The sequence below is a fragment of the Lactuca virosa genome, chromosome 9 (assembly GCF_052849685.1).
Source record: "Lactuca virosa cultivar CGN04683 chromosome 9, Lactuca_virosa_CGN04683_v6, whole genome shotgun sequence".
In the NCBI taxonomy this organism is placed as follows: Eukaryota; Viridiplantae; Streptophyta; class Magnoliopsida; order Asterales; family Asteraceae; genus Lactuca; species Lactuca virosa.
In genome coordinates, this window is record NC_136434.1 from 160,200,862 (window position 1) to 160,270,166 (window position 69,305).

At 39.0% G+C, this 69,305-nt stretch overlaps 2 protein-coding genes and 1 long non-coding RNA gene across 3 annotated transcripts; 1 reads left to right on the forward strand and 2 right to left on the reverse strand.

Moving 5' to 3' along the window:
• Window positions 1-18,481: 18,481 nt before the first annotated feature.
• LOC145137994 (uncharacterized) lies at window positions 18,482-21,042 on the reverse strand. The gene is made up of 4 exons (XM_079072138.1): window positions 20,539-21,042; window positions 19,146-19,374; window positions 18,819-18,943; window positions 18,482-18,725 (listed from the first exon to the last, which is right to left on the reverse strand). Exons 1-4 carry the CDS (start codon window positions 20,899-20,901, stop codon window positions 18,639-18,641), a joined length of 804 nt encoding a protein of 267 aa, XP_078928264.1. The 5' UTR covers window positions 20,902-21,042; the 3' UTR covers window positions 18,482-18,638.
• A 2,265-nt stretch (window positions 21,043-23,307) lies between these two features.
• LOC145138501 (uncharacterized) lies at window positions 23,308-24,204 on the reverse strand. The gene is made up of 2 exons (XR_013721556.1): window positions 23,930-24,204; window positions 23,308-23,768 (listed from the first exon to the last, which is right to left on the reverse strand). It is a non-coding gene; the product is annotated as an uncharacterized LOC145138501 (long non-coding RNA).
• Window positions 24,205-37,442: 13,238 nt separating this feature from the next.
• On the forward strand, window positions 37,443-39,805 carry LOC145137553 (putative 4-hydroxy-4-methyl-2-oxoglutarate aldolase 1). The gene is made up of 2 exons (XM_079071683.1): window positions 37,443-37,629; window positions 39,060-39,805. The coding sequence occupies exon 2, from the start codon at window positions 39,074-39,076 to the stop codon at window positions 39,572-39,574; it is 501 nt and encodes a 166-aa protein (XP_078927809.1). The 5' UTR covers window positions 37,443-37,629; window positions 39,060-39,073; the 3' UTR covers window positions 39,575-39,805.
• The last annotated feature ends 29,500 nt before the right edge of the window (window positions 39,806-69,305 follow it).

The following is a 69,305-nucleotide window of genomic DNA, read 5'->3' on the forward strand; positions in this document are numbered from 1 at the left end:
AACGACGTCATTTTCCGGCGAAATCGAGTACATACGACTTAAAATCCGGCACCGATGGAGGGCAATTTCCCCGATATTTTAGCCGATGGATTCGGCTCCCGGGTATTTCTCATATTCCCCTCTTTTGATTAATGTCGTATATGATTCAAATGTTACGAAAACCCAATTAATTACATGGAATATATATACAGATTTAGATTTTGTAGATGTTAGGATTCACAGGATTTGATTTTGGGAAGATCCATTCCACGGAGAGATACGTCATTCCGCAGAGGATCCTCCGTGGAGTGATATATTCCCTCCGCGGAATGATTTAAGTGACCAAAATTGAGTCTCCGCGGAGGTGTAGGTCACTCCGCAGAGGGTTCTCCGCGGAATGATCTCTAGCCTCTGCGGAATGACCTGAAAATGCTTTTTCCAGAAAAAAAAAAAATTCTGCCCTTTTATATCCCTTTATGTATGAGGTATTTAGTTATATATAAAAAATATGTTGTTATTTATTTCATAAACCAAATTAGAAAAGTAATTTTGAAACCTTGTTTTTTATTTTCAATTACTAACGTTTTATATGAAATTAAATGTTATGTTTTGTAGCATAATGATCTCAATCAAAAAGCGGATTTAACTTTAAAAGGCGTGGTGGGTACTATCATTAAAGACTATTTTCCGCGCCTAACACAATCACAACGACTATTATTCGAAGCTTCGCCGTTTGGAATATTTTTAGGAATGCATATCCCACATGGTGATCTCTTACTTGTGCATTTGATGATGTTGCACGAAGTAATGTCTCAACAAGTATTTGAAATGGGGAGGTTTCTTTTTGATATACAGGGGATGCAGTTGGATTTTGGTGAAACTGAATATATTCTCATTTGTGGTTTAAAAGTTGGTCCTTATGTGGATTTACTCCATGACGAAAAAGGCCGGAAAATCATTTTTTTTAGGAATGTAGCAAATGGTGTTGGAGGCCGTCCTAAATGGAAGGATGTGGATATGGTTAGTTAAGTTTAATAATTATTTATTTATATATATATATATATATAATATTGCTGAATTTACGACTATTTAATTTCTTGTTTGCATGTTCTATTCCCCATAAATGTTATTGGTGTCCATTGGTTTATGGCAGTTCTACATTTAGATACCTGAAAAGTAGATATTTATGATTCAACACGATCAATGAATTTCTTCTCAAAGTACTTCACTGGTGGAGAATTCACAAGTTTTGGAGATAGTATTATCTCAGAGCTAGATGCCATTGAGTACTGGAACGATTTCCCCGATGGACACAAAGACAAAGCAAGGGTGGAGTTTATTGATATTGTAGACGTGCCACAACAGGAATATATTCTTGATAGAGGGGATTGTGGAGTATTCGTATGCATGTTTTTGGAAATGATTGTTTCGGGGGTACCGGTGAAGATTGATAAGCCATGTAGAGATGCAGAATTTCTCTACAGAAATAGGATGACAAATATTATTTGGGATATTATATAAGGGCTCGTTTGATTTCCTTTCTAACTGGATCCAAAGCTAGGACCCGGTCCTCAGTCCAAAATAGCTTGTTTGTTTTCCCTTCTCCACCCTTGGACTCGGTCCAAATAAAGGACCCGGTCCCTAATTTTGTGTTGATTCGGTCCGCTAGAAAAAGATAGTTGACTGGAAAATGGACGCAATGTACCCTTATGTTCTCCATCTCCGCCACGCCTGCTTCTTCTTCCTACTTCAGTTGCCAAACGCCAACACCATTCGACGGGACCCTCACCTAACGGCTTCCTCCTCCAGCAGACCCTTTCTCCTCTGACGTTGCCTTCCTCTGGTGCCGCCCTCCTCTAGCGCCTTATTCCCCCCTCGATCTCCAAACCGGTAAGTTCTTTTCTCCCATTGTGAATTCGTTTTTCTCCTTTGTTAAATTGAAATTGAAATCATTTTTCTCCTCTGTGAAATTGAAATCGATTCTTTGTGAAATTGAAATTGACATCTCCATCCAAATCACAGCCTCTAGAGTTTATGAACATGAAATTGATTCCTGTTGAAATCGTTTTTCTCCTCTGTGAAATTGCTCGATTGTAATTTGTGTACTTAACGATTGGATTCTGTTAATTTTCTTGCCCTATTTTTTGTTTATAGATGTAGATTTATGATCGTTTGATTATAAACTAGAAAAGAGGTTAATTTCGTGATTTACATATCATCTTGATGGCATATAACGCTGATTTAAGGTGGCGATTCATTCTTCAAAAGTGAGCTTTCAGGTATGGAACAAGGATATTATAATCGAAGCCCAACTGTAAAAGCATTCCTGAAGCTTGAAGCTTGTCGGATCTACTGATGCTAATCAAATATGCTATGATTCATCATCCTAAAGGCCATACAATTCCAAGATTTAGTAAACCTTTTACTGTTTATTATTTTTGTAGAATTGAAAGTGTTTGTATCCAATAAGGGAGATGTATATCCAACAAGGAAGGTGATGTAGTAACAGTTTGGTATCAAGAATCAACAATTGTTGCATAAATTTGTACTTATGATGTATTGTACCCCACTTTGAAGAGGGTTCTCACTTCTCCCCTCTTATTTAGATAAAGTTTTGTAATTTTACATTAAATATATAGAATTTAACTTTCATTTTACAACATTGTTAATAACTTTTCTTTTATAGCAATGTACTGTGTTTTACTTTCATTTTTATAGAATTCTACTTTTTTTTTTATCTAAAATAAGGTCACGAAAAATGGGGAAAAAATGTTGTAAAATGGGAAAGTATGTTGTAAAATGGAAGTTGATGATGTTGTATATAGCATAATAATTTATAAATTAAATTGTAAATCATAAAAGGAATTATTTAAAAAAATGTTGTTTGTGGGTAATATAGTCAGTTTGCACAATCAGTCAGATGTAAAATCAAACAGCAAGTTTCAGTTAGAAGTTAACCTAGTCAGAACTTCTAACCCAATCAGCTTCTAATCCAGTCAGCTCTAACCCAGTTAGCAACTATCAAACGACCCCTAACTTGGTTTTAGGAACTTTGTATATATTAATATGAAATACTTTTTTTTAGTAATTTTGTTTGATACAAATATGTGTTTTGTTTTTATTTATTTTTGTTATTATATTTGTTTCATGGACTGTTTTATTTGCGTGTTTATTATGTTATTTATCCTTTATTTCTTGAAACATAATGCACCAACAAATATTACGATACGATACATTCAAACAAAATAAACATTACAAATAACATAAGAACATTAAAAAAAACTGAAAAATAAACATTACGAATAAGATATACGACTAACAAACATTACATAAAACATTACAAATAAAAGAGTCGTCTACATAAAAAAATGTTTATTTTTAACCAGATTCCAACCGTCCATATACTCGAAATCAGTTCCATCAAACTCGCACATGTAATATCTGTTCACGTCTTCAAGAAGTTCTTCATCGTCTGCATGAGAGTGTCACATTTTCTCATAATTGTAGCATCGATTGAACCATGTGACTTTATTCTTTAAATCCATCCATTTACTAACAATATCGGGTTTTAGCCGTTCTTGTCCTTGTCCCACCTCATAGTTAAACAAAGCTATTAGGCGGGACCATTCATCACCAACAAGGCAATTAAGGGGGGCCATTACTAGTAGACCCTCGTAAACGATAATCCAGCATCGTGTTAGGACCAACACCTCTGTTGCCGTCCATGGAAATGTACATTTGTTGGAGCTGACGCATTTGACGGATTTGCTGCATTCGAAGAAGTTGGTACATTACACGCCATTTTGTGAAATGATCTCTATTGTCAATTAAAGATGTGAATTTCATATAGATAGAAGGTTTACTATATATAAAAAAAGATAGGTTACGCGGACTGACAAGTCAGTTATGCGGACTGTCAAGTCAGTTACGTGGACTGACAAGTCAGTAACGCGGACTGCCAAATCAGTTACGCGGACTGAGAAGTCAGTTATACGGACTGACAAGTCAGTTATGCGGACTGTCAAGTCAGTAACGCGGACTGAAAAGGTTTACTATATATAAAAAATAGGTTACGCGGACTGACAAATCAGTTACGCGGACTGACAAGCCAGTTATGCAGACTGTCAAGTCAGTAACGCGGACTGACAAGGTTTACTATATATAAAAAGATAGGTTACGCGGACTGACAAATCAGTTACACGGACTGACAAGTCAGTTATGCGGGCTGTCAAGTCAGTAACGCGGACTGACAAGGTTTATTATATATAAAAAGATAGGTTACGCGGACTGACAAATCAGTTACGAGGACTGAAAAGTCAATTATGCGGACTGTCAACTCAGTACTGTGAAATAATGTATACAAATTCCTTTTAAATTGAACAAGCATTTTCATTTTTACAAGGTGTCGAAAGTTGTGAAAATGAGTTCAGTCAATCAGGTATTAAGAAAAAGTTTCTCCAACCTACCGAGTTTTTTCCATAATCTGCAAAGAACCAATCCTAACACCTTCACTTGCATTACAAAAGATCAGTACAATCGTTTCAAAATTTGTTTTGTGGCATTGGGATGCGTGGTATGTAATCCCTTATAGTAAATATTTACTTATCTAAAGTTGTTATATGGCTAATATTCTTATCTTCACTTGCAGATTCGTACGTTTCTCATGTAACGCCCGCAGATTCGGGCTACTCACTTTAGAGACAATAAACGTCAAAAATGACTTTTTTTATAGGAGATTATTTAGAATGAATAATCTTAACCAAGTTATATTATATGTCACAAGGGTTCCGTACATATAAAGAACGCCGCAATTCGAGTTATAACGAAGAAGTTATGGCTCGTCGAAGTTTTACGGCGAAACCGGCACAACACCGCGTAATGTAAAAAGTGAATTTTTGATAAACTAATTTTTAGCCTTAGATATCTAAATGAAAGTTGTAATATACGTTAAACCAAGAGTGTGCATAAAAAGAACGTCAAAATCTGACTTTGTATGAGGAAGTTATGATTTTTCTAAGATTTGGCATAGTAGTACACAGCCCGAAATTCGAATTTTAGATCGGTCGATTTTTGGCCGACACAACCTAAACGAGAATCGAAGATCTCGTTAATAGTAGCGCAACGGTAAAAAGACAGACGAAAACGGACTTCGGATGAAGAAATTATGAATTTTTAACGGACTTTTCCTGTCCCGGCCTGTTAAAAATATAACTTTAAAAATAAAGTCAAACTTAGCCGACGGAGTCTAAACGAAAGTTGTAGGGTACAGTCCCGCCTACGCGTGGATATAAAGAACGTCAAAAACGGAGTTCGTATGAACGAGTTATAAATTATAATAACATATTTACGTATTAAAATAAAGTATAAATCATATATACGTATACATATATATACAAATGTATATATCATTAAAAAGGTATCGACGATGCGGTCATTATAAGACTAGTGTTGAGTACTTTCGACATTAGTTTAGTACGCATATCGTTAAATCTATTTGAAATAGTATTATGAAGGGGTGTTTAGTCGTTTATATAACTATAAGGTCATTAAGTAATTATGGAGGGTAGTGTTTGTAAATCCAATTACTATAAATAAGAGCATTGGGCTCTCATATTTCTTGCACCATTCTCTTGATTCAAGAGTCTTTCTCTTCTTATCCCCCGAGCATTTCGGTCCCTCGTGATTCAACTTCTCTTTCTGTAGTTTTAGTATAGTAAGATGAGCGCTGAAGCGCTGCACGAATCTTTCTTAGAAACATTCAGCGACGAAGTTCTGCCCCTGCAGAGCCCGACTCCTAGCTAAAACACCATTGTAAGTAAGTTATGCTTACCCTATTTTAATATAGCTTATATTTAAAATTAGTATTGTTATTATAACTTATAATAAATATTTGGGCTATTATTATGACTTATATAAGTGTCGTTATAATATCTTTTTAACTACTCGCGGTACGGGGAATCTGGTTTAAAGGGCCGAATAGGGTTGTTGGATTTCAGAAGTGCTATATGCCAAAATGGTCCTGCCCTTCGGTGTTTTATGTCTGGCCCTGTTTGTACATAGTGGTTGGAAAATATTGTTTAAACGCTTATACAATAATAATAATAATAATAATAATAATAATAATAATAATAATAATAATAATAATAATAAGACTAATAATTAGTCACGGTAAATATTAGACTAAAATCTAGTGGTAATAATACTAGGTTTCGTCGAAGGAAATTATTTTTAAGAAGCGAAGCGCTGTCTGAGTTCGGAATCACCACCTTAACAAGTGAGTGCATAGTTACTTTCATCTTACACATAGATATGAAGTATTTTATATAAATCACGTGCTACGTGTGCATATTATCTGTATACTTGCTATCTATGCTGGATGAACGATTTTACACATGTTTTAAATGATTTAAACTCTATATGTATTTTATATCTACAAAATATGTTGGGTAAATCATGGGTAGATTAGAGATGAGATAAATGATGAGCGATGAAAGATGAGATGCATGATGAGTGATGATATATGAGTGGTAAATTATGGTGAGAAGCGATGACCTAAGCGATGACCTAAGCGATGAGCCAAGCGATGACCCCGTCATCTAGCAGAGTATGGATGATAACCACAGACTATTCTAGACAGTCCAGTGGAACACTAGCAGGCTCGCAACCTGTAGGTGTTGTGAACGATGTGTTCACCCGGTGTACTCTAAACCCTGACGACTATGTGACTTAGTGCCTGTTGTATAAACCCTGGGGACTATGAGACTTAGTGCCTAAACCGTGGCAACTATGCGACTTAGTGCCTGTCGAGTAAACCCTGGCAACGATGGATTTCGTGCCGATTCCTTAGGATGATCCTTAGGAATGAATGAACGAGGAATAACTAATTCTTAGGGTAGATCCTTAAGAGTAAAGAAGATAATGGAGATGGGTAATTGGGTTGATTGTTTGATGTTTAAACATAATAATTATATTATTGTGGGTTGAAAACCCTATGTACTCACCAGGTTTCCCAACCTGACCCACTCAAGCTTATTTGTATCACAGGTGTCGATATGAAGCGACTTTACACTGAGAGATTTAAAAGAGATGTAGATCACTAGTGTAAATGAATGTAAGTTCTGTTTATGCTTATGTTTCTGTATTGACGATGACATCCCAAGGTTTTGAAAATGAATAAAAATACATTTCTTCGGAAATGATTTGATAACGTATTTATCATGTTTTTCTGGAAACATATTCTGCAACATTTTTTTTAAAAGAGGTACTCTGATTTTTATAAAGCATAAACAAAATCGGTTTTTTCTGGCCGTGAAAATGGGGATGTCACATCTCACGTCTATGATACCAATCATATTCGTTGGTCAAGTACCTCTAACTGGGACGTACGTAACATCCACGTACATTGCGGTTGCTTTAGATGGAAATCATGAACCCCTTCTCATAGAGTTTTCTTTGGGAACCATAAACTGTGACGATTCATGGTTATGGTTCATGAGGAGGCTTAAAGAATGTTTAGGTGACAATACGAAAGTTGGTTTCATAAGCCATATGTCTGATTCCATAGACTTTGCAGTTCAAAGAGTCTACCCTGATTCATATCATGGCTATTATTGTAAAAATATAACTGAGAAAATACGCGCTTCCACCGGAAGCAATACAGTTGTAGAGCGGTTGTTCTGGAAGACTTGTAAAGCGTATAATATGTCTGATTTTTATGCATGTTTTAACAACTTACAAAATGAGGTGAATGGGAATGATCTTGATTGGCTTGACAATATTTCCATTGCAAAATGGGTACGGGCTTTTTTCCCTAAAGTACGTTTCAATGTTAAATTCATTGATATTCCCGATGTTGTCAATTGGATAAGAACAAACAGGCATGAGTTTCCAATAACAACAATCATTGAAAATGGTCCATGACTCGATGCAAGCAGTGTATGTTCAACGTGCTTCACTCAGAGGTAATTATAAGTTATGACATCACTCAAATGGTCAAATGATATGTTATTATACATTATGACATCATAATTTTTTTTATCATTAAGTTCATTTCACAGGGGATTTTCATGGTCTTCTAACCCCTTATGCACTTAAGGTGCTTCATAAAAGATTTATCCACTTCGATGGTTGTAGGAGTAGGCATATTGTTGGCGACAAATATGAAGTGAGTATGTATTCAACCACGGAATCTGTGCAATTAGACCGTGGTATTTGTAGTTGCGGTAAATAGCAAAAATGCGGTATACCTTGTGAGCATGCTATAGCTTCACTACAAAGGCTTGACATTGTAGAAATCCAACAAATGGTAAATTTAAAGTTAACTACCGTGGTGTATCGAAATGGTTTTCAAACTGAGACAGTCAATCCTATTCCAACCCTTAGGCATTGGGAAATACCAGTTGAAAGTGTTGTCGTCTTACCTCCACGAAAATTCACTTGAACTGTAATGTATGGATCACAACGAATATTAGTTTGTATTCATTTCTATGTTAACCTTACTTTTGGTCCGTTGGTGTTGTTTAGTTTTTAATAAATAATGTTTACCTTTTAATAAATAATTGTATTCCCATAATTGTAATCAGGGCCGGTCCATAGGTTTTCAATGCCCTGGGCCAAAAAACTTAACAATGCCCCAATACCTTTATAAAATATATATCATAGTTAACTTTTGCATTTTCAACCGGTTCATAAGAGTTACCCCTAATGTAATCGATTTAAAAAAATATAGAGCCAAACAAAATTATTAATAGTAAAGCACATGAAAACAAAAACTAGATACATTAAATTATTAGAATGTGACAAATAAATAACTTCTAATGTCATTATCTTAAATGTCAATATAATGTCAAAATTAGTGAAACATGTCACTGTGTTCATCAATTTGTAATATAATCTCAAAATTGAGACAAGTACACTTCAAATCTTCTATCAAAACTGGGAACAAGGAATCTATAGCAACAAAAAATTGTTAGAATTGCAGAACCACCCAATTAAGGTAATCAACCTCACGGGGCACAAAATCCAAGGGCATAATCGTCCAGCCAATCTATCCATTTAATATTCTTTGAATCCAAACTCCAGGTCACTTTAAATTGACAAATTTAACTAAATACACCTCTATGATAGGGTTATAACATCAAGGGCAGAATCGTCCAAACCAAACGTGGCAAACAACATTACACCACACCTGGGTAAAATTCCAAAACAAAAAAAAAACATAACATTAGATAAGAAAAAATGACATCTAGAAAAGCTAAGCAACAAATTGAGAACCGAGTAATTTCATAGCAATAGGGGCACGATCATCCATAATATGAACCATACAGAGAATACTTCCATTCCAAATCTGATCAGTACTAGATCGCAGAGAAGAAAAACATCCAGAGAGTCACGGATATCATAGCAGGAAATAGTATCAAAAAAATGAAAAATAAAATCTTCTTGTGCTCTTGGCAGAAATCGAGAGACAAGAGTGGAGAGTTTAGAAAAATCGAGAGACTAGATAGGAGCGTTTAGAGAAATCGAGAGAGAATATACAAGAGTTTATAGAAATTACATTTCTTATGTTCTTGACAAAAATCGTTTTGCGTATCCGAATAAGAGCCTCCTGACTAATCGACGATTGAGAAACCAATCGACTCCTCGTCTTCTACATCCTGGCATTTCGACTTTCTAGGTAACGATTGGGAAAGATGGAAGTGAGTAAGCGACGATGTATCGGACTCGGAGATGCTGAACGCATTTGGGCCAAATGCCTATAATAATAACACGATGGACTGAATTTATGCCCTTCTCTTTATTGCTGCCCTGGGCCTCCGCCCATCTCGCCCAGGTATGGGTCGACCTTGATTGTAATGTATGGATGACAACGACTTGACACACAGCTCCGCGGACTGACAAACAGCTCTGCGGACTGACAAACATCTCTCTGCGGAGCTGAAGGGTTTATATATTGTCATGGACAATCGCTGAATTTTTGGTAAAGAGTTACAAATTATTTTGAAATTTAATATGAGTTCATCTTCAAATTTGTATATTTGCTCGTGCAACGAACTTGATTGTTTCTATTGTGATCTAATCAACCCTTTTCTTGCCCCATCGCCAAACATAAGAGAGCCGTATATGTCTGATGATACTTTGCAACAATTACAATGGGCTGAAGAACAACAAAAAAAAGATAAAGAGTCATCTCAGGCTCTCACTGAACGTCGTGACCTCATTGCAGCAGAGTGCAAAAAGGTTGAGGAAAGGATGAAGATTAACAAAAAAAATCAAAGATCATGAGGAATGGATAAAAAAGACGAAGAAGACTATCAAACTGACTGAAAAATGGCTTGCTGAGAAGGATGCAGAAATGATAGATCTTGGGCGGCAAAAGGACCGTTTTGAAGATAAAATAAGAATTAGGGACGACTATATAACAATGGAGAAAGAAAAGTATCCATTGCAATTCCCTTAAGTTAATTACTCTTGTTGTACGTTTATTATGTGTTTTTGGTTTGTTGTATGTATTATCTTCGAGTTTTATTCATTATTCTACTAGTAATGATGCACTAATATAATCATAATATTACCCATAATCTTTAAAGTAACCACACCATTTCAAAATACACAATCAACGTCTTCCAAAACATAACATAATTAATTATAAATACAACATCAATCATTCAAATCAAACGTTGAATAATAGTCTTCTCTTTGCGTCCCTTGCGTCTCTTGTGTCCTGTCCATCTTTAGCGTCTCGTGAGTCCCTTGTGTCCCTTGCGTCCCTTTCCCTTTCCCTTTTGTGTTACTACCTGATGTCGCGTTACTTTTTCTAGCCTTATTTTGTTTCATTGGGACCAATGCCGGACAAGTCACTGCATTATGTGTTGTACTATCACATCCACTACACCTTCTTACTATAGGTTCCTCACCTTGTGACGGGATACGATTTCTGTTTTTCGGTCTACTAGCTTGACGTGTATCCATTATCGGAGGTTTAACAACCATCATCTCAGCAGGAATCTCCCACTCACACGGTTCTGGAAGGGGGTAAACCGCCTCCTCATACGTACTTCGGTACGTTTCCATTTTGTAAACATCTATAGCCAGATGTCCAAAGTTAGTTTTTTTCAAGTGCTTTAAGACCATTATGACATGACCACAAGGCAACCCAGTTCCATCCCAATATTTGCATGTACAAGTCTCTTGCCTCAGATCAACTATGCCACCATGTTTGAAATCATGCACTTGATATATTGCATCTGAAACACCAGAAACGGACCATCCTGTCATACGCTCTTCATTTTTCCTAACTACTTTTTCAGCCCACTCCGTTAGCACTGTTGAACGTTTCCCTGTAAAGAACATATATATAATTAACTTATTATTCAACATAATTAAAGTCCAAATTAAAGTCATACCTCCATCGATGTGACGCTTGTTACACCATTCATGTGAAAGACGACGGAAGAACTCAAGAAGGGGTACTATAGGCATCTTCCTTGCATCTACAGATAAAGCATTCATGGACTCTACACTGTTCGAGGTCATGTAATCGTACCGTTTCGACGACGAATATGCTCTAGTCCATTTAGCACGTGGAATTTCACTTAGATACGCCGCTACTTGCGGCCTAATAGTACTAAATCTATACCACAAATCTTCAAAAAACATTTCTTTTGTAAGCTCTCACAAGCCTCCAAAACAACACTTTTGTTTTATCATTTTTCCCAAACCTGTGTACTATGTTTCCTAATCGATGAAAAGCATATACGCCATGATGAGCATGTGGGAAAACATTTTCAATACTAACCCGAATTGCATCGGCCCTATCAGTTACAAACGTCAAATCGTGACAATCACCAACGCATTCATACAACTTTTCAAGAAACTATGTCCAAGTAAGACCACTCTCTTTTTTGCATATTCCATGTGCAAGGGGCAATATCTGGTTGTTCCCATCCATAGTTACTGCATGCAATATGGTTCCCTTAAAATCACCTTTCAAATGGGCACCATCTATAATTATAACTTTACGACAAAAACGTTTGAACGCTCATATCTGCAATATATTAAAATGGAACACATAAACACTATATTTTTTTTACAAATAATTATATATTAAATAACAAGTTTTTTGTATTTACCGTACTCCCGATGGCATAAAAACAACACTCGAAACAATCTTCAGAATTTGTTTGTATATAGGCCACTGTACTGGGATTATGCCTCTTCAAATTATGAAAATAAATAGGAAGTTTGGAAAAACATTCTTCAGAGAATACCAACAACAGTTCCATAGCATATTGTTTTGCACGCCAAACTTATTTGTAACTTACATTGATTTCCAGCAAAGCATTCAAATCCCTTGATATTTCATTAGGCCTCCAAACCTTGGAACGAGTTTTTCCCATAATCTCATGCAATATAGTACCCATGACTTTTTTATTTGTGTGCTTATGATTTGGGTGTATATGTAATGACGAACATGTGTGCACGTTGTTGAAAGTCCTGATTTCAAATTCATCTGTGGGATCAATGCGTTTTGCATATAAACGCCAAGTACAATTCTCAATTTCACAATATACCTCATAACGGTTTTTGTTAGAATGTTTGGTCTTAAACTGAAACTTTTCTCTGGTTGCTTTAAGACTCAAAGCAAATATTAGTTGTTGTTTGTTATCATACGTTGAACGAACAAACATATCATCATTTGTACCTAAACTGTGAAATGGTACAGGTTCAACAATAGGATCAGGACAATCAGGTATGGGAGGCATACCGTAAAATATGTCTGAAGCTTTTTTTCCGTGTGTGAACTCATCTTCTGACCAGCCTTCATTTGACTCTTCATCGTCTGACAAAGTTTTTGAAGAACAGAGAGTTCAATACAAGAATGATTTTCAGTCTATTATCAATCTCTGGAAGAAGGTACAATTTATACACAAATACAGAAAACACACAGCTAATTACAGCTACTAATTACAACTAATTACAGCTAATTTGTCCTGTAAACAAGGAAATTGGGGGGTAATAAATCATATCCTAAAATAACCTCTCGACAACACTCCCCCTCAAGGTGGATAATGGATGTTTATCATTCCCAACTTGTTAAGAGAGCTCTGAAACACTCTTCCACTAACAGCCTTCGTCAACATGTCGGCTAGCTGATCTTCTAAGGCAACCAAAGGAAGGCAAATAGTACCTTTTTCAAGATGATCTTTAATAAAATGTCGATCAACTTCTACATTTTTTGTTCTAATTGCATCAGTTTGCTTAATTGCAAGATCCCTCAAGATTCTTTTTATCCAAAGTAATTCACACACTCCATGTACCATTCCTCGAAACTCTGACTCCGCACTTGATCTAGCAACAACCTTTTGTTTTTTACTTATCCATGTCACCAGGTTACCTCCTACAAAAGTGGAGTATCCTGAAGTGGACTTACCATAAGTTTTACTTCCAGCCCAATCTGCGTTCGTATACCCTTTTATCTCTTCACTTTGATTCCTAGCGAAAAACAACCCCTTTGTTGGTGATGATTTAAGATACTGCAGTATACAGTAGACTGTTTTCATGTGTTCTTCGCTTGGTGCATGCATGAATCAACTTACGATGCTTACAGCATATGCGATATCTGGTCTTGTGTGATACAAGTATATGAGCTTCCCAACAAGCCTTTGATACCTCTCTTTATTAGTTGGAATCTGATCTGGATGAACAGTCAAACCATGATTCACTTCAATAGGAGTCTCCACAGGTTTACAATTTAGCATGCCCGTTTCAGTGAGTAAGTCCAGCACATATTTTCGTTGGCACATGGTGATTCCCTGACTTGATCTAGCTACTTCGATACCTAAGAAATACTTCAGATTTCCTAGGTCCTTCAATTCGAATTCTTTTGTGAGGACTACTTGAAGGTTGGTCATTTCATCTGGGTCATCTCCTGTGACTACCATGTCGTCCACATACACTATAAGCGCAGTCATTTTTTTTCCATTTTGCTTCATGAAGAGGGTGTGATCCGCATCACTTTGTTTATAACCAATTTTTTTCATGAAGTTTGAAAATCTTCCAAACCAGGCTCTGGGAGATTGTTTTACACCGTATAATGCCTTCTTCAACTTACACACCTTTCCATGACAATTTATGCCTGGAGGAGGTTCCATGTAGACTTCTTCTTCTAGGACCCCATTAAGGAATGCATTCTTTACGTAAAATTGTTTCAAGGGCCAGTCTTTGTTTGCTGCTATGGAGATGATAATACGAATGGTGTTTATTTTTGCAACCGGGGCAAATGTGTCTCCATAATCAATTCCATATTTTTGAGTGTACCCTTTGGCGACAAGCCTTGCTTTGTATCTGTCAATATTTCCATTTGAATCAAGCTTGATAGAGTATATCCATCTGCATCCGACAGTCTTCTTTCCCGGTGGAAGTGACGTTAATTCCCATGTATGGTTCTTTTGTAAGGCTTTCATTTCTTCGTTCATAGCTTCCTTCCACTTGTGTTCCTTCAAAGCATCCTGTACATCACTAGGAATTGATACAGATGATAGTTGATTCACAGCAAAGGCATGAGTTTTCGAAAGGCGATGAGATGAGACATAATTGTTTATGGGGTATTTCGCCTTAGAATTGAGATCTAGTTGGTATTGTTTCTTTGGAACGCCCCTGTTTTGTCTGGTGGGATACCTTGGCTCATGAATTTGATCATGTAAAATAGGGGAGTTGGTCTGAGTATTTACCTGTGGTGAAGTCTCCGGATTCTCGATGGTAATAGGAGTAGCTGAGGGAGTTGTACATTCGTGCTGTTCATGATGATCATTCTGACCCATATCTTCACCAAGGTGCTGGTTACTTTCTTCATCATTATTTTCCACAAACTCAGCATCATCAGTTGTTACGACAGGAGAGACAGGTTCAAAATTGATATCGTTGGTAACAGGCATAGTGTCGGTTGATTAATAACTTCCGAGGGATGTTCATGAGTGATCTCTTCTTCGGTGTCAAGTTTTTTTCCCCCCTGAAGAGAGCATTCATGTTTGAAAAATGGGATGTTCTCATGAAAGACAACATCTCGGGAGACATACATCTTTTTTTCTTTAGGATCATAACACCGATAACCCTTTTTGAGATCTTCATAACCAAGAAATACGCATCTTACTGTTCGTGGCTCTAACTTTCCTATGTTCTGATGTACATATGATGTACATCCAAACACGCGTGGTTCCAAGTTTGGAGTCGTTGGAGTAACAACTAGTTCGTGAAGTTTTTCAATGGGAGTCTTGAAATCAATGACTCGAGATGGAGTTCAATTCATGAGGTATGTAGCGGAGCGAACTGCTTCCCCCTAGTATTCTCGTGGAACATTCATGTCAAATAGGGAGGCTCGAACAATTTCAAGAAGGTGTCGATTCTTTCGTTCAGCCAATCCATTATGTTGCGGTGTATTGGCACACGAGGTTTGGTGTTTAATGGAGTTTTTTTTACAAAAAACTTCATTTCATGATTCACATACTCACCCCCATTATCAGTTTGTAGGACCTGTATGTTGCATTTGTATTGGGATTTTACCATTGCATATAGTTCCTGAAACACCAAACCAACTTCTCGTTTGGTTTTAAGGAGAGATATCCAGGTCATTCTTGTGCACTCATCAATAAATGTGACAAAATAACGAGCACCAGTAGGTGTGGGGATTCGAGCCGGTCCCTAAACATCAGAGTGAATAGTCATGAAGGGAAATAAACTTTTATTAAAACTAGGAGCATACGAAATCCTATGGCTTTTTGCCATTTCACAAACATCACACTTAAAATCAATATCTGTTGTATGTAAAAACAAATCCGGTTTCAATTTCCGAAGATAACTAAATGATAAATGACCCAAGCGACGATGCCATAACCATGCTAACTCTTTACTTCCTTGATTTATTCCAGTACTGTAAGCTTCATCGTGTGGTTTTTCTTCAAGGTAGTACAACTTCCCTCTCCTAATACCATGGCCAAGAATCCGACGAGTCGAAATGTCCTGAAAAACACACTCATCAGGCCAAAATGTTACAAAACAGTTCATGGTTTTTGTGATCTGACTGATGGATAGAAGATTTGAGGATAGAGATGAAACAACTAAAACGGTATCCAAATTCATAGAGTTGGATATATGAGGAGATCCCTCACAGATGACCTTTGCTTCTCCCCCATTAGCAGTGAGAATATTGGATTGTGATAGAGAGCACAAAGAAGTTAGTTTTGAGGAATCATTAGTCATGTGGTCTGATGCACCTGTATCAATAATCCAAGTATTATTAAGATTACCTTTTGATTTATCAGTATCATCTACTTTTTCCACATGAGCAGCCACAGGTTTTGAGGTTTCTTCAGATTTTGAAGCAGCTACAGTTGCTTCACTGATCTTCTTCCTTGGTTTTTTCGAAAAATCCCACCAGTCAGGGTACCCAATAATTTCATAGCATCTTTGCTTGGAGTGACCTTCTTCTCCATAGTGGGTACAAGTGTAGTTGCCTCCCTTGGTGTTGGGATTCTTCCCTTTAGAAGGGCGATTTCGGGTGGCTAGGTGGACCATTCCATCAGGTTCAGTCTTCGGTTCTTCCATGGTAAGTCTCTGGTTTTGATCTTTACGGACATATGCATAACATGATTCCAGATCCATGGGCGGATCTTTTCTGAGAATTTCACTTTGAGTTTGATTGAACTCCGGATCAAGTCCGGCCAAAAAATATGTACTCGAAGACGGGCTAGGGTCTTGTGAAGTGATACGACAACAGTAACATCATCATCTTTGTCTTGCTTCATAATACGAGAGTCAATCTCTTGAAATATACTTACTAGTTCATTGTAGTAAGCGGGTAGGGTTCTTCCGTTTTGACGCGTTGTGAAAGATCTTCGATTCAATTCAAATAACCGTGTTTCGTCGGTGCCATCATAGAAGGTTTTTGCAACTGCTTCCCAAATTTCGTTAGCTGTCTGAAGTCTAATAAATCGCTGCATCAGGGGTGGACTCATTGAATCAATGAGCCAAGTCTTAACACGGTGGTTATCAATAACCCACGCTTCCATCTTCTTTTCATCTGTTGGCTTCGGGTTGGAACCTGTGAGGAATCCTAATTTGTTCCTTGCTCCAATTCGCATCTCCATGAGTTGAGACCATAACGGGTAATTTTTATCATCCAAGATGATTCCGGATGGAAATGGCGCATCTTGTACATTCTGAACAATGACAGAAGGGGTTTCTTTCTCAGACATGGTGCAGATTTTTTTTCGAGTTTTATGAAGGATTCGAAAGAAAAAAAATAGAAAGATCTCTATTTCCGGTATTGCTCTGATACCATGAAGAACAGAGAGTTCAATACGAGAATGATTTTCAGTCTATTATCAATCTCTGGAAGAAGGTACAATTTATACACAAATACAGAAAACACACAGCTAATTACAGCTACTAATTACAGCTAATTTGTCCTGTAAACAAGGAATTTGGGGGGTAATAAATCATATCCTAAAATAAGCTCTCGACAACAGTTTTGTCACACAGTCTTCCAAACTCATATAAATTTTCTTCTTCCACTGTATTCACTGCCACAGTTTTTTCTTGTGGACACTCTTCAACATTATCAGATACAATGTTTTCAACATTATATGGTACAATCTTGTCAACAACTTCTGTCTGTCCGACCCTTCCCTCAAACACCTCCAAATACAAATGCACAATCTCCTTCGTTTCAGAAATTACATTTCTGAGTTGATGAACATCTGCTTCGTCTACAATATTCATAACATACTCATGAACCGTGTGTTGAAATGACAATGATATATTACTATTGAACGCATTAGCTTTACTTTTGACCAAATCAAACAATATTCAACGGTCAAAATTTGGCGGAACCAGTAAACCTAAGTTGGACAACTTTGGTCTAACATAGGTGTTAATCTCATTACTCATCTGCCAAAAACCCCCTGTACATAAAATAACAAAACTCATATTTTCTTTGAAAACAAATTTCTAACACTAAAACCGATCTAATATTGCAAATGAATCTAAAAAAAATGAAAAAAACCGTTTATATCACAAAAAACCGTCGCTAAAAGCCTTGTAACCACCCATTCCGCGGAGCACCTCGTCACCTCCTCTGCGGAGGCTTTAATCAACATCCAAACCAATCCCTCCGCGGAGGGCTTAATGTCTCCGCGGAGATATCTATGCGGACCAATATTAAATTAATTAAAAAGTACAACATTTAACCTCTCCGCGGAGGATTCATTGTTCCGCGGAGGTCCGCAGAAGGTCCTTCGCGGAATGCATGTCTATATCCGGAATTGTCATTTTTCATGTCTAAATTTTGAAATTACTCTCCATTTTTTGACTATAGCCGATATTTTCCCATATATATATATATATATATATATATATATATATATATATATATATATATATATATATATATATATATATATATATATATATACTTACACACACCATGGTAAATGCTCTGAAAGAGTTGAACCATGCAAAGTCACTAAAACTTGTATGCTCGATGGTAAACACGTAAACAATTTGTACAAATTTGACTTGTAACTTGACTACAATAACGTCTTGTGCCACAAATATTCCGCCTTCGGTAGATGTAAGTTGGTTGCTAGTTCTGTGATGGTGTTTTATGAGTTGGCGACTGCTTTTGTTAAGTTGGCCATGTATGTGATGTAAATCGTCCATACATACGAGAACGAGTTGCTCACGAGTGGCTGCATTGTTCAAAACCAACATCAAAACTCAATATATATATTTCTAATAATTTCTAAATAATAATAATAATAATAATGTAATATTGGTATTACCTGTAAAGGAACTGGGACGAATCTGAAGATAATAAACTCACACATCGGCCAATACATAACATTATTGATCATTGTTGGCAACATGTCTCGTTTCAAACGAGCTACAATTTCTGTACCTTTTTCACCTGATAGATTTAATAGATTTCAACATCAGTTTTCAATGACACGACATAAATTCAAGATTTAGACATCAATTTTGGAGTCTATACCTTCTTTATAAGGACCCTTTTCGAGAGAAAATCAATAACTCAACGTATATATCATTCAAGGCTACTATTATATAAGGGAACAATGTATAGTATGGATAACATGAAGGGTAATATATACCTTGTAAGGCTGCATTGATTGAGAAGAATACAGCCATCATAATAGGTCCATATACTGCTTGTCCCATGAATATCTTTTTAAACGTTGTAAAAACGTCTTTCTTAGGGAACACTCTTGACAAGAAGTTGAACCATAAATGTAGCGTGGGACCTAAAATGATCATTCCATATCCAGCCATACGACAAGTACGAATGACATCATAAGGCTCTAATGATTGCCTTGTCATTGTCTGAAGATGGTGTTAGAATGGATATTAAACATCACACTACTACAATCGCTTGAAATCAATAAGTGAATGAAAAAATGTTGTTTGTTATGGATGATGGAATGGAATATAAATCATTCTTAAAGGAAAGAGATTCCTTCCGTTATGTTAGTTTGTATTCCTTATCTAGACGATGTTTTTCTTTTCATTCTACCATGGAATGTATTGACTGAGCTTATATGTCTATTTCATTTTTTTTGCCATTCTATTTCATCCAAGAATTTGGTGGAAACTAGATATTAGTTTTCAATCAAAGAATATCGTGGATGAATATCAATACACGAAAATATAAATTCGACTTGAAAAGATGAAATAAACATGTAGCGTCATAAATATAAGCTATATTATTCATATGATAGGGAGAGTAATTGTAATTGTTTACATTATATGATCATACTATAATAAAAAATATGGCGAAAAAGAGTAGTTGTGGTTGTGAAACCCCTATTTGTACCCAAAAGTTTCCAAGGACTATTTCTTGTGTTTAAATGAATCAAAGGAATCTAGAAATTTCTGAAAATGAACATTTGATTAAATGTTAACGATGAAAAAACTGATGACAAAAAGTGATAATAGGAGAATTAAACTTTAAAGAACTAAATCTAAAGGAGACTAAAGGTGCGTCTGTTTTTGAATTTTGAAAAAGTTTATTACAAAAGGCGATCATAGAAGGATTAAAATATTAACGAAATGTAATGCGTTTGGTTGTCATATTGAGGGAATTGGATTCCTGTAAAAGCTGTATTTGATTGATTTTTATTTTTCGTGAAGGTGTAAAGAATAAATTCCGAATTCATTATCTTTATTAAAATCTCAATATGATTAAACTATATATTTGTAACGATTGTCGCCCTTCATTTTCAACCAATAGCAAAATTATTTATTTTCTTATCTATATACGTATACATATTTAGATCTATATACAAATAATTATTTAATTATGCTTTTGTAATTCATTTCATATATGGATTTATAAAACAAAAAATAAACTATAAAAAATCAATAAAAGGTATTTCTGTGTCATTCGTCGTTGTTGATATTCTTAGATCCTATTCCGCTTTTTTTGTCATTCAAACATGTGATAGGTAAAAGTTTAGTTATAATTGCTATTAAAAGAGGAAAACAAACCTGAGATGTTAAATCAGCAGCAGTGTAAACTAAGGAAGCTGTGACGCTTTTAATAAGAATAGGTCGTGTTTTAATCATCTCCAAATACCACCGAACAACTCCACTATTCGTGATCGAAGCTAATAGTGTTGTACTATAGGTTTTAGTACTTATAATGCTATGAACTGGAACATGAAACTCCATCTCTTTCGTTCTTCTTCCATTAAATCGGCTATAAAAAGCCTTGGAGACTTGTAGTTCTTGTTGGACATGGATTTTATGTATTGGAACACCGACTGAACCTGAAATGGAATGCCTTCGCCATATGGTGTTCATGTAGTGGTGAACTTTGTAGCCATTTCTAAAGACACTTGAGTTCATCATTTTGTAAGAGAAATGTGTCTATGTGATTGTGAATGAGGTTTTTGGTTGAGTGAATGGAAGAACAAGGCTTTTTATGGCTTATGAGAGAGGGATAGGAGGCATGTGTTACTCGATTCGATTTGATTTTTGTGTCTCTTGAGTATAATAATTAACGAATTAATCGTTTAATAATTTTGATTTGAACTTTGTGGTACAAACGTTACTTTTTCATGTACAAGTCAATCCTTTTAGGAGATTCTTATCTAATTTTAAATGTGTTGATGGATTCAAAGTTTGCACACATAATCCACATGGTTCGTAGAAAATGAATTGTCATATGAAATTAAGACATGGAAAATTTGAAACATTAATCAATTCAGCCTTTAAGATGGTTAGTAAATTTTATATCACCTAAAAGTAATTATATAATTTTGCGTTTAATAATTATTTAAATAATGCTTAAATGTGTATAGTTTTGTCATAAAGTTACAGACAAAAATATCATAATCTAAAAATCCGAAAAAAAATGCTACTTTCCCATTTTATCCATATTTGATGATATATATAGTGATTAATATTTAATAACAAAATTAAATTGTCTACATATAATAGCCGAAAAGATTAATAACATAAAATAACAACCAATTTGTATATTTTTTGCTCTTGGATAACACATGTTCCTTTTTAAGTATTTAAGCCAAGAAAATCTACGAAACTTATTATTTAAGGAAAGGTTGATGATTTTAACCAATTATTGGTTATATTATATTGACATGAAGTGTTGACTTGGTTATAGCGTAAAGTAATGGTGGTCCAACATCACGTCTATTCGTTAGTGGTTGCCGTTTAATGAAATTAACCTTACAAATTTTCTACTTTTGTTTTATATATAAAGCAATAACATAAATTCTTGTATTTCAAACTTGACTAGCAAACAAACAAATAATCTAGCAATTAATATTGTGAACTAATATTGAGTCATTAGTAATATCAAAGGCAAGCAAAACGGATAAATAATATTAAGAATTAAATGTCGAATCATCGTAGATTATAAATCTTTAGTAATATCAACGTAAAGTTTTTTATATTATTATTATTACATTGCCAAGTTTCGTTCAAATCAGAATGATTTTTCGCGATCAAGCCTGACTATAGTCGGATGAAAAAAAAAAAAAAACTAACCAACTTACTATTTCTTTTATAACGTCTAACAAAATTGTGTGATCAAGTCGCATGAATGGGCTGTGATGATGCTTCGAGTAAACAGAAAACGTAGTTTGTTTGACTAAAGCATTATTGTTGCAACGGCAAATTAATAACCAATGTTTTAAAAACCGGTTTGAACCGGCCGGTCGAACCGGTTGGACCGGGAACCGGAGGAGAGAGCGGTTCAACTATCACTGGTTTTACATTGATTTCTAAACCGGATTGAACCGGCTGGTCTTTAGAAAAACCGGTTGAACCGGTCAAAATAAACCGGTTGAACCGGTTAAACCGAAAAAAAACATGAAAAAGAACCATTTATATAATAAACATTGGTGATTTTTTTCATATCTATTTGGTTTTCTCAAAATAAAAATATATGATAAATGTTATAAAGTTTTTTAATGTGTTTTTATTCATCCAAAACCATATTTAGTTTCGGTATTATACTTTATTTTCTTTTTGACGTATATAGATTGATGTAAAACACTAAAACTTATGGTTATATGTTATTTTAATGTATTTGGATTTATCTACAACTTATTTTTATATGCATTTTTAATGTTTGAACTTGTAAACATCAAATTCATGATTTATATATGTATGTATGTATAGAAAAATAGAAAAAAACATGAAAAATATAGAAACCGGTTCACTTGACAGTCGAACCGGTAAAACCGGTTGAACCGGGAACCGGTCACTATACCGGTTCAACTAAAAAATCGGTTTTTAAAACATTGTTAATAACCCAGGCCACTTAAAAACAATATTGCCACGTGTGCGATTAAACACAATTGATTTCTTATTAGTTAAGATGTCATTTTAGTTTCAGTGACGTACTTCCGAATATGCCCCTGCAATTGGAATGCCATATACTTGTGGTGTTACCTAGAATATAGGGTAAATTACACGAGTAGTCCTTATGGTTTGGGGTTATCTGTGCGCTTGGTCCCTAAGACTTTTTTTTAACTCGTATGGTCCCTAGAATGTATTTTTGTTGCATGTAGGGTCCCCGATATACCTAAAATTACTATATTACCCTTTTTATTTTGTTATTTTGTTGTTTATTTCTTAATTATATATACAAAATATTTAATAATAAGGTGGGTCCCATCCCATCACACCCCACCTATTCTCGTCCTTCTCACTACCGCTCCGGTTTCCAATCTCTAGATGAACCTCCGACCAAAAAACCATTGGCGACCATCCCTTCCTCCGGCAAGCTTAAATACAAAACCAAATTCAATCATATATTCAATCATAGTGACTTGTGATGAAACCCAGAAATTGAGAAATCAAAATAAAAATTGAAATCAAAATCCCACTATAACCACCTGATGTCCTACTTTTTGCATCTGAAACCACATAAATTGAAATGTTTGAAACCCAATAGACGATGAATCCTAGAAATCGACCATGGTCTCAAAGACAAAGATCAATTTTCGTGAAGATGAAGAAGATCGATGATATGAAATGGATGTTTGAAACCCAAAAATTCAGTTCCATGTAAGAGAAGAACATCAATGGAGATGAACCCATCTGAGAAGAAAATCTACAAAGAAGATGATATCTGAAACAACGTCGGATGGATCTCGTTCGTTGGAAGGTGACTGTAAGTCGATTTCTGGATCAAAACTGATGAGGCTGAATTCCATAACCAAATCGATGAGGCTGAATTTCACCACCTGATGCAAATCGATTTCCACAACCAAATCGATGAGGCTGAATTCAAACATTAAACTAAAATTCGATCTCAAACTGATATCAAACTCAAAATCGACTCTGAAACTCATAACTAAACCTTAAACTAAAATCAAAGTTGAAATCAAACATATAGGTGATATACGGTTGGTTTGGGGCACCGACAAGGGAAAAGGGCGGCGTTCGAGAGCCTGCTTCACCTCTTCCTTCTCCGACAAACGTCGTCAATATGCTCCGATATTTTTGTGGGTGAGCCAGTTGGCCTTGAAGGAAGAACACGAGGGGAACCACCATCATTGGACGTCGGTGGCGGTGGTCGATGAGGGAAGACGCCATGGATAAACCTTGAAGACGAAGACAACAGTTGGGAGAAAATGTGTAATGGGGAATAAGGATGTGGGAACATTAGATTAGGTTTAGGATACTTTTTTTAAAATTTTTTTTAATTCTTTTATATAATAATAAATTAGAAAAACAAAAGAAAATAAAATAAAATAAGGGTAATATAGTCATTTTAGGTCTAGGGACCCAACGTGCAACAAAAATACATTCTAGGGACCGTCCGAGTTAAAAAAAAAATGTTTTTGGGACCAAACGCGCAGATTGCACCAAACCACAGGGACTTCGTGTAATTTACCCTAGAATATATACATGTCTTTGTTTATTATTAAGGAACAGGAATCCTTAATGAGAATCACGATTTTTTTTTCTGTTATAAATTTATAGTTTTTATACAGATGTAGCTCCAATTTTTATAATAATCAACATAACTACATAGATGTTATACTTATGTATTTAATGTCCATCAAAACCGAGAAAAAAGAGTTGTCAAAAGAGAGAAAAAACTGTTAAAATTGTCAATGTGGCAGTGATGTCAAAAGTGTCCGGTCTTTATATAATTTTCTTTAGAGCGGTTAATAAGGCCCGACGGAGTGGACTGCAGCTGAGGCCGCAGTCATATGCCACGTATGCGTAAACAGTGCCCCTGGGTGCGGCTGAGGCCGCAGTGCGGCTGTGGGAGGGAGCACTTCTCGGACGTTTGTGATTGGTCACACCTTTTGACCGTTGCAAACGGTCATAATTTGATTTTTTTAATTTTTTTAATTTTAACCTTTAAATCCTATATAAACCTTTCAACCATTCACATTTTTTTATCTTTCTACTACATTACCTCTAAAAAAATCAAACAAATGTCTTCGTCCGATTCTTCTGAAGAATTTGATGTTATGTTCGATGTTTTTTTCGCTGCTGCTAAACTTGCGGAACAAACGTATGAAGCAGCATGCAGTAGCGTATCCGGCAGTGTTGAACGGAGAACCCGAAGATTTATTTGTAGAAATCGTGAAGATGCAAACCAACGTTTGATACAAGACTACTTTCAAGAAAATGCCACTTTTCAAGGATACTACTTCAGAAGGCGCTTCAGAATGTTCAAACATTTGTACGAACGTATAGTCGAAGATCAAACGAGGGAGTGTGATTTTTTCGAGCAACAGTCCGATGCTAGAGGTACACCCGGTTTCAACCCTTTACAAAAATGCACAACTGCACTTCGTCAATTAGCATATGACATCCATCCTGATGCGTTGGACGAGAGTTTTAGGATCTCAGCTAGGACTGCACGAGATAGTCTACACTATTTTTGCAAAACTATTATTTAGTTTTATGGTCCAAAATATTTACGTAAGCCTACACGTAATGGCATCATGAAATTGCAATCTCACCGTGCCAGCGTACATGGTTTTCCTGGAATGTTAGGAAGTTTAGATTGTCTACATTGGGCATGAGAAAATTGTCCTTCCTCACACCATGGTCAATTTACCCGAGGTGATCATAGGCATCCAACGGTCATACTTGAAGCGGTGACATCACATGATCAGTAGATTTGGCATGTTGTTTTTGGTTCTCCTGGATCCCTTAACGACATTAACGTTCTTAATTGTTCACCTATATTTGACAACATATACGACGGATCTGCATCAGATTCTTCTTTCCAATTGCGTGGAACACCATATAAATATGGTTATTATCTAGTTGACGGGATCGATCATGAGTGTGCAGTTTTTGTTAAATCCTTTACGTGTCCGAATGATACTCGTCGGAAAAAATTCAAGAAAGCTCAAGAAAGAGTTAGGAAGGATGTCGAGTGGGCTTTTGGAGCTCTCAAGAAACGCTGGTTTATATTGAAAAAAACAACAATTTTTTTCAGCGAGGAAAAAATGCATGAAGTCATGTATGCATGTATAATACTGCATAATATGATCATCGAAAACGAATGAAGAACGATATATGAGTATGATGAAGAGGAAACCATTTCGCGACACAAGCAATAGAAATTGGGGCGACGAGTACATTGAAAAGAGAGCAGAGGTTCGTTGCAATGAAACATTTCACAATCTTCGTATGGACTTGGTGAAATATATTTACGGGATTCAACACATTAACCTCAATTTGGATCCCGAGGATGACCCAAAAGACGAGTTCTCGGAGGATGACTTCATGTAGTTTGTTTTATTTTTAATCGCAATTTGATGTATGTTTTTTTTAAGTTTGTAGGTTTAAAATTTCTAGTGTTTTTTTTCGAAGTATTTAGGATTTTTTTAAGCAATGGAATGTAATGTTATTTTTATTTTGAAGTAATGAAATGGATGTTTTTTTTAAATATAGTTTTTATTTAATTAAAATGAAAAAAAAGTTCAAGTGTGGCACCACTCCTTGGGTGTGGCATGAAACCACACTTTTGTGGTAAATACGTGTCGTCTAAGTGAAGAAAGTACAACTTTTATGACACCACTCCCTTTAGCCTAAACACATTCTTTTTCTAGTGTATAATCATTATTATAGTTCAGGAGCCACATGAGAGTCAGGGTAAGCTCAGGCCCATGCTAAAATTTTTTTTTTCCCTTTTATATATATATATATATATATATATATATATATATATATATATATATTCTAATTAATTTATAAGGAATACTTTAAAATAATAATTTTGACTTCACCCATTGATTATGTAAAGTGGTTGCTGCGATAACTTATTAATTAGCTTTTTATTTTTATATTTATTTTTCGAAAAATGCTAATCAAGATTTTTTTGTCGTGAAGTCAAATGAATACTATAGATTTTTCTAAATGGTGTAGTTCAATGTCAAATGAATACCATAGAATTGAATACTATGTATGGAGACCTTGCATGAAAAAATAGACGATGGGGATTTTGCATAAGAATGTCCTCGGTTGTAAAAGTCGTTAGATGGTTGTCGGGCGGTCAACTGTAGTTAAGAGATTAATCGGTTTAGACAGGGATTAATCAGTGTCTAGACGGATACCATTAGTTATAATATAATTTATTTATTTTTAAATAAATATTACATATATCTTAACAAAATAAGTAAATAACCATAAAAATTTGAAATATTCAATCATCAAAATATTTAAATCATCATATATCATAATTTTAGACTAATCGATGATCATTTACACAATTTTAGTCATCAACCATCATAATTTGGTTACTGCTTATCATAAATTTGACTAATCGATGACTCTTTTTGAAAATTTTGACCGTCTAACTTTTTGATCAGTTTAGACCACCTAAACTGTCTAGGATCGATTTTGATTAACTCAAGCGATTGGCACTAATCGTAGATCGATTTTGATTAACTCAAGCAATTGGCACTAATCGTAGACAGTAAGAGGCCGCCTAACACATAGGCGTCGTATGATTATCGATTAATCACTTAGTATATGTTTTAACTTATCTTATTGGGTGCAATTATATGTTTTAACTTATCTTATTGGGTGCAACATAATATGATTAGGGGATTCAGACCAAAAGAAAAAGGGAAGTAGATCAATGGGGTACAAAGGAAGCACCAAATCATGTGTGGCCATGTGGAAGATGTGTGGGTTACCAGAATGCCATTAAGGAAGAGGCAAATGGAGTATTATCGGGAAGGTGAAACATGTAGGTATGAAGTGGTGGACTACAAACACTTGCAAAAGAACTTATATCGCATGTAACAAATTTCCAAAACTGACAAATTTGACAATTATGAAGATCGATTGATCAAATTTCCAAAACTAAGAACATGTTGGCGAGAGCTTAGTAGATTAGATTTGTTGTGTAAATTTTATCTAGTCCTAGATTAATGGTTGTATCCTGTATTGTAGGTAATTTGTTAGCTCCTATATTGTATATATACATGTATCATCCAATCAATAAGATATACGGGAAAATTACTCCACATCTGTTCCTGATCTCATAGTTTCACATGGTATCAGAGCAGAATAGATCCTAAATCATCGAATCATCAAATTACTAAAGGACCATGGGAAACGAAGGTGACTCTTCAGGACCGTCCAACTCATCTGTGATCGTACAGAACATTCAGGACGCCCCATTCCCTACCGGAGTCATCCTAGATGACACAAACTACCCCTTGTGGTCTCAATTGATGGAGAAGCGTATTGGAGCTCGTAGCAAATCGGGGTTCCTTACCGGTACATCGGCGAAACCCACAACGAATGAAAAGGCGATTGAAACTTGGATCACTGATAACAATAGGGTCAAGAGTTGGCTCGTTGACTCAATGAATCCAACCCTAATGCGCCGATTTATTCGTCTCCAAACAGCGGCTGGAATCTGGGAAGCAGTGAAAAAAACCTTCTATGACGGGTCCGATGAAACCCAATTGTTTGAACTGAACAGAAGGTCCTGCAATACTCGTCAAAGTGGGCGATCCTTACCAACTTACTACAACGAGTTGGTAAGTATCTTCCAAGAAATTGATGCTCGATTAACCCCTGAAGAGGACACTGTGGAGTCTACGGTAGCCTCAAACAAAACTCTATCAAGATTTCGAGTCCACATTTTCCTAGCAGGTCTGGATCAAGAGTTTAACCAGGCTAGGAGCGAAATCCTAAGGAAGGATCCACCCCTCAATCTTGAATCATCGTATGCCTACATCCGCAAAGACCATAGTCAAAGACAATCCATGGAGGAACCCATGCCAGAACCTAACAGCATGGTGCATTTGGCCTCACGAAATCGAACTCAGAACACCAAAGGAAGAAATAACAAGGGAAATACGCTTACGTGTACTCACTGTGGCGAAGATGGACACTCAAAAACCAAATGCTATGAACTCATTGGCTACCCAGAGTGGTGGGATTTCACGAAGAAACCTAGAAAAAAGATTGGCCAAGCTGCTACTGTCAAGTCTCCAAAAACTGAGGAAACGACTACTCCTATAGCAGCTCACACTTCTACAAACACAGGTATGTCCATTAGTAACCAAAACAATCAAAATAACAGGTGTATAATTGATACAGGTGCAACGGATCATATGGCGAATGATCCAGCAAAATTAATTAAGTACCATACTCCAAAACAAGCAAATATTAAAACCGCAAATGGGGAAATGGCACCTGTAGTTGGTGAAGGAACTGTAAAAGTAACAAACTCTATGGATCTTGATTGTGTTCTTGTAGTTTCCTCACTATCTTCAAATTTACTATCAGTCAGCCAAATTACAGAAGCATTAAACTGTTATGTAATTTTTTGGAAAAATGATTATGTCTTTCAGGATATGGAAACTCATCAGACTCTTGGCTATGGTACTAGGCGTGGCAGGTTGTAATATCTTGAAGAAAATCATCAAAGTCAAGCATATCATGCAGGAGTAGTGAAAATAAATAAGTCTGTGGCAATGTTATGGCATCGTAGGCTAGGACATTTATCTTTTGGTTATGTTAGGAAGCTTAAACCTAATTTATTTTCAAATGTAACGGATAGTGATTTCAAGTGTGGTATTTGTGAGTTAGCAAAAAACACAAAAATTTCTTATGGTTCTAGTGATAATAAAACTTCTGTTCCATTTATGAAAATTCACTCAGATGTATGGGGTCCTGCTCCTATACCCACTCCTGATGGTGCAAAGTACTTTGTAACCTTTATTGATGAAAGTACTCGTATGGTATGGGTATTACTCCTTAAACACAAAGGGGAGGTATTAAATGCTTTTGAAGAACTATATAATACTATAAAAACTGTGTACAGGAGGGAAGTCCAAATACTCCAATCTGATAATGGGGGGGGGGGGAGTATATAAACAATCAAATGAAGAATTTATGTAAGGCAAACTTGATTCACCACCAAACTTCATGTGCTCGGTCACCCCAACAAAACGGACTAGCTGAGAGGAGAAATAGACAACTCCTTGAAATAGTTCGAGCCTCTCTCTTTGATATGGAAGTACCTCGAAAATTTTGGGGTGAAGCATTATGATTAGCTGCGTATCTCTTAAACCGAACACCATCAAAGGTACTAGATTTTAAAACTCCATTACAAAAACTTCGTGACCTTACAGGAATACAAATAAGTGATGGTCTTGAACCACACATATTTGGTTGTACCGCATATGTTCACCAAAAATGTGGGAAAGTTAGAGCCAAGTTCAGTTCGATGCATGTTTCTTGGATATGCAGATGCAAAGAAAGGGTATAGATGTTTTGATCCTATCCAAAATAAGGTTCATGTCACGCGTGATGTTGCATTTCATGAAACAATTCCATATTTTGGTCATGAATGTTCCCTTCAGGGGGAGAAAAACGAAGAAGTGAAAACACACGACGTTCATGAACTATCCATGTTTTTTTATGAAGAAGAAGGTGAAGGTGGGAATTACAAAAGTCAAATTGATGTCGATACGCCTAGTACCAATATTGAGCCGGAGCCTAGTACAAACGAAAACCATGAAAACCATGAGCTGGAGTCGGAACAAACTGATACCACTAACACTCCAGATGTTACTAATATCCCAGATGTCGATTTCGATTCTGGGAATTCTGATGTTGTCTTGCAGGATATGAATGAAGAAGGAAGCGGAAGGCGTTACCCAGTGAGGATCAATCGAGGCCAACCAAAGAAACAATATGTACCTGACTTAAAAGCAAAAGCAAAATACCCCATTGGGAATTTTGTATCACACCACAGGCTGTCAGATACTCACGCCCTAAGGGTAGAGAAAATGTCATCTGTTACTATTCCAAGAGATGTACAAGAAGCTCTAAGAGATGTAAAGTGGAAAAAGGCAAAGAACGAAGAAATGGAGGCGTTGCAAAAGAATGAAACATGGGAACTTGTGAATCTTCCCAAAGGCAAGAAGACAGTAGGATGTAGGTGGATTTATAACATCAAACTCGATGAAAAGGGAAACATAGACCGGTACAAAGCTAGACTCGTAGCAAAAGGATATACACAAAAATATGGCATAGACTATGGAGATACATTTGCTCCTGTAGCAAAGATGAATACGATCAGAATTTTAATATCCATTGCAGCGAATAGAGACTGGCCCTTGAAACAATTTGTTGTAAAAAATGCTTTCTTAAATGGATACTTGGAGGAAGAGGTATATATGGATCCACCACGAGGAACAAACAGCAACGAAAGAGTTTGCAAGTTAAAGAGGGCGTTATATGGGTTAAAGCAATCTCCTCGTGCGTGGTTTGGGAGGTTTTCAACCATTATGAAGAAAATTGGATACAAACAGAGTGATGCTGACCATACACTCTTTGTCAAAGGAGGAAAAGATAAGGTTACAACTCTCATAGTTTATGTAGATGACATGGTGGTAACTGGAAACGATCATGAGGAAATAACCAAGTTACAAAAGGTTCTTGCTACAGAGTGTGAGCTAAAGGATCTAGGTCACCTCAAGTACTTCTTAGGCATTGAAGTATCTAGGTCAAGAGCAGGAATCAACCTTTGTCAACGAAAATACGTATTGGATCTACTGGCTGAAACTGGTGTTGAGTATGAATCCACAGAAATGTTGAGTGTGAATCCACAGAAATGTTGAGTGTGAATCCACAGAAAAGCTGGTCAAAAATGGCAGGAACAATGTGAAGTTGTAAAGCCACAATTGTTGAATGAAGACCCAGTTGTGTTTTTTGACTACTTCTGATTTCCATCTCTATATAAGAGATTATTCTGTATTTGTAAAACTTGTATCTAGTGTAACATAGAAAGAGTGCAGATTAGCACCAAGAAATGTAAATTCCTAGTTACCGGTGGACGTAGGTCAGAGAAGGACCGAACCACGTTAAATCCCTCATGTTCATCCTTGTGTTCTTGTTTTTTGTGAGCTGTGTGTGTGTTTAGAGTCGTGTGTTAAGTGTCTCGATCCTAACAAGTGGTATCAGAGCTTTGGTTTAGCTCCAGAGGGTGATTTTCTGTTTTTTGATCGAAATTTTTTTTCGTCAAAAACGATTTTGGTGTATACCGTTGGAAAGGTCTCGTTCCGAAGATTCCGAAAATATTTTTTCTGAATTTTTTGACCACCGGAAGACGTCCAAATCGCCGGTCAAAGGTTTGCCGGAATAGTGACCGGGAAAACCAGTTCGCCGGAGAAGACGACACTGTAGCACCAGACACTGTAGCAGTCCGCCGGAGAAGACGACACTGTAGCAGGAACTGTAGCACGACGTCAGCAGTGATGTCAGCAGACACTGTAGCTGGCACTGTAGCAACGCTGTAGCAGATTTGAAAATTTGCAATTTGGCCTCTGAATTTCCAGAAAATTGCAAGATAGGTCATTGTTCTTTCAGAAAATGGCAGAAAGCAGTAAGCTTCAGATTGAGAAGTTTGATGGGAAAGATTTTGGTTGGTGGAAGATGCAAATTGAAGATTTGCTCGTACATAAAGACTTGGACGCAGTTTTAGGTGAAAAACCGGAGGCGATGACACAGGCAAACTGGGAGACTTTGGATAAGAAGGCCAAGGCATTTATTAGACTGACGTTGTCAAAGGATGTTGCCTTCAATATTTTGAAGGAGACCTCGGCAAAGGGAATCATGGAGGCATTGTCTAATATGTACGAGAAGCCGTCGGCAGCAAATAAAGTCTTCCTGATTCGGGAACTAGTCAACACGAGGATGAGGGAAGGAAGTTCAGTTACAGTACACATCAACAATTTGAACTCGATTTTATCCAGACATGGGTCAGTGGGAATAAAATTTGAGGACGAAGTTCAAGCTTTACTACTGTTATCATCATTACCTGACAGTTGGTCCGGAATAGTTACAGCCGTTACTAGTTCCGCAGGATCGAAAGAGCTCACTTTTGAGGGATTTAATTCTAGGCGAAGACGTCAGACGAAGAAATTCCGGGGAATCATCAAGTGAACAATTGAATGCGGTCAGAGGTAGAAGAAATAACAGAGGTAGTGGAAGCGGGAACAGGAGAAGGAGTCAGTCGAGGACTCGAAATGATGTGACTTGTTGGAACTGGAAAGAGGTTGGACATTTCAGGAATCAATGTCCAAAAGACAAGAAAGAAGTTAACGTTACAGTAGACCATTCAGATGATGATGTTTTGATCTGTAGTGTGGAGAGCAATGTGGATTCCTGGGTTATGGATTCGGGTGCTTCATTTCACGCTACCCACAGCCGTGAAGCACTGCGGAATCTGAAAGAAGGGGATTTTGGTAAGGTAAGACTGGTGAACGATGAGGTTCTTGATGTGACGAGCATAGGTGACTTAGATCTGAAGACTCCAGTCGGTCCATGGAATTTGAAGGATGTCCGGGTAATTCCAAGTCTGAAGAAACAGTTGATTTCTGTTGGGCAGTTGGATGAACAGGGACACGAGGTTAAGTTCAGGAATGGGCAGTGGAAGGTTGTCAAAAGAAATCTTGTGATAGCTTGTGGACATAAGAGGGGTTCATTATATATGGTCAGTTTACCGTCTAAGGGAGTAACCGTCCCAGTTCAGAAGAAAAACAAAATCCGGTTCATAGAGTCTCGTGGACAGAAGAAGGTTTGCTTTGCAGATGGCAAACCCAGAGTCACAGGTCAGATTCAGGTTGAACGTGTTTGGAACGGTTCAGAAAAACCAGTCAAGGGCATTCATAGCAGTGGGAGCATGGGCTTTGTTTCAGCTAGAATACCCAGAACATAGTGGGTTAAGAGAACCAGTATTCCATCTGTAATAGTCTCTCCAGATTATCTGCTTCACATGGAGAGTGTCGTTTGTTCTCAGGATGTTCCAGGATCGGGCAGTTCATTTCAGTGGGAGCCGATGGAGACAGAGAACAGGTCAGTGGCAGACTTAGCCATGACTGATGTGTTGGAGCTAACGAAAGCTTCAACTGGCCTTCAGGATAATTGAAGAGAAGGCCAGGGTAACTAGGAAGGAGTTAAAATCAAATACAGATGCACAGTTGAAGCACATGTGAAGATTGTTCCGTGGCTTCAAGTGGGAGATTGTTGAGTATGAATCCACAGAAATGTTGAATGTGAATCCACAGAAATGTTGAGTGTGAATCCACAGAAAAGCTGGTCAAAAATGGCAGGAACAATGTGAAGTTGTAAAGCCACAATTGTTGAATGAAGACCCAGTTGTGTTTTTTGACTACTTCTGATTTCCATCTCTATATAAGAGATTATTCTGTATTTGTAAAACTTGTATCTAGTGTAACATAGAAAGAGTGCAGATTAGCACCAAGAAATGTAAATTCCTAGTTACCGGTGGACGTAGGTCAGAGAAGGACCGAACCACGTTAAATCCCTCATGTTCATCCTTGTGTTCTTGTTTTTCGTGAGCTGTGTGTGTGTTTAGAGTCGTGTGTTAAGTGTCTCGATCCTAACAACTGGAATGCTAGATTGCAAACTGGTCAATACTCCTATCAAAACTAATCACTCTCTGTCAATCAGTGAGAACCAAGTTCCAGCAAACAAAGAAAGGTATCAAAAATTGGTGGGAAAACTTATATATTTGGCTCACACACGACCAGACATTGCGTATGCTGTGAGTGTGGTTAGTCGTTTTATGCATGCTCCAGGAGAAGAACACATGAATGCTGTTAATCGAATACTAAGGTACCTTAAGTCATCTCCCGGAAAAGGCTTATTTTTTGGAAGGAACACAGATCGCAACAAGGAACTGGAAGTAAGAGGTTACACGGATGCTGATTGGGGTGGTGATCGAATGGATGGCAAGTCTACCTCTGGATACTTCACATTTGTGGGAGGAAACTTAGTGACATGGAGGAGTAAAAAGCAAAAAGTAGTGTCTCGATCAAGTGCAGAGGCCGAGTTTCGGGGAATGGTACATGGAATATGTGAACTACTATGGATAAGAAGAATTCTCATGGATTTGGGAATACTATTGATTACACCCATGCTATTATATTGTGATAATGAGTCAGCTGTGAAAATTGCTAACAATCATGTACAACATGATCGAACAAAGCATGTGGAGATTAACCGGCACTTCATTAAGGACCACCTTGAGAAAAGAACCGTAGAGTTACCACATGTTGCATCGAAAGAGCAGTTAGCTGATATGCTAACTAAGGCTGTGTGTGGAAGAATATTCGAAAGATCTCTTGACAAGCTAGGAATGGTTGATATCCATTCACCACCTTGAGGGGGAGTGTTGGCGAGAGCTTAGTAGATTAGATTTGTTGTGTAAATTCTATCTAGTCCTAGATTAATGGTTGTATCCTGTATTGTAGGTAATTTGTTAGCTCCTATATTGTATATATACATGTATCATCCAATCAATAAGATATACGGGAAAATTACTCCACATCTGTTCTTGATCTCATAGTTTCACAGAACACACTTGCAAAAGAACTTATATCACATATAACAAAACTATAATTTACTCCAAAAGAATAGTATTCTTAACAAATTATAAGCAATCAAATTTCTAAATAATCATTCATTGGGTTATTGTTAGAAAAATCTAATTATTTTGTTATAGTTTATTAAAAAATCTCAATTTTTATTTTTTTTTCAACAGAAAAATCTCGATAATATAATTTTATATGAAAATTTATAATTTTTTCTTTAAAAAATATAATATGTTAATTTGAACAAACGATTAAATAATCAATACTTTTCTATTTAAAAAATAAAAATTAAAACTTTTCTATAAATTAAAACTAAATAATAATTATTTTCTAACAATAACGCAAAATAAAAATCCACGTAAATTTTTTGGAAAACTAGTTCAAAATGCACCAGGTATTTTTAAAGCCCAATATAAAACGGGAAAATGACTTATTAAGGTAATTAACTTTTCAGTATGTTCATATCTGGGTAACTATCTTTTTTTTGTACACATCTAGGTAACAAACTTGTTGGAAGTGTTCACATATGACCATTATGACCTGCTGTAGCAGGTTAAATCCTAGATGTGAACACTTTCAACAAGTTCGTTACCTAGATGTGTACAAAAAAAATACTTACCCAAATATGATCAAAACAAAAAATAAGAGTAAATTACACGAATGGTCCTTGTGGTTTGGGGGAATTTATGTTTTTGGTCCCTAACTTATTTTTATAACTCGGATGGTCCATACTGTTTATTTTTGTTGCGCGTTTGGTCTCCGTCTTACCTAAAAAGACTATTGTGCCCTTATTAATTTATTTTTGAATTAAATTTCTTATTTATGTATTTATTTTTTATATATTTAAAAAAATTAATAGACCCCAAATATTTGTATCTCCTCACTGTAAACCTGAAACTACATTTGAGAAATTTAATTTGGGTCTCACCGGTCACCATCTCATCTCTCATCATTGTCAACTTCTATTTCTTTTCATCTTTAGTGACATCGACGTCTTCACCATCCTTCTTTTTTTGGTCCGTCAACTCTTGCGAACCAACACCATAACCCACTGTCTCTTCATCTTTAGTAGGTTGTGGTGTTGATTCGACGGAGTTGAATGACCGAAAAAAGAAGGGATGGTGAAGACGTCAATATCACTAAAGATGAAAAATAAATAGAAGTTGAGGAGGATGAGAGATGAGATGGTGATGAGATACAGATATGTGAGGTCTATTACTTTTTTTTTAAATATATAAAGAATAAATACATAAATAAGAAAATTAATTAAAAAATAAATTAATAAGGCACAATAGTCTTTTTAGGTACGACAGAGACCAAGCGCGTAACAAAAATAAACAGTAGGGATCATCCGAGTTAAAAAAATAAATTAATTAAAAAATAAACAGTAAAGATCATCCGAGGAGATACAGATATGTAGGGTCTATTAATTTTTTTAAATATATAAAAAATAAATACATAAATAAGAAAATCAATTAAAAAATAAATTAATAAGGGCACAATAGTCTTTTTAGGTAAGACAGTGACCAAACATGCAACAAAAATAAACAGTATTGACCATCCGAGTTAAAAAAATAAGTTAGGGACCAAAAACACAAATTCCCCGAAACCACATGGTCAATTCGTATAATTTACCTTTACTTTTCGTTTTGTTCATATTTGTGTAACTATTTTTTTTGTACACGTCTAGGTAACGAACTTGTTGAAAGTGTTTACATTTAGAATTTAACCTGCTACAACATGTCATATGTGAACACTTCCAACAAGTTTGTTACCTAGATGTATACAAAAAAAATAGTTATTCAGATGTAAACATACAGAAAAATTAATTACCTTAATAAATTATTTTTCTATTTAAAACTGTAAAAGTAAAAGTTTATTTTATTTATATTATTTTTTCACCTTCGTTGTCTAGCATTTCTTTGGGTCTCGAAAAGAATAATAAAGTAATGAAATTTTATTCTATCTTTACGGTCCCTATCTCTCCAAAGAAAAACTGTGTATACGATGATCATTGATCAATTGGACTATTCGATTTTTCTTTTTTTAAATCCATATAACTTCATAGATCAAACATGTGCATCTACATGTAAAAGTTGGAAGAAAAAACCCAATCTTGTGGTTCTCGTGCTTACATCGATCTCGATCTCGATCTCGATCATCCTCCACTTATCGAACGCCATCAGCTGATTCTGTCGATCTGGTACGTTTTCTGCTTCTTTCGTTTTCTGCTTCGATCGTTTGGTGTGATTTTGTGATAGTTCTTCGTAGATAAATGATCAGAAGAAGAAGATTACCTAGACAAAGTCAACAATTTAAGGATAAATTGAAGTTTCATCCAATCAATTGAAGGTTTAGGAATAAACAGATCATAATTGTAACAAGGAATTAAAATAAAGATTGAATTTAGAAAGAAGGAAATACCTTTTATAAATTCTCCTTATTTCAAGTTCTTCTCATCAGTGATCAGTTAGATGTGGATAAGATCACTAGCAATCCAGTAATCCAGCAGATTTCTGGCTAGATCTTGTTTACTTCACTGTGTTCTGAGCTTAAATAGTTTTCATATGCAAATTTCTTAGGCCTTCGTTCCATATTTAACATCAGCACCATTATATCTCTAACATGAGCTGTAAACATCAATTCTGTTCCTAAATTTTCTCCAAAATATTAAGATCTACATTTAGGTTACATCTGAAAGGGCATAATAATCCAAAGCTGCTACCTTAAATCTTTTCAGAAATATGTAATTAATCTTTGTTTGGTGTTGCCTTTTGTGTTTTTTAACATATCTGGCGATGAATATGTGCTTATCATTGTGATTATTCTTACCTTTCTTGACTAGTTTGACCGACAATCTAAGGTCAACATCAACAAATATGTTTATAATCTACATGTTAGTTAGCAAGCTAGATCCAATTTCTAGTTCTATTTGAATTAAAACCCAAATTTTGTTCACAGAGACAATTTTCTAGTTGGGGCCATGTGGTGAGCTTGAAAAATACTTTCCTTTTTTATTGCAATTATTAGGCTGTGGGAATTTATAAAGACTTGAAAGAAACTTTATATGTAGTTTCAGCTTGACACACATTAATTGGACATGTGAAGTAGGATGAACATGATCACATGCTTATTTATTCTCACACAATATAAATGCAAATGAGAAAATGAAAAACTTAAATGATCTAAATAAATAGGATTAGTCTTAAATATCTTTAATTTGCAATATATGTCATTGTAGCAAACATAGTGCATAAGTTTTCATTTCTTCATGTTATATCATTGTACTTTAAAAAAAATTACCCAATTATAGCAATATGGTCCAAACACAAAACATTATTCATTGCTATAATTGGGTTGATTTTTCAAAGTACACCGTCTTAATAAGAAAAAAAAAAGTCAAAAGTCAATGCATAATTGGTTAGATTTTCAATGTAGGAAAGAACGAAAGTAAGATGCTGCAATAAACAAATAAATTAAAGTATATTGCTATTTCTTGCATTCAATGTACAACATTTTAATTTACAAAAAATTGAAAGTACAATACTATAAATAGAAAAAAAAAAAACAAAAGCAAGATGCTACAATAAACAAATAAATAAAAGTACGTTGCTATTTCTTGCATTTCTACAGACGAAAGTTAGGACATGGCCTTGGTTACAACCGCGGAAGTATGCGACGCGAACCCTCAACTAATCGTAAGCGGCGAACTGCGTGCACTGCAACCCGTCCTGCAAATCTACGGGAGACGCCAAGTGTTCTCGGGTCCCGTTGTCACTCTCAAAGTCTTCGAAGACAATGTTTTAGTGCGTGAGTTTCTAGAAGAAAAGGGAAATGGGCGCGTTCTAGTGGTTGACGGTGGTGGAAGCTTACGGTGTGCTATACTGGGCGGCAATCCCGTGGTGCAAGCCCAGAATAACGGGTGGGCCGGCATTGTGGTCAATGGGTGTGTACGCGATGTTGATGAGATTAATAGTTGTGATATTGGTGTGAGGGCACTTGCGTCTCATCCGGTGAAGGCGAATAAGAAGGGGATTGGGGAGAAACATGTGGCGGTTATGATTGGCGGGACTAGGATTTCGGATGGGGAGTATTTGTATGCGGATACGGATGGGATTTTGATCTCCAAAACGGAGTTGTCTGTGTGAGTTTTGATTGTTGATGTTTTTGTGATAATATTTGTGTATTTGATCAGCAGTCTGTGAGATTCGAACCTGTGTCAACTCTATTTTGGAGTGTTTCATATAAGGTGGTAAAGATTGGCCACCTTGATGTTGCTATTTGTGTACTAAATTAATGCTTTGGGAGGACTCAAAAGAGTATGTATTGTGTACTTGTATGTTTTAATTTGAAATAAAACATGAAGTATAAGCACTTAATCTCGACTTTTTTTTTTCTTTTTGATTTATTCCGGATCGAATGATGTAATGGTTAAGGGAAAAAGCATAGTTTAATGTAACAAGACACTAACAATTTCCCGATTTGTGATTATTGTTTTTTACTTTCAATTTCTCTCATGTTAAAATTGAGAAATATGGTGAAATTTGGTTTTTGAAAAGTTAGGATTAAATGATAATTCGGTCTATACAAAAAACATATATTACTTATACAACAAGAAGCAAAATTTATGTATACAACATTTTATCATTACTTATCATTACATACATCATAAGCTTTCAACCAATTTTTCCAATACACAAACATAATAGGAAAATAAATAGATAAATCTCGTTCGCTTTTGATTGTATCTCGGATTCTCGTCATCTTGATTCTTGTCCATTTAACTGTAATCTTCTCAAGTTACACTTTTGATTCCTAATCTATGCTCATTGCTTCATAATCTACCCCAAATTTCTTTTTCCTTTAATCTTCGATACTTCCAGAATTTATACTTTATCTTTAGTTTCCATTTATGACTTTTAATACCCTTAGGTTAATTTAAATGTCGACTAAACCCCTATAATACATTCTTATACAATAATGCTTAAAATTAAGGAAATTTAATTGTTCATAAATTAGGAATCGTACATTTTATCGCCTTTAATAGCAAAATAGTTAACCCATAGGCATTGGTGTTACACGGTAAGACTTGTTGTTCTAAGCACACCTAAAGAGTATATTGTTCATAGCTTGGGCTCCCGATTTGGATCGCTTAAAATTGGGTGCACGAATAGTAGGAAACACACCCCCACACTTAGATAGTCTATGTTAGGTTTTTCTATAACTCGCAAAGACTCACAGGAATCACATAATTAGTGATCCTATTGGTTCAACTAGACCTCGCAATGGAGCGGTTTTGACCTTGATCCGCTTCAAGTTCGTGCAAAGTTAATGAGTTTGGATCATATTTTATGATTTGGTTACTCGTTAACGACATGTACCCGTTAATCCTTTTATTAAAAGAGTCGAGTATGGATCACAATCGATCCGATCCGTTTATGACCCGCCCATTCTAAAATTTTAAAATATATGTTTATTATTTATAATTTATAATACATTTATCATGTAACATCCAAAAATTTCACGCCAAATTTAAACTTTTTCAATCACAAATAAAACCAGATAGTATTTGTTTACAAAAATGTTTTCAATCATTATTCATCAGAGTGTCCCAATAACCAGATCATAAGGATGAGGAGCGGTACGGTCACGCCTTCGCCTTACCATGATCTCCTGAAGTACCTGAAACAATAAACTGAAAACTGTAAGCCCGAGGGCTCAGTGAGCTACCCCCAAAATATCAATACCACACCAATAATACCATATCAGTAACAGACAATCAACAACATGCATACTGGGTCATCGGCCTGACTGGACCGCCCTGTAGGGCCTACAGTCTATCTAAATCTGTCCCGAGCCTTCGGCATAACTGAACCGCCACGTGGGCCTACAGTCTCTCCGGACCGCTCATAGGGTATGTTGGCCTTCAGCACAAAGCGAGACCGCCTCAACCCAAGCAACAAGCAAATAACCATGTGCGCATAACTAACATATACTGGCATATACAAGCATCAAACATATCTATCTCACTGATCACCAATCATAACAATCTCTCGTAACTAGAGCATCGACCTAGCAGGTCACTAACATATCAATCCCTACGGATCATAAGAGCATAACATACTGTCTATCCTGATTTCGATCTAACAGGTCATAACCACATGTAGCATACCATAACAATAACAAATAAAGGGTCGGCCTTGGTGCCTTAGACCCTATCGATATAGTGAGGATAATTCACCTTGTAGATGTCGACTCGGTGGATAAACTTCAACCCTCGGATCACTGCCACAAACTCCACCACCTATTACCATAGTATAACCATAATGTAAGTTCTCAACCTCTCAAGGTACCCCATCAGTCAACTAGTCAACCTTTGGTCAAAGTCAAAGTCATCAGTCAATGTCAACAGTCCATGTTGACCTTAACTCGCCGAGTACCCTCAGCTATTCGCCGAGTTCCATGAAATACCTGACCACTCGCCGAGTCACCGGAGTGACTCATCGAGTTCTAAGGCTCGCGATTGGAACTCTAAGGCCACTCGTCGAGTTTTCCTTCTTGCGACTCGACGGTTGCACACGCATACATAAATTGGGGAAACCTCAACCGACTCGCCGAGTTGTTCATCCACTCGTCGAGTCTACGACAATCTTCATCGGACTCGCCGAGTTGTTCATCCAACTCGTCGAGTTCAATGCCTATCTTCATATGACTCGCCGAGTCGACTATGCGACTCGCCGAGTCTCTTCAGCCCTTTAACCATGCAGACACTTTCTAAGCCATGCCCGGGCCCCAAATTGCAGATCCAACTTCCTTAGGCATGCTTATCACACAAAGTTGCAAACTTTACGTGCATGCAAGGCTTTAAGACCCTAAAATGGCACAACTAAGCTTGCAATGAAGTCACATCCTTGAGAGAAGGCTCATACTAGACAAGGCTGATGGCTTAATGAATGTAGAAGCCAAGGGGAGTCCAGATCTGAAGTTACAACTTCAGATCTTGGCTTAGACACAAGAATCCTTTCCTAAACTTATGCAAAAAAGGGTTTAGGAAAAAATGAGCCAAGGGAAAAACGATTTAATACCTTCAAGAGAGCCCTTTCTGATGCAGAACTTGAAACCCACAAGCTCTTGCTTCAACTAGCTTGCTTCCCAAGAGATTCCCTCACCAAAAATCTTCCTCCAAGCTAAAATTTCCAAAGAATACACACACACTCGAGTTAGGGTTCTTCTGGACTCTCAATGGACTGCAAAGAGGCCAAAGGAGACTTATGCTTCTTTAAATAGGGTGCAAAACCCCGGGATTTAGGGTTTCATCTGCCAGCTCCTGCTCGTCGAGTCCCTTCTTGGACTCGGCGAGTAGGCCACTAAATACGCGAACCAACCCGCTGCTACTCGACGAGTAGGGCAACCAACTCGTCGAGTAGGCCTTGAAACCAATTAAATTCTTATTTAAACAATACCTGAGAATCGGGGCGTTACAATTCTCCCCCACTTGAACTAGACTTCGCCCTCGAAGTCTGCTGGAATAAAGAACGCCGGGTAATGCTCTCGCATTTCCGCCTCCGGCTCCCATGTCCACTCGGATCCCCTCCGATGCTCCCACTGCACTTTTACCAAAGGTATTTCTTTGTTCCGCAAAATCTTCTTCTTCCTTTCCAAGATGGCCACAGGCCTCTCTACGTAATTCAGGCGCTCATCGATCTAAATATCATCCAGCGATACTACTGCCTCCTGATCCATAATACACTTTCGCAATTGCGAAACATGGAACGTGCTATGAATTCGGCTGAGCTCCTCCGGTAGCTCTAGCCTATAAGCCACTTTACCCACCCTGGCAATGATCCCGAATGACCCATTATAACGGGGACCCAATTTTCCCCTCTTCCTGAAGCGGATCACACCCTTCCAGGGCGAGACCTTCAGAAGTACCATGTCACCAACCTGAAACTCTAAATCCGATCGGCGTCTATCAGCGCAACTCTTTTGCCGGCTCTGAGCGGTCTGCAGCCGCTGTCTGATCTGCTGGATCTTTTCGGTAGTCTGCAAGACTACCTCCGTCCGACCCATCACTCTGTGTCCAACCTCACCCCAACAGACCGGGGTTCTACATCTTCGACCATACAACAGCTCAAAAGGCGAGGCGCCAATACTGGAATGATAACTGTTGTTGTAGGCGAACTCTGCAAGCGGTAGGTGGGAATCCCAACTCCCACCGAAGTCAATGACGCACGCCCTCAACATATATTCGAGGGTCTGAATGGTTCTCTCACTCTGTCCATCGGTCTGTGGATGGAACGTTGTACTAAAGTGCAGCCGCGTACCCAGTTCCTCATGGAACTTCTGCCAAAAACAGGAAGTAAACCTGACATCCCGATCGGAAATGATGGAGACTGGAACCCCATGGCGAGAGACAATCTCGCTGACGTACATGTCGGCCAATTTCTCGGCCGACGAACTCTCCCGTATGGCCAAGAAATGGGCACTCTTGGTCAACCGATCCACGATGACCCATATAGCATCGAACCCCTTCGCCGTCCTCGACAACTTCGTAATGAAGTCCATCGTGATATGTTCCCATTTCCACATGGGAATCTCCAGAAGCTGCAGCTTACCATGCGGCCTCTGATGCTCGGTCTTGACCATCCTACAGGTCAGGCACCTCTCAACATACCAAGCGATTTATTGCTTCATACCGGGCCACCAGTAACTCAAACTCAGATCGCGGTACATCTTGGTGGCTCCCGGGTGTATAGAAAAGTAAGACTTATGAGCCTCCTCCATCACTGTCTGCCGGACCCCTCCGGACATCGGAACCCAAACCCGACCGTGTCGGGTCAATAATCTGCGGCTATCCTGAACAAACCGGGCGCCCTCGCCCTTAATCCGCTCCATCTTCCAGTTTTCTGGTCTCATGCCCTCAACCTGAGCATCCCTAATCAAGCTCACAAGCGGGGAATCCACCGCTATCCTCATACACTGTAACACTCATAAAAATTGCACCAATTTAAAACATTTTAATTCATTCAAAAGCCATTAACTTATTACAACTTGTTTTCAAAAGAGTTTAAACATCAGAGTATCCCCAGAACCAGATTACAAAATCATGAAGTATGAGGAGCGGTACGATCACGCCTTCGCCTTACCACGATCCCCTGAAGTACCTGAAACCAAAACACTACAACTGTAAGCCCGAAAGCTTAGTGAGTTACCCCCAAAATACCAATTACATATATCCATACTCATGTCATATCACAATACAGAACAACCATGCATATCGAGTCTACAGCGTGATTGGTCCGCCCGTATCGGGCCTTCAGTCTACCTGGTCCACTCTCCGAGTCTAACTAAGTATATCGAGTCTACAGTGTGATTGGTCCGCCCGCACCGGGCCTTCAATCCACCTGGTCCACTCTCTGAGTCTACAGTATGACTGGTGCGCCCGCACCGGGCCTTCAGCCGGCCTGGTCCACTCTCCGAGCCTCGGCACGTCTGGACCGCCCTCTTGGAGCCTTCAGCCTATCCGGACCGCTCGCTGGGCCTTCGGTCTATCTGGTCCGCCCTGGGTATGTTGGCCTACAGCACAAAGCAGGACCCGCCTCAACCCAACCCCATTCAAACAACCATGTGCACATAAAACAGTTAATCACATAACAATTCTCAGCCAAACAAACGAATCTATCAGATCATGCAACATAACAACATCCTAACCAGGATACCGACCTAACCGGTCACTAAAATAACATTACCCTACATACCAGGATACCGACCCTAACCAGGTCACTAACATAACACTATCCTAAAACCAAGATGTAGATCTAGCAACTCAAAAACATATCAAACAATTACCCGGATTCCCATCCGATAAAGGGTCGGCCTTGGTGCCTTAGACCCTGTTGATATAGTGAGGATAACTCACCTTGCAACTGCCGAACCGAATCACGAAAGCACAAACCCGAAGCACTGCCTCCAACTTCAACACCTATCATCATCAATGATCCAAAGTCATAAATATCTGAAAATTACCATAATACTCCTGAAGGTCAAACTGGTCAAAGTCCACCTTCCTGATTGACCCTACTCGCCGAGTCAACCCATTGACTCGCCGAGTTCCTAAACTCAGGAAACTCTCATAACACGACTCAACTCGCCGAGTCACCCCATGACTCGTCGAGTTCCACAATCTCTGAGTCCTAACCTGACCAACTCATTAAGTCACCACTCAACTCACTGCTCTGAGTCTAACCAGAAGAGGTTGGGGGGGTTCTGCGTCGTGACTCGCCGAGTCCAAGAACAGACTCGCCGAGTCCACGGCAACCTTCATCAAACTCGCCGAGTTGTTCTTCCAACTCGTCGAGTCCAAGCTCATCATCATATGACTCACCAAGTCACCCATGCGACTCGCCGAGTCACTACGCGACTCAATGCCTGAAACCCTGGCCCAACTCGCCGAGTCATCTCCCAGACTCGTCGAGTTCATACGTGCATTCCCATATTCGAAAGATACAAAGCTACTCCTTTGCTCCAAACAATAGATCTGGGTCCCTAGAGTGCATTAGCAACATAAAGTTGCTACCTTTACGTGCTTCATGTCCCATAATTCCAAAAACCAAGCTAGAAAGGAACTTAACTCATGGGGAATGGCTTTTGCATAGCAACTAAAAGGGCTTTCTGCATGTTTGATCCAAATAGAACTCAGATCTGGAGTTTCAACTCCAGATCTAACTCATGCACCAAGATCTCATCATATTATCTCCAAACAAACCCTAAACTCCATGAAAGAGGGATCTAGAAAGGAGAAAGCCAAGGATAACGATTCATTACCTCCAAAACGACCTCCCACTGAAGAATAAACCGAATCTCCACAAATCTCCTTGATCGAAGCTCCTTGATCTTCAAGATCTCTTCACAAATTACTTATCCAAGCTCCAATTTGCTTCCCAAGGACTCTCACACACGAATTTAGGGTTTCTGGATCTCAAAGGGTGCTAAGGGGGCTGAGGGGAGGACATTAAGTCCTTTAAATAGGGTGCAAACCCTAAGATTATGGTTTTCCTCTTCCAGCACTGACTCGTTGAGTCCAGCCGCCGACTCGGCGAGTCAGGCCACTTAATCACGTGCCCGACACTCGCTTCGACTCGACGAGTCAAGAGACCTACTCGTCGAGTCCCTTCCTTAATTTTCACATAACACCCTTCAACTTCTTGCTTCTGAACTTGGGATGTTACATACACCTTGCTGGGGTAGGAGACCCAGCTGACTTGCGGCTCAAGGCATCCGCAACCACATTCGCTTTACCAGGATGGTAAAGGATCTCACAATCATAGTCCTTGACTACATTCAGCCACCTGCGCTGCCTCATATTCAGGTTCGGATGATCCATGATGTGTCTTAAACTCTTGTGATCCGTGTATATAGTACAACGGACCCAGTACAGATAATGCCTCCAAATCTTGAGAGCGAATACCACCGCTCCCAACTCAAGATCGTGCGTAGGGTATCTCGTCTCATGCGGCTTCAGCTGTCATGATGCATAGGCTATCACTCGTCCCCTCTGCATGAGGACTGCCCCCAGTCCTGTGATGGATGCATCACAAAATACTACAAAATCCTCGACTCCCTCGGGGAGCGTCAACACTGGCGCCTCACATAAACACCGCCGGAGGGTCTCAAACGCCCTCTGTTGCTCAGGGCCCCACCGTAAATCCACCCCCTTCCTCGTTAGACGAGTGAGGGGTACTGCAATCTTGGAGAAATCTCGAATGAATCTCTGGTAGTACCCTGCTAATCCCAAGAAACTCCTGATGTCTGAGGGATATTTCAGAATCTCCCACTGCATAACCGCCTCAACTTTGGCCGGGTCGACCAAAATCCCCTCCTGGTTAACGAGATGTCCGAGGAACTAGACCTCTCGTAACCAAAACTCAAACTTCGAGAACTTGGCATACAGCCGTTCTCGTCGCAGAACCTCCAGCAGCTCCCTGAGGTGCTCCTCGTGCTGCTCTCGGGTCTTGGAATACACCAAGATATCATCTATGAACACAATGACCGAGCGATCGAGCATCGGTCTGCAGACCCGATTCATCAAATCCATGAACACTGTCGGTGCGTTGGTGAGCCCAAACGGCATCACCACGAACTCGTAATGACCATAACGAGTCCGAAACGCGGTCTTCTCCACGTCTTCCTCCCTCACCCTGACCTGGTGATACCCGGATCTCAAGTCGATCTTGGAAAACCAAGATGCACCCTGCGGCTGATCGAAAAGATCATCTATCCTTGGGAGTGGATAACGGTTCTTCACCGTTAACTTGTTCAACTCCCTATAGTCAATGCACATCCTGTGCGAACCGTCCTTCTTCCTGACGAAGAGAATCGGTGCTCCCCAGGGTGAACTACTTGGGCGAATAAACTGCTTACCCAGCAGCTCCTGCAACTGAGATGCCAACTCCTGCATCTCTGGCGGTGCCAGACGGTACGACGCCTTAGCGGTAGGGGCCGCACCCGGCACTAGATCAATCCTGAACTCTACCTGCCTCTCCGGAGGCACTCCAGGTAACTCCTCTGAAAACACATCAGCAAACTCCCTAACCACTGGAACCTCTGAAACGGAAGTATGATCCTCAATCCACGTATCTATCACATACGCTAAATAACCAGTACACCCGTGCTGAATGAACTGCCGAGTCATGGCGGCTGAACAAAACCCTGCTCCCACTCTGGTGCCCTCACCATACACTACCAGTTCTCCCCTACTTGGGGTTCGAACTACCACTCGCTGTCCCTCACAGTCGATCATGGCGCCAAACCGGCTGAGCCAATCCATCCCTACGATCACACATACTTCCCCCATGGGAATAGGAATCAAATCTATCAGGAATGATACCCCAAAAATCTCCAGCTCGCATCCCCGGTAGACCGAAGAAGCAGAAACCCCGTGCTCGTTGGCGATCGAAACTCGAAACGGACACTCAAGCTCATCTACCGACACACTGAACCCTCTACTGAAAGTCTGAGATACAAACGACCGACTCGCCCCCGAGTCGAATAAAACCAAAGCAGGCAAAGAGTTTACTAGAAACATACCTAAACACAGGTACCACCGATAAGCATAACACAGATATAATAACTGAAACAGAAAATAGAAACATACCAGCAACCACATCCGGTGCTGCCTTGGCCTCCTCGGCCGTGAGCTGGAAGGCGCGCCCCTAAGCCTTCGGAGGCTCCACCTTGACTGACCCCCCATCTCCCATCCTCAAAGTAGCCGGTGCGGATCCCTACGCCGGCTTGGCGGTGAGCTGCGGGCAGTTGGTCTTCACAAATCCTCATATCTGCTGGAGGGGCGGACTGGCGACAGTCCCTGGCATAGTGCCCCTCCTTGCCACATTTGTGGCAACCACCTCCTGCTCGACAAACCCCAGAATGACCCCTGCCACACTTTCCACAAGTGCGGCTCTGCTGACCCCCGGTCCGAGTATCAGCGGTCTTGGACCGCTTAGGTGCCGGCTGAGACTGTGTCGGAACCTAACGCTGCTCCTTCAACTGCAGCTCTAACTCCAACTCGCGCCGCCTCGCGGCTTCCTGAAGATCCAAAAGAGTCTCACAACGTTGCGTAGCAACATACTGTCGAATATCAGTCTTGAGCATACTCAGATAACGAGTCATCTGAGACTGCTCTGAAGCAAACTCCGGGCAAAACATAGCCCTCTCCGTTAACATACGAGTGATCTCCATCACTGATTCCCCATCCTGCCTCAATGTCAAAAACTCCTGAGCAAGCCGCTCCCGCTCAACGCGTGGAACGTAGCGGGTGCGGAACATATCCCGGAACTGCTCCCAAGTGACAGCAGCCCGCTGATCATCAGTGTACAACCTTGTCGTCAATCTCCACCAGTCCTTTGCCCCAAGCCTTAGCAGGTTCAGGGCATACCTGACCTTCTGGTCAGCAGGACATGAACACGTGAAGAAACAGCCCTCCACGTCAGATAACCACCTCATAGCCCTGATCGCATCCTGTATACCATCAAACGTCGGGGGCTTCGTGTTATCGAAGTCCCGGTATTGGAAACCCCTGTCGGCTCCTCCTCCAACCCCTGACGCGGTTACAGCCGATGTGGCTGCAGCGGCAGCTGTCTCTGCTAGAGCTGCATATCGCTCATCAAAGTACTCAACCATTGCGGTCTTAATCGACCCAAACATCTCTGGCAGCTGCGCTCGGAATGCTGCAGCAATCTCGTCGTGCAGAATCTCCCGGATCCTGGCATCCAACTCCTCTGTCCCTATCTGTACCACGGGCTCAGGTGCTACCGGCACCTACGACCCTCCGTCTCCCGATCCTGATCCTGATCCTGATCCGGATCCAGTAGTAAAACGTCTCGTCACCACCATACTGAAAATATAACCAAGATGTCGGATAAGCAACATATATCGGGAGACCAATTCCCACCACCCTAGGGGTTGTGACTTCCTTGCTACGCGTATGGGTCCTGTGCTTTCAGAAGTACGGGCCCATACTACCTTCCGCACCTACCCATATTTGTCTCAAGTATCACCACAACGCCCTAATACTATCATCAACATAATATACGCTCAACCCTCACTCCTCGGGGAATATCGACTATCTCGCCGCTGGTCTCACAGCTTCCACAACTCACACATCCATGAAACTTTCACCAACCCTGCAACACTAGTGTATGCTAGCCACACATAACGCTGGATCCGATAGAGTTTCGAATATCCAATCCTACACTGAGGTCCAAATTTAAAAAAGAAAATAAAAAGAAAAAATAAGAACCATGTTGAAAAACCAAAATCGTGATTGTGGATTTCCAAATTTAAGTGTATAAAACTCAAAACTGCGGGACGAAATCAAGTTAATTAGTTTGTGGGACGAAATCAAGTTAACTAGTTAAGGATCATAACTATAAAAGGGTTTTGATGGCCGGTGGTTTTAAAGGGTATAAATGGAAAAACATAATTATAAGTGGATGGATAAAAAAAACTAAGTGGAAATATCAACTCCCATACAGAAAACATATATTACTTATACAACAAGAAACAAATTTTATATATACAACATTTTATCATTACTTATCATTACATACATCATATGCTTTCAACCAATTTTTCCAATACACAAACATAATAGGAAAATAAATAGATAAATCTCGTTCGCTTTTGATTGTATCTCGGATTCTCGTCATCTTGATTCTTGTCCATTTAACTGTAATCTTCTCAAGTTACACTTTTGATTCCTAATCTATGCTCATTGCTTCATAATCTACCCCCAATTTCTTTTTCCTTTAATCTTCGATACTTCCAGAATTTATACTTTATCTTTAGTTTCCATTTATGACTTTTAATACCCTTAGGTTAATTTAAATGTCGACTAAACCCCTATAATACATTCTTATACAATAATGCTTAAAATTAAGGAAATTTAATTGTTCATAAATTAGGAATCGTACATTTTATCGCCTTTAATAGCAAAATAGTTAACCCATAGGCATTGGTGTTACACGGTAACACTTGTTGTTCCAAACACACCTAAAGAGTATATTGTTCATAGCTTGGGCTCCCGATTTGGATCGCTTAAAATTGGGTGCACGAATAGTAGGAAACACACCCCCACACTTAGATAGTCTATGTTAGGTTTTTCTATAACTCGCAAAGACTCACAGGAATCACATAATTAGTGATCCTATTGGTTCAACTAGACCTCGCAATGGAGCGGTTTTGACCTTGATCCGCTCCAAGTTCGTGCAAAGTTAATGAGTTTGGATCATATTTTATGATTCGGTTACTCGTTAACGACATGTACCCGTTAATCCTTTTATTAAAAGAGTCGGGTATGGATCACTATCGATCCGATCCGTTTATGACCCGCCCATTCTAAAATTTTAAAATATATGTTTATTATTTATAATTTATAATACATTTATCATGTAACATCCAAAAATTTCACGCCAAATTTAAACTTTTTCAATCACAAATAAAACCAGATAGTATTTGTTTACAAAAATGTTTTCAATCATTATTCATCAGAGTGTCCCAATAACCAGATCATAAGGATGAGGAGCGGTACGGTCACGCCTTCGCCTTACCATGATCTCCTGAAGTACCTGAAACAATAAACTGAAAACTGTAAGCCCGAGGGCTCAGTGAGCTACCCCCAAAATATCAATACCACACCGATAATACCATATCGGTAACAGACAATCAACAACATGCATACTGGGCCATCGGCCTGACTGGACCGCCCTGTAGGGCCTACAGTCTATCTAAATCTGTCCCGAGCCTTCGGCATAACTGGACCGCCACGTGGGCCTACAGTCTCTCCGGACCGCTCATAGGGTATGTTGGCCTTCAGCACAAAGCAGGACCGCCTCAACCCAAGCAACAAGCAAATAACCATGTACGCATAACTAACATATACTGGCATATACAAGCATCAAACATATCTATCTCACTGATCACCAATCATAGCAATCTCTCGTAACTAGAGCATCGACCTAGCAGGTCACTAACATATCAATCCCTACGGATCATAAGAGCATAACATACTGTCTATCCTGATTTCGATCTAACAGGTCATAACCACATGTAGCATACCATAACAATAACAAATAAAGGGTCGGCCTTGGTGCCTTAGACCCTATCGATATAGTGAGGATAATTCACCTTGTAGATGTCGACTCGGTGGATAAACTTCAACCCTCGGATCACTGCCACAAACTCCACCACCTATTACCATAGTATAACCATAATGTAAGTTCTCAACCTCTCAAGGTACCCCATCAGTCAACTAGTCAACCTTTGGTCAAAGTCAAAGTCATCAGTCAATGTCAACAGTCCATGTTGACCTTAACTCGCCGAGTACCCTCAGCTATTCGCCGAGTTCCATGAAATACCTGACCACTCGCCGAGTCACCGGAGTGACTCATCGAGTTCTAAGGCTCGCGATTGGAACTCTAAGGCCACTCGTCGAGTTTTCCTTCTTGCGACTCGACGGTTGCATACGCATACATAAATTGGGGAAACCTCAACCGACTCGCCGAGTTGTTCATCCACTCGTCGAGTCTACGACAATCTTCATCGGACTCGCCGAGTTGTTCATCCAACTCGTCGAGTTCAATGCCTATCTTCATATGACTCGCCGAGTCAACTATGCGACTCGCCGAGTCTCTTCAGCCCTTTAACCATGCAGACACTTTCTAAGCCATGCCGAGACCCGAAATTGCATATCCAACTTCCTTAGGCATGCTTATCACGTAAAGTTGCAAACTTTACGTGCATGCAAGGCTTTAAGACCCTAAAATGGCACAACTAAGCTTGCAATGAAGTCACATCCTTGAGAGAAGGCTCATACTAGACAAGGCTGATGGCTTTATGAATCTAGAAGCCAAGGGGAGTCCAGATCTAAAGTTACAACTTCAGATATTAGCTTAGACACAAGAATCCTTTCCTAAACTTATGCACAAAAGGGTTTAGTAGAAAATGAGCCAAGGGAAAAACGATTTAATACCTTCAAGAGAGCCCTTTCTGATGCAGAACTTGAAACCCACAAGCTCTTGCTTCAACTAGCTTGCTTCCCAAGAGATTCCCTCACCAAAAATCTTCCTCCAAGCTAAAATTTCCAAAGAATACACACACACTCGAGTTAGGGTTCTTCTGGACTCTCAATGGACTGCAAAGAGGCCAAAGGAGACTTATGCTTCTTTAAATAGGGTGCAAAACCCCGTGATTTAGGGTTTCATCTGCCAGCTCCTGCTCGTCGAGTCCCTTATTGGACTCGGCGAGTAGGCCACTAAATACGCGAACCAACCCGCTGCTACTCGACGAGTAGGGCAACCAACTCGTCGAGTAGGCCTTGAAACCAATTAAATTATTATTTAAACAATATCTGAGAATCGGGGCGTTACATATCAATCACGATATAGTGTTTAGTATAAGAGTCGAGGAGTTAGACGCTCCACTTCTACTTCCCACTTCCTAAGACTAATGGTCAAATTGCAGTCGACTCCCAATACAAATAAATAACTATGTGAAATCGATATTCCACAATCAAGAACAAGAAGAAAAAGCTTCAATCAATAACAAAAAGAAAGGGCTTCAATCGACATTCCATAATCATGTTTGTTTTCTAACATTCTATAATCGACTCTAGGATAAAGGGGTTTTAGAAGAATTTTTGAAATCGACATATTATAATCATTTGTTAATTTATCTCGTTTGGAGTCTCCTATTGTGTGTTATTGAAATCGACATACTGGAATTTTGAAATCGTTTGTTAATTGTCGTTGCGTTTCTGAAATCGATTTACTATGCCAAAATCGTGATGCATAATTATAGCCTAATCTTAATATTGTAAACGGGTCAGATAAAAGGGTTGAAAATCCGTTGATCCGGTGGATAAACGTATGAATTTAATTATTCAAAACCATGCGAGTTATGGGTCGGGTTTGGATCACCGAAAATTGCTTATTGTGTTTGGATCAAGGCCGATCCACTCTAAACCCGTTCCATTGTCAGTTTAGATTCAAAAAGAAAAACAACAACAACAACAGAATTATATAAAACCTTTGCCAAAGAGAAAAAGCAAAGAGAAAAAGGCAGGGAGAAAAAAAACAAATTACAAAGAGCAAAGTCAGAAGACTACAAAATATTGAAAGGACAAACACACCGATCAACCCAATTGACATTCTCAAAATTGCCCCTGTGCTTCACCAAAAAAAACGCCAAGGAGAACAAATTATCCTTCTCGAAGTAGAAGTAATAGCCCCGTCGATTCTAGCATTCCACACGCACCACAAAAAACCATAGAAGATAGCCAATAAGCAGGTATGGCAATTTGTTTGGGTTCGGGTTGACGGGTCATGGGTTGGCGGGTCAGAAAACATAAACTCAACCCAACCCATATAATATATGGGTTGGCGGGTTGGCGGGTCACGGGTTGACGGGTTGAAAACCTCAACCCAACCCAACCCATATAACCCGTTTAAATATATGGGTTCGCGGGTTCACATGTTAATGTGTCGAACCCAACCCGCATAACCCGTTTAATAAATAAGCAACACATTTTAAAAAAATGAGGTTTTTTCAACATAAAGTCATAAAGTGATTAAAGTCATTAAAATCAAGAAAACGGTTTTCAACATAAAGTCATAAAACTCATTAACATCAAAATAAAATAGTAAAAATAAGCAAGTGAGTGAGAGTGGTCGATTTATGTGTTTTCCGACTTTTCTCCCGTCGGTTGGTGGTGTGTGACCTGAGTAGCCAATGAGTCGACGACATGTAGGTGAGGGATAGTAGGTGACCAGAGAATCGCCGATGAGCGGGTGAAGGGTGAGGACGTGAGGAGCGACCGTCGGCTAGTGGTGGTATGGTGGATGTGTTCTTCATTCGTGACTCATGAGTATCTAAAAATGATGACATGTGTGTTTTCTTTTTTTATTACGACACCGCAAACACAAACTAGCCACATACGAATATGGAAGGAATACAATGATACAGAATATTACGAATACGGAAGGAATCAGATTTCATTAATAATTAAATATATCTATTTTTTTAAATGTAAGATATATATACGGGTTGGCGGGTTGACCCACGAACCAAAACAGGTAACCCAACCCAACCCATGAAATAAATGGGTTGGCGGGTCAAAAATCTCAACCCAAACCCGTTTATTTTCGGGTTGGGTCAGTGTCGGGTTACGGGTTGGGTCGAGAGTTGCCACCCAATAAGATCTTCATATTTTAGGACAATTCCCAGTAAGTAACTAACCGTGGATAAAGATCGATCGGAATGCCACACCATTGAAAAAGCCAAGCCAAGACATCTCACGAGAATCGACAGCCAACGAAGAAATGGTTGGTCTCATCCAGACCATTGCAGCAGAGATGACAAGTCGTGGAAGGAAGGAGCAGCGCTCTCTGAGAAAGAGCAATATCGGAAGGAATACGATACAAACACAACCTCCACAAAAAACAATTAAATTTGATCGGGATCAAGTGAGACCACTATTGGGTAATATTGATGGTTAAAGTCAAGAATAGGTATGGGTTAATAATAAGTATTAGTTTCATTTATTTAGCTTTAGAATAAAGGTGGTTGACCACTTCATGTGAATTTACTTGGTCTCTAAAGTAGTCTAGTCTTAAGGAGAGTTAGCTAGTTTTTAGATTGTTTTTGTTGGAGGTTAGCTAAAAAGCAGTGTTGCAGAAATCGGCATTGGCGGCCGATTAATCGTTTGACGGCCTTAAACCGATTACGATTAGGGTGCTTGGCGGAAATTGGTCAAAATCGGTCAAAGTCGGGCTTGGCGGTCCTTGGCGGTCATAGGCGGGAATTTTTTAAAAATTTCAAAAAATTTTAATTTTCAAATATTACACCAAAATTTTAAATTTTCAAAATTTTAAGCTTTCAAATCTAAAAATATTAAACTAAAACTTTCAAATTTTTAAGTTTTTAAAATTTAAAATTTTAAAATAGTTAGTTTTTTAGGGAATATTAATTTTTTAAATAATTTTATTAATAATTAAGGGTCCCCGATTAATCTCCGATTAATCCCCGCCTAGTCCGATTAATCGCTTATCGCCAGTCGACCGCCGAGCTACCGTCGAGCGATTTTTACAACCTTGCTAAAAAGACACCCCATTTTACCATATAGACATCCTAATTAATTTTTGAAATATTTTTATTGGTTGAAATTGCATTGTTTTCCAAAAAAAAAAAAAAAAAAAAAAAAAAAAAAGATTATAAGTAGTTAGTTATAGGTTGCCTTTTAGTTGTAGGCTATATATATAACCCTTTGTTTAGTAATTAGAAAGCAGCCGTAGAGTCCAAATTACTTCCATATCTCCATATTTGCTTTCTGCATACATATATACCTCTATACCTCTGAGTGTGTATTATTTGAGAGAGCATTGAGGGCGTGATTTCCAACAACCACTTGGCCATGATTGATCTCTCCCCGGCAATGCACCCACCTCTGACCCCATTGAATTCTATAGTCAGCCAAGTTGTCATGTTGACGTCAATGATGGGAAAAAACCTTTGAAAGCCTTTTTTTTAAATGACGGAAAATATATTAGCCACTGCCTAAAAGAAAAAGACAGGGAGAAACAAAAACAAACAATTACAAAATGTCAAACGGGTTACAACTCCAAACTCCCCATTTACAATTTCCGAATATACTCCTATAATTCACCCAATCAAAGATTTGCTTTGGAAGCCTCTATTTTCATGAATATGACAATTGTTATGTATGGGGAACGTAATACCGATGAAAAATTGGGAAGGTATTTTTGCCTTTATCTCTGATTCTCATACGATTTGCATTGGTTTGGAAAATCAAAATATGGAACATCCAATTTTGTCCAATAAGGAAGAGGTAGTGTCGGTTAGGCCGGACGGTATGGGGAGCAGGGAGGGCCGCGGGAAACGTCCCGCAAGGAGGAACACCGCACCTTGCATATCACATAAATATCTAGCATACCACATATCACATAATAGCTAGCATACTACATAACACATATAACTAATTGCCATGGGAACCCCCACATGGTCTTAGTCTACTGCCTCGGGAACCCCCGAGGTCTTCCCTGCAAATGTCATACTAACATAACACATAATCAGCTAGCATATCGCATATCATAAAATGGGCCGGCGTTGGTGCCTTAGACTCATTGGTATGGTGAGGAGACTCACCTGGCACTGCTGAAGCCCTATTGATGTTCTTCTGGCTGCTACCTGGCAATTCCCCGAACTGTTACTCCTTCGGCTCCCCGAGCTATCAGTACCAAAATAACACTTAGGCCAAAATACCCTCAAAAGTCAAACTAGGTCAACCTTGGTCAAAGTCAAAGTCAATGGTCAAAGTCAACGCTCCGAGTTGACTCAACCCGCCGAGATGCTCCATCAACTCGTCGAGTTCTAAAACTCAGGTTCCTGAATTCGCGATCCAACTCGTCGAGTCAACCCCTGACCCGCCGAGTTCCCTGACTACTCATGGTCGCGACTTATCACATCAACTCGTCGAGTCATCCCTCGGACTCGTCGAGTTCTACCATACAGAAAACGTGACAACTCACTTCGACTCGTCGAGTTCCTCCCTGGACTCGCCGAGTCCCTCAGTCTGTTTGGGCTATCTTAATGGATTAAGCCCCTACACTTCAGATCTAAGTCCCAAACTTTGTCTACATGCTGGAAATGACCTCTTAAGGGTAAAGTTTCCAAGTTTACCCATTACTAGTCCTTCTTAATGGGTTTAGCTCAAACCCTAGCTCCTTAAGACATAAGTCTTTGTCCCAAAACTCATATTACTTCAAACCAAAGCATGAAAATCGAGATCCAGATCTTAGACACCATATGAGCACATATTGTCTCATGCTTTCCTTCTGGCCTTTTGGGCTTATCAAGGCCAAACTAACACCTTAGAGCTTGCATGGGGACTTCAATGGCATAAAGTTTGCACCTTTATGCCTTAACACTCCTAAATGATTCCATGTCTGAATAGATCCTTGCTTGGGACATCCATAACCCAAGAATCAAGTTCCTTGGACCAAAAACCCCATAAAGTGACAAAGAGGAGATCTATCAAGATATTAAGCAAGGTTGAGACTTTCTTACCAGAAAATGAAGAGAATGAGAATTTATTTTTGGATCTACAAGCCTTTCCTTGAATCCCCCAAGCTTTTCCTTCTTCTTCAATCTTCAAAGCACTCAAGAACACTCAATAATGGCTCACTATAACATTAGGTGTAACTCCCTAAATTTCAATACAATTTTTCACTTTTAAAAATATAATTTCATTCATAAATATTCTCAAATCTCAATGTATCACATATCAACTCCATAAAAAAGAACACATCCCAAGATCAAAATGTGTAAAACTCCAATAGTGTGTACTGATCATGCCGGCGCCTTCCCGCAATCCTCACTGGTACCTGAAACACATAACACAAAACACTGTAAGCATAAATGCTTAGTGAGTTCCCCAAAATACCACATATAACACATATTAGCCACTCGAGGCTATAAATCTGAGGACCCTCCGGTCCTAACTCTGTGGACCCTCTGGTCCTAACTCTGTGAACCTTCCGGTTCTAACTTTGTAGCTCTGGAACATACACGACATGAATCATATAGAAATAATGCAGTGTATCACAATCACATAAATAGCATACAAGATACTCTGTCACATAACTCTAATTACCACTCTAGGTAAAGTATAGTGAGAAGACTCACCTCGGGTAACTCGGTAAACCTCGAGCTCTGAAATACTGTACTAGCCTTCTCCTAATCACATAAATAATTACTCTAATTAATACAACTTCTAAAGGCTAGGCCAACCCCTCTCTATAAGTTCTCTAAGAAGGGTAAAAGACCATTCTACCCCTCTAATGGCTCATAAGTCCAAACACTGACTAAACCCTAAAAGTCAACAAAAGTCAATGGTCAACATTGACCGGACTCGCCGAGTGCACTAGAGTGACTCGACGAGTACATGCCTGTCCTCTTCGCCCCTGGTCCTCACTTGACTCGCTGAGTCAACCCTATACTCCACGGGTCGTCATAGGTCGCAAGTCGTGGGGCAACCCGACTCGACTCGTCGAGTCCCTTATGGGCTCGGCGAGTTCCTCCCATGACAACACGCATCTGACCTCTTGAGGTCAGATCTGCTTCTCTAATCTATAGATCTGACTTCCCCATGACCAATAAACACGTAAAGGTCAAATCTTGCTACACATGCAATGCTCCCAAGGCTTATTTTGGTGAAATCCCTTCTAACATGGCAACCTATGTCCAATTCCTCCATAGAACCACAAAAAGCAGCATGGTTCGGGCTCTCTAGACCTCAAAAGGTCCAGATCTAGAGTTTAGCACTCAATGGGACACTATACACAACTAAACAAGCCATAAAAAGGTATAGAAAACCCTAAATTCAATGCCCTTAAGTAAAACAGAAGGATATGATCAAATAGCTACCTCAAACTTGAAGATCCAAGCCGAAAACCCACTGAAATGCAATCCTCTTGACCTCCCATTGCTGGAAACACTTTCTCCTTTGCAAAATCACACCAAAAATGATCAAAAAGGCTCAAAATCTCTCACAACTCGCTCACAATCGCTAGGGTATCTTTCTATGGACTGGTAGCCGCAAGTGGAGGCCATAAAGGCCTTTAAATAGGGCTCAGGCCCTGAGATTTAAGGTTTCACTTTACAGCGCGGACTCGCCGAGTCCACGCATCGACTCGTCGAGTCCCTCATTAATCCAGACAAGAATTCGCGATCCTACTCGGCGAGTCTGAGTGCCTACTCGTCGAGTCCCTCCCTAAAACTCAAGGTAAATACTTAAAATAAGATACATGGGAATCCGGATGTTACATTAGGGTTCGAGATCTAGGGTTTGGACAGTGGGGGCTGAAAGGTGGAGAATAAGATGCTTAAATAGGAGACACAAACCCGGATTTAGGGTTTCTCAAACCCTGACCAACTCGTCGAGTAGGTCTTCCCGACTCGTCGAGTAGGTCCTTCCTACCTGCGTCCTGGTCTTGCTTCTACTCGTCGAGTCACCCCCTTGGACTCGGCGGGTAGACCTTCTTTACTTGGGATTTTCTTCCTTTAATTAGCCTTCTGGATTTCGGGTGTTACACTTCTTGGCAAAAAAAAGCTTGGAAGCCTTTTTGAGGTTGAGTCATATACAATTTCTATGTGTGATTTTTTTTATGAAATGACAGTGTCTGCCTGCTTATTTATTAAAATAGGAGCGAAGGACTGGAAAAAGGAAACTATAATTAAGACCACCACTTTCAAAGGCACCACCATGATCACCCTAAGGGTGGAATACTCATGGAAGCCTAATAGACGTGACTAATACAACATATTTAGTCATGACACTTTGGATACTCCTCTTCCAAAGCCCACTAAGGCGATTTCCACAGTCATTGATAACAATGGTTTTAGAATGGTTAGGAATAAGCTATATCTCTATCCCCAAGAAATTGGCTTCCACTGAAAAAAATAAAAGATCGTTCAATTATTCGAGAGGCAACCATAGAAGAAGACTATTGTCACAAATATATATTTGCAATAGCGAGTCTAGAACGTAAAGCTATATGTTTTCACTATTTAAGTGAACAGATAGAAAATGAAAAAAATAAAAATAAAAAATAACTAGTTGCGGATCTGGGTCCGGGTCGGATCGTATAGACAATGAAACAATAAAAAACATGTACTGAATCAAAGGGATGGGCCAATTGAGGAGGGAGGTCTGTCGGAGGGGCGTATGTCGGAGGTTGTAGCTGCCGTTGGCAGTGACTGCTGACGTTCAACGTTCGGGAACACATTGACAACATGTGAGAGTTGATTGACTATTTGTGAAGCATGTGCTTTGTGTGAACTGTGAAGCGGAAGTTCGACTTGTAGAAAGAAACGACGATTGTTGAAATCAATTAGTTTTCACTTTTTTCCTTTATTTAGTTTTAACTTGTATCGGGATATATTTTTATTTGATTATACATTAAAGGAATAAATCTTGAATTATATATATATATATATATATATATATATATATATATATATATATATAGGCTTAGGTTATTTTGTTAACACTATTTATTGTGTTATTGTATTACTAATTGTGGGCCAATGAAATATATAATTTTTAAATGTAAATGATTATCATTAAATTGATATCCAATAAATGAAAAAGTCTTCACATTTAAAGAAAAGGGATCAGGAAGGGTATATGTGTATATTTGTCCTCTCCATTAAAATAGGAAATTGTTCTATTTTCATAACTTCCCGCATAATCCCTACAACTTCGCATAAATCCGGATTCCACTACCCTCTGTATCGGAACACGAAATCAATGTATATCTTCTATAATCAACCAAAAATAGCGGTAGATTCTGTTGTTTTCTTAGTATAAAGTGTTATATTATCGAAGATTGTTCAAAGAAATTGCACTGTGATCGTTCGAAAAAAAAAAGAAATTGCAGTAGAATGAGGAATACAAGGACGACTTCTTTCAAATCGAAATTTAAGAACACACAAGCAACGGTTTTGAATCTAGATGAAGACGATGATGATTTCGTTACTCCGCCTAGAGGTATTTTTTTTTAGTTTTTTTTAAGATAATCGTTTGATTACAGAACATTCTTTTGGAATTTTTGAACAATGAAGTAGATGCATGTGGTTGTTAAGTTCGGTTAAGTAACACAGAACAAAAGTCTGCAAAAATGGAGTATTTTTTTCATTAGGGTTTTCTGAAATTGGGGATTTACAAACTAAGTAAAAATTTTTACTTTACGTATATGGTAATGTGATTCTTCAAGAACAGGGTTTGTGATTGTGTATTTTGTTGTGTCTTGTAACCGCCAAAAACGATATTGTTTATGTCAATTATTTTCTTAGAAATATGTTGTTGTATTTGTGATATAAGTCAGTCTTGAGGATATTCAGTAAGAACTAAAAGGTTCTGTGTTGATTTTATGTGAAGTACATTCTTACAGAATACTAAATATGTAAAAGGAGGCAACGTAGTTGCTGTTGTGGTAATTTAGGGTGTGAAAGTTTTGTTTGTTATTTAAATTTTTTTTAGTATTTTGAGATATTTTTTTAAAAAAAATGCATAAATCTTTCAAGGACTTCATGTTATGATAAAATTTTGTAATATAATGTTGTATTGTTTTATTTTATCTGGTTTTTTTGTTTTTATAATTTGTAGTTTTATTCCTATTATTTTGATGTTGCAGTTTAGTTGTATCTAAAGTGTGTATGTAATTCTAACATAATTAGTTTAATTAAATGTGTTAAGTTCGTAAAGAATGTGGAACATGAGAAGGGGATGTAGTGGTTAAATAAATCTAATTCTCACACAATCTTTAAAAATTAATGTTCATATGGGGATTAATATTGAGTATTTGTATATGTGTTTGTTTGTTTGTCTTTGTTACTGTGTTTTTTGTTGATTTATTTTTTTTTGTAGCAAAGATTTGGCTTTAATTGTAATATAAACATTATACTTATGTGTGTTGCATTCTTACAGAATGAGAAGAAGTAAAATTCTAATAGAATCATTGTAACATAAGTGTATGTGTCTATATTATACTTATTAGCATTCTGGTAGAATTTGATCCCAAGAATTAAAATTCTAATAGATTCATTGTAAAGGTATGTGTGTACATGCTTACTGAATTGTAACAGAAGTAAGTGTATATAGGGGTCATATAGATTGGATTGTGATTGGTTAATCAGGAGATTGCTATTAAGTAAATGTATATGTTTTTATTACTGTGATGTTTGATGATTTAATTTATTTGTATTTACTATTTGGTTTTAATTCTGGTAGAAACAAGTTTTGGATATGTGTTTCATTCTTACAAAATAAAAACTTATATAATACTTGTAGTTTTTATAGGTAATGAAGTATGGCTGGTTACTTTGAAAACTATTATTAATCGACTTTAATCATTCATTTCATTAGTTGTTGCAGAAGCTGATCCAGTCCCAATTAATGTTGATACTACAAGCCAAACAAATGTGAGAAGGAACTAACGTACCAGATCAACACCCATTAAAGAGAATATCAGTACTCAACCTACAGGTAGATTTAATTTTTTTGGTTGATGAGGGAAAATAACAAAAAATTTTGAAAATGTTGGTAGCCAATATATATTTCTTCTTAATTAATGAAGCAGAAGGTGTCGGAAGTGGACCAAATGATATGAATATTGTTGGATCAAGCAAAACAAAGAAACAGAGGAAAACAACTTCAAGATCAGAACATGGAAAGAACAATGTAGAATCTGGTAAGTCAGTTTAGATAATAAGTGCTTGTATTTAATGAGTTCAACTATATGATTCTGATATGGCTAATATAGAGTTTATTATTCTATTGAAGTTGTATTAGACGATTAGTAATTGTGTTTGTGTGATACAACAGATTTTAACAAAGATAAGAAAGACACAATACAAATTGACAGCACAAGTGTAGGAAGGCTGAAAAGGAAAGCTTCTGCTAGAAATACACCTGTTAAGGACAATAAGAAATCGTCGGAGGCAAGTGGTGAAAGGAAAAAACCAAGAGGTTTAAATGAGATTTTTATGGAGAGTATTAGTGGGGCAAAGAAAGACAATGAAAAGGCTAAAATTGGTGTGGATATGGAAGATAAGGAAAATGTTGTAAAAAGGAAAAAGGTAGTGCAAGATGCACATTCAAAGAAAAGTCCAAAGAGAAAAAAAGGAAAAGTAGAACATGAAAATGATAAAATCAAAACAATGGAGGGGAAGGTCAGAAAAATAAGCAAGGACCATCCAGAAGGTTATAGAAGACTTGCAACTAGGATGACTCCTGGAAGGATAAGTTCAGCTGTGAAATTAATGTCACCCGCACAGAAAAATGGAATTGTGTCAATGGAATTTGGTTCACTTCTTCATAGTGACATAGACACTACTCCGGGTTTACTTAACTACTATCTGTTAGATCACTATGATCCAGATAGTAGCTGTCTAGTTCTAGAAAATATGGTCATAACAATTACGAAAGACACAGTGCATGACATATTGGGTTTACCAAATGTGGGGGAAGACTTTCTGAGCTTGAGTAGTTGTGATAAAGATAATGAAGTTCTGCAAGAATGGAAAGGCCAATATGATAAAAAAAGGTTCAATGGAGAAGAATACCTGAAAAGGATCAAAAACACAAAGCAAGACAGCTGTAACGCCCAATTTTCTGGTATGTGATTTAAATAAGTAGTTTTGATTTCCTTAAGAGGTACTCGACGAGTCAGTAGCCCGACTCGTCGAGTAGAGTCGGGAGTTGCACGCGATTTAAGTTGGCGACTCGACGAGTCCATATTCCGGACTCGGCGAGTCTGCCAGTCTGGATGAAACCCTAATTTCAAGGGTTTGCACCCTATTTAATCACCTTATGCGCCCCAAGACCAGCCTCCCTCACCCACAAAGAGTCCCATACGAAACCCTAGCCATCCTCAAGCATTTTTGGAGCATTTTCTCACTTGTGAAGGTTTTGGTGCATTTTGGAGATTTAGGGGAAGAAGAGAGAAGAGAAGTATTCAAGGGAAGCAAGTAGATCCAGATTTCTGGTTGCATTTCAGTCCTCTTTGAGGTATCAAGCTCGAATCTTTGCTTATTATCAATTAGATCTCTTGAGAAGTTTAATTTTCTGGATTTTGAGCCCTTTCTAGACTTTAAGGTCGAATTAAGTGTTAATATGATGAATGGACTTCAGATCTAAGCTTTCCAGATCCTCTTAAGCTCAAGGTTGCCACCTTTATTGAGCCAAGTTTCCATTCTAAGCTTAGATCCCTTCCTTTAGCTTGTTTTGGGCTTTTGAGCTTTATATTAGCATGCATGCACGTAAAGTTAGAAACTTTACGTGAAAAACCAGCCCTAGGAGCCCAGATCTATGAATGGAATGCACTGGATTCGAGCAGAATCAACTGTTTGGTAATGACATGCATGGGACTCGGCGAGTCGTTCTTCAGACTCGACGAGACGAGTCGCGAGTCCCCGATTTTCTCCATTTGAGAGTTAAGGTGGAATCAGTGAGTAGGACATAGACTCAGTGAGTTAAGGCTCATATTTAGTAGTGGAGGAACTCGACGAGTTGTTCATATAACTCGGCGAGTCAAGGACTGATCGTATTCATAGGATGAAGGAGGACTCGACGAGTTGTTCATACAACTCGGCGAGTCAGATGAAGATGAACTAGATGATAGTATCGAAGAAGAACTCGTCGAGCCTTTGCCAAACTCGACGAGTAGAAGCAGGTAGAAGATTAGAAAGGATGATAGGGACTCGGCGAGTTGGCGGCCCAACTCGGCGAGTCCGGTCAACTGAAAAGTTGATTTTGACCAGGAAGTTGACTTTAACCAGGGGTAAAATAGTCATTTTACCCTGAGATTAGTTATCATTATCTGATTTAGTGTTTATGGGATTTGTAGCCGGGGAGTTCCGGAGCAGCAGTCAGACAGTTCCAGATTTAGCACCTCAGTAGCCAGCGTTACGAGGTGAGTTTCCTTCCAGTAGGGACGGGTCTACGGCCACAATGCCGGCCCGTTTAGTTAGCAGTAGTTCCGCACTTCGGTCTGATGCAGTAGTTCAGTGTGCTTGATGTCTTTGTGATTCAAGCATGTCTTTGTGTTATGTGTTTATGCTAGTAGTTATGATTATGCTATGCTATGTTCAGTCAGTTTCCGGACTTCGGTCCGATGCAGAGGGCAAGGCCCTGGTTAGTTCCGGACTTCGGTCCGATGCAGTTTCCGGACTTCGGTCCGATGCAGAGGGCAAGGCCCTGGTTAGTTCCGGACTTCGGTCTGATGCAGTTTCCGGACCTCGGTCCGATGCAGAGGGCAAGGCCCTGGTTAGTTCCGGACTTCGGTCCGATGCAGTGGGCAAGGCCCAGTAGTTGCTTTATATGCTATTGTATGGTATGTGGTAGTTTGGGGGAGCTCACTGAGCTTTGTGCTTACAGTTTCAGTTTTTGGTTTCAGGTACTTCCGCTAGTAAGGGGAAGAGCTCGGGATGATGGTGTGGCATACACCACAGCTTCAGTTATCCTGGGAGTTTTATTCAGACATTTTGATATGTTTTGACATCAGTTGATTTGATTAACTCATTATGACATTTTGAGACGTATGATCCATGGATTTATCTGTTAATATTTAATATTATGGTTTAGTTAAGTTTTCAAACGAAAAATTTTTGGGTTGTATTTTTGGGATGTTTCAAGTTGGTATCAGAGCCTTGGTTTGAGGGATTCGGGCACGCTTTCGGGTGTGTCTAAACTCAAACTAAGGAAATGGTATAAGGTTTTCAAAAGAAAATCCCTTTGAAAAGAATTTTTGAAAAAGAAATTTAAAAAGAGAAAAGAGTTTTGAAAGAAAAAAAAAGAAAAGAAAAAAAGAAGAGGGTGTGGTGCATGCAATCAGCCGAGCTCAAGTAAGTACTCCCAAATTACCGATACAAGTTTATGTTATAATTATCAGTTCCAGTTTCAGTAAGAACAGCATGCTAGAATAGGACTAAGGATCTAGGAGGATGCCTTATGTGCCTGTTATATGTGTTTCAGCTTATTGAGAATTGCATGCTAGTATTGAGTAGACAGCAGTAGGATAGCCTGTTTAGGTTATGCCTGATAGTATGAGCTTAGCATTGTATGCTAGTACAGTTTCTCGTTATGAGGATAGATTTGCTTGAGTAGTTTCCTGTGTCCGAATGCTGCTTGCTTCGTGCTTTGTAGGACTCGGGGTGATGGGAGTTAGCCATTAGGTGAATACGTCACGTCACATGTGATCAGGGTTGAATAATCTCAGAGTGCTGGATTTGGCCCTATTGCGCAGCTCTCGTTTGAGTCTAACCGTTGTAGGGACGAGTCTTTTACTCGAAGGATTATCTGAGCCTCGTCACATGTGATGGTATTCAGGTGATGGCTAATTGGCATTACAAGGAGGCCTTCAGCAACTGAGGACTGGATTGGGTGGAGTCAAAGATTTCCCTAGGGCAAGCCTAGGATGAGAGTAGTAGAGATCAGTAGTAGTAGAAGTGACTTGATGGAGTCGAGGCAGTACTTGAGGAAAGTACGGATAGATGTGGAAGGTAGTATGGGCCCGTACTACTAAAAGCAGAGGATCCGTACTTGAACCAAGGAAAGCTGAGATGAGACCAGGAAACTTGTAGTAGTAGTGATCCCTCGAGATATATCAGTGTTCCTGACGTTTATATTGATGTGTTTTCAGAATGGTGGTTTTACGCCCTAGACCAACAGTCGGCAGTTCAGGTGCCAGGGAGGGATCAGGATCAGGCTCGAGGGCCGAGCATTTGGACGAGCAGACTAGGGAGTTTCTCTCTTCAGGGATTACTCGCATCATACTTGAGCAGACTCCTGTGATCTTTGGTTCGATCAAGGAGGGTATTTTGGAGCTGATGGATGAGAGGTTGAGCACCTTCCGTGCTGAGGTGGCGACCATGATGGGGTCGCGCACGCTCACCTTCAGGGAGTTCCGGGCTTATGGAGCTCCAGACTACCATGGGGCACGGGATCCCATTGCGAGTACCAGGTGGTTGGCGGATGTCGCCAATGCGTTCCGCACCAGCAGATGTCCCGAGGGGGACAAGGTCAGACTAGCATCCGGTCTTCTGAAGGACAGGGCACGGGATTGGTGGTTGGAGATCGGGCATGTCATCGGGGATGACGCAGCACTTGATGCGATGACTTGGGTTGATTTTACTACCAGGTTCAGAGTCGAGTTTGCACCGGTTATTGAGGTGCAACAGTTAGCCAGGGAGTTTCAGGATCTCACCCAGACTACAGAGACAGTGGCGGAGATTACCGCCAAGTTCAGGGAGAGGGCTCTTCTTGTTCCTCAGTATGCAGCTGATGAGGAGATGAAGAAGGCCCGTTATCATGAGATGTTGCGGAGTGATATCCACCAGTTTGTGAGCCGGTCCAGCTGTAAAACGCTGGATGATATGATTGCGAGGGCTCGAGAGAGGGAGATAGACCTGGAGATGGAGAGGAAGAGGAAGCCAGAGGTGGCTTCTGGTTCAGGGAGTTCGGGCAAAAAGCCCAAGGTATCAGATCACAGATCTAGAGGACAGCAGAGCCGCAGTCGGTGTGGAAAGTGTGGGAGATTGCACGATGGGGCGTGCAAGGCAGGTAGTGCCGGTTGCTATAAGTGCGGCCGGAACGGGCATATGAGTAGAGATTGTACAGCTACTACCACCATCACCACAGCAGCTGATCTGATTTGCTTCCATTGCAATCATAGGGGACATAAAAAGTCCCACTGCCCGAGTTTAGCAGCAGCAGGGAAGGTGGCAGCACCTGCCCCTGCTACTTTGAGGATTACGAACGGCCGTCAGGGCCGGGGTGAGACGCCAGTGGCGAAGAGTAGAGCTTTTCAGATGACAGCAGAGAAGGCGCGAGCGACTCCTGATGTGGTGGCGGGTATGTATTTTTCTCTTATCTCCTTATTGATATTGATTGTTTCTCATGGTTATATGTTTTTGTATAGGGTCGTTCTTAGTGAACGGCATTTCAGCTACAGTATTGTTTGACTCGGGGGCTACCCGATCATTTGTTTCGCTTGCGCTTAGCAAGAGATTTAGCAGAGCTCCGGGGGAGCTGGATTGCCCACTTGAGGTTGAGATAGCTGATGACAGGACCGTCAGGGTCGCGAGAGTACATAGGGCGTGTTCGCTGCAGTTATTTGATGAGCAGTTTTCAGTGGACTTGGTTCCCATTCCCCTGCGAGGGAATAAGGTTATAGTGGGTATGGATTGGCTGAGCCCCAATGGGGAAGTGATTGATTGTGAGTTACAGTTAGTGAGGGTTCGCACTCCTAGTGGGGGAGAGTTAGTGATTCAGGGTGAGAGGCCACAACGCGTACCGATTCTGTGTTCAGCAGCGAGAGCGAGGCGCTACGTTCAGCAGGGTTGCGCAGGGTACATCGCCTATGTCATAGATTCCCGGGAAAAGGGTAAGGCGACAGTTGACGATGTGCCAGTAGTACGAGAGTACCCGGACGTATTCCCAGAGGATTTGCCTGGAATACCTCCGGAGAGACAGGTTGAGTTTCGGATTGACCTGGTCTCGGGTGCGGCTCCGATAGCCAAAGCATGTATTGGTTGGCTCCTCCAGAGATGCAGGAGTTGTCTACGCAGCTCCAGGAGCTGCTAGACAAGGGTTTCATCAGGCCGAGTAGTTCACCATGGGGAGCCCCGATCCTGTTCGTAAGGAAGAAGGATGGGTCGCACCGTATGTGCATAGATTATCGGGAGTTGAACAAGGTGACGGTGAAGAACCGTTACCCGCTCCCAAGGATAGATGATTTGTTTGAC

What these genes read in the sequence shown, in the direction of transcription:
- LOC145137994 (XM_079072138.1), bottom strand. Translation starts at nt 20,901, where the DNA reads ATGATGAACTCAAGTGTCTTTAGAAATGGCTACAAAGTTCACCACTAC. An exon ending in AATCAATGCAGCCTTACAAG is followed by an intron (nt 18,944 to 19,145) that starts GTATATATTACC and finishes TAAATCTATCAG; the next exon opens with GTGAAAAAGGTACAGAAATT. An exon ending in TCGTCCCAGTTCCTTTACAG is followed by an intron (nt 18,726 to 18,818) that starts GTAATACCAATA and finishes TGAACAATGCAG; the next exon opens with CCACTCGTGAGCAACTCGTT.
- LOC145137553 (XM_079071683.1), top strand. Translation starts at nt 39,074, where the DNA reads ATGGCCTTGGTTACAACCGCGGAAGTATGCGACGCGAACCCTCAACTA.